We start from the raw sequence: 72089 nt of genomic DNA on the forward strand, positions 1-72089 counted from the left end.
AGTCTTCAATTGCAAGGGAATTACTTCCAGATCGTAATCTGGCCAGATTGGGACACCCAAAAACAGGAAATTATGCAATCGCTCAAAGGGCTCTATGTGGTTGCTCCAGGCCAGGAGTAGTGAATTTCGAATGAGTGGCTTTGCTGCTTTGCTTTTGTTTTGTATTTGTTTAGTAGTGTACATGGGTCCCACCTGTAGCAACCAGCAACCTTATTCTTTTGGTGGCTCTGGGTGAAGTGCCATTTCCCTGTGACCCTAGCTGCACTGTGCAGGAGCTGGAATCTACTATGTTTGGACTGTCCCAGTCCCATCTGTGGCACCGATCTGACATTTGTTTTAATTTTTCATTGGGTGGTAGTGCTCCAAGATCCCAGCGACCCGCTGACTCCCTGCATTCTGCAGGTGTCGGCATCTATATTGTTCCACTCCCAACTTGCAGGAGCAGTTTATTTTCTCCTCCCACCATGGGTGGGAGCGATGTAGTCCCCTGCCTGCAAAGGGTACTGGCAAGGCGGGAATTGGGAAGAACGACCCAGCAATATTTATGGGCTATCCTGGGTGGGGGTACCCTAGGTCTCTTAATTTGCATTGGCCCCTGAGATATAGGGATCTCCAGAGCCAAACGTTGCCTCAGGGAAGGGGCCACTTATGCCCCCACATTAATATTTTTTTGGCCCTTAGGCACTGACTCACCTTGGGAGACTAGAACAAAAAGAATGCCTCCCCATTTGATTTTAAAAAGAATTTTGGTAGTACTCCTGCTAGACCACAAAACAGATTTTTTTTTTATTTGGACCCAGTGGCAGTCCCAGCCCCCCACAAGGGCTAGGGGGTAGGGAATCCTTGCCCCTTATGCCCTACCAAGTGTTGAGTCCTGCAATGACTGCCACAACCTTTCTGTTCATGTTGCAGTCAGTCAATCAGAGCACCCATTCTGAAAAAGGCCCCTTCAGCTAATTAGAAGGCTTGAGTTTTTGAATTTCAGCTCAACTGTCAATATACCTATATGCTTTATACCTTAATTGCTCCATGACTATTGAACTGATTAACACCACATCACAAAAGCACACTTTCTGCCAAATTTGTTGCAATCCCATTCCATCATTTTGGCTGAAGCAGTGTCTAAAATTCTCTATGGAAATTGCGTGAGGGCATTACACATTTTTGCACCCCAAACCCAGTTTTTCTCACCACCCGCTTGATGGGTCAACCCAAACCAAAAAAGTCCAAACTACTGAACTAACTATAACTGTGATATATATGTAAATATATATCTATGTGTGTGTGTGTGTATATTTATATATATATATATATATATAATTAGTGAAAAATATATATATGTGTGTGTGTCTAGATATATATATATATATTTATATATATAAAAGGTGAAAAAATAAACAAAAATTATATAAATATATATAGAATTTGTATTTTATGTTTTTCACTGAAGAAAACAAAGGTTACATGGACGTTATAGTAGGAACTAGACTTTTTTTAAACTTAGATATTCACTATAACAGCCTTCAGAGTAGCTCCCACACTTGAGTTCATTTTTAAGTAAGAGCTGCAATAAATAGATGTTGCCTGTTTCTTTTAAAGTTAAGGAAAGGCTTTGTTTTTTTAACATTATTATCAGGTTGGAGATAGCAGTGCCTGATAAGGAGAAGAGCTCAACTCAGATTTTTAACCCATGTTGGTCACATGTGTTCAGAACTGAAGCACTGAGGTATTTAGTTCTAATGTTTTATAAAGCATGTTTATTCAATTTAAATTCCTCACATTTAAATATAATACTATGTTTTCCTGTTATACATATGGCACCGTCTTTAGAGGTCACTGGGAGTAATATGCCTACTGTCTGTAAAGACGCACTGAAATGGGAGAAAATTAAAATGATGAGTTTTATATAATGCATATAAACATAAAGGTAACTCTGTGGAAAAGTAAATTTTGCCATGTTCTGTGTCCCTACGTGTCATCCATCATATGTTATGTGTGCATGATTAAATATGCATATGCATTCCCCATGTCTGATTAATGACGCAATTACAGTTGTGTCCCCCTCTAGTATGCTAGTTTCCAGTCCTCGTGAATACTACGAATATCAGGCCTATGTAAAGCCACGTTGCCACGTTTCTCAGTGTGCACGTTATTCTATTATAAAGTCCCCGTTTCTAGGCCTCAAAAGGGCCCGGACACCAGATTCCGCTCCTGTCTCCTGAAGCCTCGCTGAGGAGCGATACAGCCCCCACCTGTATCCTCGACCCTTCACTTACTTCCTGCCTCGCAGTGCCCGGTGCAGCCTGGCTCAGTCTCTGAGTCTGCCAAGAATATGTTATGATTCCAGTTATCAGTTCAGTCCTCCTTCTCTGCATTCCTAAGCTACTGAACTGCATCCATAGTTTCCGTTATTGTCTAGCCTTCACGTCTCCACGTTAGAGAAATACTGCATTTAATGGTCATTTAATATTCTTCATCACGCACTACATGTAGAATAATGCATGGTCCAGTCTTAGAATCAAGTTAGCCTTTCCCCTCCTAACTTATAGTTTATATCAACATGTTCTCTAAACATCAGATACTAGATAGGGTTTAGGTACATGTCGCTCCGACCCTCCAGACTTCAGTCTCTGCTCCTAGCACAGAGTTCATAGCCCCCAGCTTCTCCTAGTGATACGTCATTGCCAGTTTGCGCGCACCATCAGGTTAGAGGTCCCGGCTCCTCAGGTAGCCCCCTCCATGGTTTCCGCCCCATTCATGACATATTCTGTTACGTTTGCATCACATGTCTATGTATACGCCCAGTTACACCTACTTTCCCCCTTATCTTTCGCGACTGCTACGCGTCACACCTACTGCTCCACCTACTGCTCCACCCACTGCTACGCCCACTGCAATGTAATGCTATGTGTTTGCGTTATGTATATATGCTCATGTATTGTTATTAAAAGCCAGCGCGCTCATCCCAGACCGAGCCCCAGCAGCTGCTGGGCCCTGTCACCCTGTCATCCTATTCCTATGCAGGTTGTCCTGTTCCTGTCCTTATGCTGTATTAAACCTGCAAAACTCCTACTACCTCGAATCTTGACTCTTATTTATTGAGCTATCTGTTATGATATATGTCTAGTCAAAAATAGGGTATTATTTATTTATTTACCACATAATGGCGCCCGAACAGGGACTTGCCCTTTCCCCACGCGTCGGTGAAGCCACGCCGACCCCCTGACCCTCTGCAGTCGTGACGGAACTCTTCTGCGCAGTGGCAGATATTTCTGCTCAAGTATCCCTCAGGCCCACGGAGGAGACGGAGGAGGCGGTCCAGCATCCAAACGAGACGGTGGAGGAACGCGGCGAGTCCCGACCAGAGCCCAAGCCAAGAGTCCAAGGCCCGAGGTATCCGGAGGTCCACCCGTAACTGAAGTCCGAAGTCCGAAGTTCGTCGTCCGTCGTCGTAGCAGTCCAGTCCAGTCCGAGGCCTTCCGTTCTTGCTGCCCGGTGAGTACCGTTACTGGGGTAGTATCTAGACAGGGTCAATTTAAGTGACTCTGGTCTGTGGGTTGGTGGTACACAGTCCCACAAACGAAGTGTCCATTTCGGTGGATGCGGGTCCTGACGTGTCTCTTTACGAGACCGGTAAGTTTCGTACTGTTTCAGCAGTGCATCTAGTTTCTGTTCTAGTCAGTTTCTGTTCTCGAGAAAATTTATGTGTTCTGTTCTCAGTATTTCCAGGTAGTATTCTGTTCGAACTGTTATTTTAAATGTTTTTCATGTATTTTAATGTCGTGGTATGAATGGGGAATAAGTATCGTGTTCATTGTGTATTGTATTGTGTCTAGATTACAGTTCAGTCATGCCCATATTTTCCAAGTTACGTCAGTTAAAAACTAGAAAGGGTCTGCTGGAAGCAGCAGTTCCCGTCCCGCCCAGGGACAGTCCAGGTCACTTTATGTATCAGAAACATGGCATAAGTGCCATATTGTATCTAGATTTATGGGTAGAGTATACCAAACAGTTAGAAGAAAAGTATAGATGGCCCGTATCGGTTACATGGGATGCTGAGTGCATCATGCGAGTAGAAGAAGCATTATGGAAAAAGAAAGCCAGACAGTCACAGAAAGATGCCATCGAGTTATGGCGCAAAGAAGCTCATAAAAGAACCGAAAAAGAAATCAGAAAATCAGAATTAAGTAGAGAATCCTTAGAGCGAGCCCAAGAAAAAGAATTAATCGAGATAGGTGAACAAGTCAAAACTGAACAGTCAGACAGACAGAGGCATGCCCTTATTAAGGGTATGTATCCTCTTCTTGCCGAGGGCTTGCCAAAAGCGACCCCAGAGGCATCCAGTAATTTCCCGCCACCATTAGTTCCGACCAAGCTACGTCACAAACAGACCGCAGCTGATATTTTTATTTCGTCCTATTTGAACGACACAGTCCCAGAATATGCAAATCCTGTTCGCGCTCCGCCAGTCCCTGTAAATCAGGCACTTCCCGCTCCTCCAGACTCCGGAGTACCTGTTACGGTACCCCCGGTCCAGCCAGCATTTCAAATTCCCGCTCCGCCACGAAGAATATCAGTCGACGATTCTAGTCTAGGGGCCGCAGGAGGAGGTCCTCCTCAAACCCCGCCGCCACGCAAGCGTTTATCAGCACTCGAATTACATGCTCAAGCATCACAGCGTACTCCCAAGAGTAATAAGTCTGTTGCAGAAATCAGGCAAGCCCTTGGCGAATGTGCCTATGACCCAGTCCCAGGCGAGAATAATATGGTTTTATATTCAGTACGCGTAAGGAGGGTGACCGAGTATCTAGTCACCCTACCCAATATGAAAGAAGATCTAGACAGAATATATCGTTTCATCCGTACAGGGGATGATCCAGAAAGTATTAGTGATGCCATGTCTCAAAGGAAAGCTGAGATCCAGCGTATGATATTAAAGTTTTTAATTAACTGTCTAATAAGAGAACAAGATTACCCGTCTAAAGATCAGGCCGAAATGAAAATCCTGACAAAGTGGAGTGATAATATAGCCGAGGGTAAGCACAATACCATTAGTGCAATGGAGAGTATGTACAAGAAAATCCGTAGAGAAATAATAAAGATACACGAACAACGTAAAGCAGCACAAGTAAGCGAGAAAGAAAGTAACTCTGATCCTGAAGAGGAAGACGACGAGAATCCCGCCAGAATAGCGTATGTAGGAAAATCTAGATTTCCAGATCGCCATTTACGCCTAGAACACAAGTCAATTTTCCATCATTCAGCACCAGAACAAGGTTCCCTAGAACAAGTGTTCCAAGCTACCGATCACATTCTAAAATCACGAATCGGTTACAGTGAGTTAAGTACTATGCATGAACAAGAACTAGCCCGATCAGCAGTCCGATGGATTACTGATTCTACCACTTTTCCAGACGAAATAGTGGCACAAATGTTTCTGAAATTGCCCCCAGCCGAGCAGCGACTGGTGGGTATGTATATGATCCAGCACCTCATTACTTTGTATGAGGGTCAGCACTCTGATCCAGGTCCGTTACATGATATCCTGAACGAGTTGCTCCAGTATAGATGGAAAGGTTTAGGTACCGATTTAATTAGTGTCATTCTAGAACAGCGCCACAAATATAGAACGTTTCTGAACCCGCATTTTGTTCATGTCTCACCCCCAGAAAGTAAACCATTTTACATGGAAAGACAGAACCCGTTACGAGAAGTGCATCCAGTTAAGACAGAGGACGGTGAAATGCAACGAGTGTTTGTTTACACCCCGATAACAAAGATGGAACTCCTCGAGATGAAGAAATTAATTCCCTGTCATGACAAAGATCCAGCAGGGTTCCATAGAGAATTAAAAGACATGCTCCGTATGGGAGAATACACTTACCCAGATATCATTAAAATGTTAAAGGTCCTGTTGCCCGCAGGGGTGTATGAAAAGCTAAAGGAAAAAGAATGGGAGGTGGGAGAGAAAAAGATCGATTGGGCAGTTCTAGAAGCTCTAGACAAGGCACGAGTACCAGGTACTGGTCTAGGAGAGAAATGTAAAGAATTACCAGAATTATTAATACAAATTTTACCCAGATTATTGACAACTAGAAAAGAAGACTGGGATGCAATCTCAGCCTGTAAACAAAAACAAGAAGAGGATATTAGTGATTTTTATTCTAGGTTTGAAAAATGCTTTAGCATCAATAGTGGCCTCAAGACAAGTAGTGAGTCATACCCTCACCTTTTTGTTACTAAATTAGTCGAGAATTCAAGCCCACAAGTTAAAAATCGAGTTTTGAAAGTCGAAAGCACCTGGCAAGCTAATACCCCGTCCCAGATGTTGCAAATGCTCCAGTACCACCAGAATAGAATCAGGGAAGAGCAAGAACACGAGAGAAAACGTATGAAAGACACGAAAATGAAAGTACTAGTTGCACAATCCGTTCCTCAAGACAGTCAGAAGAGGGGTCCGAATCAAGCCAGTCATCCTGCAGCTCCCGTTAAAGGGAACTGCAACTATTGTAAACAGCCAGGTCATTTTATAAATGAGTGTGCAGTTCTGAAACACAACATAGCTACTGGTAAGACTAAAGAAAGACCACGTCCGCCTAGACAAGAGCAAGTTTCACAGACTCCTCAGCCACAGAATGCACAACAGACAGTTACAGCACCGCAGCCTATTGCTGCAACACAGCATGTTACATCGCAGATGTACCAGTATGCACAGTCTGAGTATCCAGAGTACCAGCAGTATTCATGAAACAGCCTAGAGAGGGAGGTAGGCTTGCCTCTCATCGAGATACCTGTAGATCAAGAAGGTCCCTATGTTCATAGTCAAGTATTAGGGAAAGACAGAAAGTTCTTAATTGATACAGGGGCAAGTAGGACCACAATTAGTCATGCCGAAGTTCCAGGGGCTCCGCTCTCAGGCTCAAGAAATGTTTCCCTTGGATTTTCAGGAAAACCTATCGTAAATGAGATTTCAAGGCCAGTTACTCTAGAAGTAGGTCCATTGTCCCGCACTACTGATCTGTTACTTACTAAGTCATGTCCAGAAAACCTATTAGGCATTAAGACACTGAAAGAGTTGGGTGCAGTTATATGCTGTTCCCCAGAGGGAATACGATTGTTCCTACGTGACTTTAAGGGTCACTATGTATTACGTGATTTTGATCCAAGACTGTCTAATGTTCCACAGCACTTATGGGCGCAAGGTCCAACTGATGTAGGTTATATGCAAATCACACCCTATCGTGTGACTCTCAAACCAGGTGTAGTGTTACCACGAATCAGACAGTACAGATTGCCACCCGAGGCTGTAGCAGCCTTATCCAAAATTATTGACGAGCTCATGGCTCAAGGAGTGGTTGTAGAAACTGACTCCAACGTATGTAATCCTCCGATCATTCCAGTCATGAAACGTACTGATCCAAATGCACCCCCAGTATATCGATTAGTGATTGACCTACGAGAGCTTAATAAATGTATTATTCCGCAGTACCCAGTTGTCCCAGACATCTCTTCTCTATTGACAGCCATTGATTCCGAAGCCACGTTCTTCACTGTCATAGACCTCAAGAACGCATTTTTTAGTGTTCCTATTCATCCAGACAGCCAGTTTCTTTTCGGATTCTGTTTAAATGGAAGGAGCTATATGTTCACACGCGCTCCTCAAGGTTTCACAGAAAGTCCTAGTATTTACAGTCAAGCACTTAAGAGACAACTAGACAACATTCACATGCCAACTGACACTGCCCTGCTCCAGTATGTCGATGATCTACTGATCACAGCCCGTTCTGAACGTGACTGCGAGCGAGCGTCACTGACGGTTCTGTATTTCCTAGCCGAGATGGGGCACAAGGTGTCCCCTTCGAAGCTTCAATTCTGTGTCCAGCAAGTGGTCTACTTAGGACACTTACTGTCCAAGAGGGGTAGGCAGTTGACACCAGACCGTATCCAGTTAATAGCGAGTCTTCCTCAGCCCAAGACCCAGAAGGAGGTACGTGCTTTTATCGGCCTCACTTCTTATTGCAGACAATGGATTCCTCAGTATGCATTTCTAGCCAAACCACTGATACAGTTAACGACCCAGGAGGCAGCCGTATCGACTGTCCTCCCTTGGACATCTGAACATACACTTAGTTTCAATGAGTTAAAGAAAGCTTTATGCCAAGCTCCAGTTCTAGCGACACCGAACTACAGTAAGCCTTTTACACTTTTCGTCACAGAACGCGAAGGTACAGCATTATCTGTTCTCACACAAGATCAAGCAGGACAAAACAAGCCCTGTGCTTATTTTTCGAGCACATTAGATCCAGTCGCCCAGGCTCTGCCTGCGTGCCTCAAGTCAGTTGCAGCCACAGCACTAGCTATCAGACAAAGTGATTCCATAGTCTTAGGACATACCTTGACAGTACAAGTTCCACATTCTGTGGAAGTTCTTCTGAACCGAACACAGACTCAGCACTTGACAATTGCACGTTTAACAGGTTATGAATTGACACTGTTCCAGCCACACATAGAAATCAGACGCTGCAACATCCTGAACCCTGCTACACTGTTACCATCAGTTAATTCAAATTCTGCCACACATGATTGTGTGGAAGTAGTTAACATTACGACAAAGCCAAGACAAGATCTGACAGATATTCCGTTACCAGACCCCGACCTGACACTTTATGTGGATGGTTCATGTATGAGAACTAGTACAGGAGAACTAGTCGCCGCGTATGCAGTGACTACTGACACCGAAGTTATTGAGACACACCGTATTGACACTCTGTCCGCTCAAGCAGCAGAGCTAGTTGCTCTGACACAAGCCTGCATACACGCCAAGAACCTGAAAGTTAATGTTTATACAGATTCACGTTACGCATTTGGAGTCGTACACGACTTTGGAGTGCTCTGGCAGGAGAGAGGTTTCATGACTTCTCATGGAACCAAGATTCAGCATGGTCTCCTTATCCAAGCTCTATTAGATGCAATACATTTACCGACATCCATTGCCATCATGAAGTGCAAGGCACACACGAAAGTCACTGACATTATTTCCCAGGGTAACGATCTAGCAGATCGCACAGCCAAGTTTACAGCCCAGACTCCAGACATTCCAGTTAACATGACACATACTCCAGATCCGATTACATGCATGACAGTTAAGGACCCTACACAAGATGTCATAGATATCCAGTTACATGCTACTCCCGATGAAATCAAGAAATGGTCCGAACAAGGAGGGGTCCAGACAGATCAAGGATGGTTAACGAAGGGTAGAGCCACATGGTTTCTCCCCGACTCTATGGTTCAAGTCATTATTAATACCGCACATAGTCCAGCACATTTAGGAGAAAAAGCTATGTTAGATAGTATCCAGAACATTTGGTTCAACAAGCATTTACGAGCTGCAGCCAAGCAGAAAGTCCGTACCTGTATGATATGTTGTCAGTTTAATCCAGGTAAAAGTGTCCCGGTGGAACAAGGTGGTTTCCAGCCCCCTGACCACCCTTTTGAAGTCCTCCAGATGGATTATATTCAGATGGAGCGATGTCGAGGTTTCAAGTATGTCCTTGTAGTTGTATGCGCTTTGTCCAGGTGGACAGAAGCATATCCAGTCCCAGATTACACAGCCGCGACCACTGCCAAGCAGTTGGTTCGTGAATTCTTCCCCCGTTATGGACTCCCTAGAGTCGTATATTCTGATAACGGCCAGCCATTCTCCTCAGAATTAATGAAGCACGTTTCCCTTTTGCTAGGGTACCAGTGGAAGTTCCATTGTGTACGCCATCCTGAAGCAGCCGGTCTCGTTGAGAGACATAATCAAACCCTGAAAATCCGCATCGCCAAAGTCTGTCAAGAAAAAGGTGTGGACTGGCTAGTAGCTCTGCCAGTCGCTTTATTTTATATGCGCATGGTCGCACATTCCAGATCAGGTCTGTCCCCGTACGAGGTCGTTTTCGGCCGCCCCCCAAATATGTGGGGTACTCCTAGACCCCGAAGTATTACCGATGTTTCAAGTAATATGCTGACAGATTACCTAGCTTCCTTGATGTCTGCCCTCAACTCATGTCGTTCACAGGTTGCTGCCGCATTTCCAGACAATACCGAGGTGGCACCGCATGAAATCGTTCCAGGATCCATGGTGATGGTCCGCAACTTTGACAGATCAAGTCCGCTGGAGCCTCGATGGAAAGAGCCCCGACAGGTCCTCCTCACCACCCGTACAGCCGTGAAGTTGGAAGGACGCAAGGGCTGGGTGCACCTTTCTCATGTTAAACTTTTTAAAGGACTGAAACCCGCCTTAAAGAACATTTCCCAGGATTCAAAGGATTGCCAGAATATTGTTCTCAAGGACTGTCCCGCAAAAGACATTGCTACAACCCCTCCCCTGTTAGAGAAAACTCCGCAGCAGGAGTATAAATTCAAGTTAAGGTCTAGTAAATTAAGTCAGTCAGTTTGATTGTCTAAGTCCTCCCCTAGGTGAAACGGTTAGACTGTTTCTGACATGTATAAAATAGACCCCCATAGTGAGAGAGTCAGTCAAAACTCAATCCGATGTATCGTTTTTCTATGTTTCATATTGTTTTCCAGCCTTATGATTTCCTGCACCAGTTATGCATTTTACCTATGTTTCCCAGTTTCACATGTAAATAAGTCTGCTAATGCTACAGTAGAAAGAACGCCAGACCGTAGAAGCAATCTGCGCTGTCAGAGGGGAAAGAACGTAGCGGTGTTTAACTCCCGTACTGCCGAAGCCCCTGAACAATCTGATGCGAGTAAACTGACTTCGCACATCTAAAAACGTTTTCCTGCCACGGAAACCACACCTGGCCCAGGAAACACACGGGCTCCGCAACGCTAAAAACGTATAGAGATAACGTTGTGAAAACGAAGACCCTAAACAATAACATTAAACTGTGCAAAGTTTGGCGCTTACTGCAAAAAATCACGTATAAGCAGTTTTACAACAACGGCCTGATTTATTTCTCCTGCCGCCTAGGAATTAAAGTGTCCCCTTTGGAATTTCAGGGAAGCTCACGTCCTGATGATGATCTAAACCAACCTAGATCGAAACGCCGTCGACAAACTCAAGGAAAAACCCCCCCCCCTTTTTTATTGTATAGAATTTGTGTGGGAATACCCTTGTGGTGACATCTTTGTATATTTTGTATATAAATGTATATAAATGTTTTTTAATTCACTAAAGTCACTTTGAGCACTTTTTGTCACATATGTGAGCACCTGATAAGAAATTCATTATTGCTTTACAAGTCCTTTATCTATTTTTTGTTTAAATTCTAATAAAATTGACCTATATGGTATTCAACCGAGACCCTCTCCAGACTTAATTTTATGAATTAATTTCATAATCTACAATATTTTCTCAGGACCTCGTTGAGGCCACCAAAACCATTGTTATTTTTACAAATGCTACAGTAGAGCACACGTTTAGTGATCTGCCCCCTCATGAACTCTCCTACCGCCTCGCTATGCGTAATAACTCATTTATCCGCATGTTACATTACTCACACCAGACCAGCAATGCCACTAATTGTTGGGTGTGTGGTCGACTCCCCCCTTTCCAGACCCCGAAGGGAGTTCTGCCACTTTTTCCTTATCCATTTTCACATAATGGTTCGTGTGGAGCATGGTCCACGTTAACGTCATCCTCAACAGATATGTTTTTTCTTAACAGTACATGTTTCCCAGACAAGCAAGGTCTCCCTCACCGAACAGGTTTAGATCTAGAAAATGAAGTGTATAATTTAGGTAATTATTCGTCGAATTTCATGGTCCTGAATGTTCAGTCTGATACTACTCCAGACTTACCCGCTATTTCAGTACTACCAGTCAAAGGCGAATTATGTGTCCGAAATAATGGTTCCGTACATGTAGGACATAGTGAATGTACTACTATTGTCAAGTATAGTGACAGTGGGAAATCTATTTTCAAAGCTTCACGTCATTCATATTTTATTTGTGGTCAAACCGCATATGTTCGTCTGCCCCTCGATTGGGAGGGAACCTGTTACATTGCCTTCCTACTGCCACCAGTTTTCCTAGCCCCACCTGATTATCATAGAAATACACATCTAGTACACGTTAGACATAGAAGGGAGTCCCCAATTGTCGATTATACTGAAACTGCTCTAGAACAGTATACAGATTTCAATAGAGGTTTCTTCTTCTTTATAGGACCTATCCAGAATAGTAAGTTAATCCGTAGACTAACCAGAACCCTTGAAGCTGTAGTAAATGAGACTGCCTCTGCTCTAGGTAACTTAACTGAAGAGCAATCTGCTATGAGATTTGTAGTTTTGCAAAATCGTCTCGTCCTTGACGTCATACTGGCCGATAGGGGCGGGGCTTGTAGAGTCATCGGATCTAGTTGCTGCATTTTCATTCCAAATAACGCGCCGTCTGTTTATTCAGCTATAACTAGACTCCATAAAATTGCCCATCTGATACACCAAGATCCAGGCACCTGGACATGGTCCGGTTGGTTCTGGAATATATTTTCCGCATGGGGATGGAAAATATTGTCCTTTCTAGGTATTGCAGTAGCGATTATATTTAGCTGCTGCCTCTGTATACAATGTGGCCCTGCGATTTGCGGCATTTGTGCTACCTCTTGTATCCCTAGTCCCAAGCCCCGTTCTAAATCCCGTTCCAAGAGGATTCGAGATGAGCAAATGATACTGTATGAAATGATAGATGGTATCATGAATATTGATGTTTCCTGATGGAAACGTAGTGACAAGGAGGGAATGTGGAAAAGTAAATTTTGCCATGTTCTGTGTCCCTACGTGTCATCCATCATATGTTATGTGTGCATGATTAAATATGCATATGCATTCCCCATGTCTGATTAATGACGCAATTACAGTTGTGTCCCCCTCTAGTATGCTAGTTTCCAGTCCTCGTGAATACTACGAATATCAGGCCTATGTAAAGCCACGTTGCCACGTTTCTCAGTGTGCACGTTATTCTATTATAAAGTCCCCGTTTCTAGGCCTCAAAAGGGCCCGGACACCAGATTCAGCTCCTGTCTCCTGAAGCCTCGCTGAGGAGCGATACAGCCCCCACCTGTATCCTCGACCCTTCACTTACTTCCTGCCTCGCAGTGCCCGGTGCAGCCTGGCTCAGTCTCTGAGTCTGCCAAGAATATGTTATGATTCCAGTTATCAGTTCAGTCCTCCTTCTCTGCATTCCTAAGCTACTGAACTGCATCCATAGTTTCCGTTATTGTCTAGCCTTCACGTCTCCACGTTAGAGAAATACTGCATTTAATGGTCATTTAATATTCTTCATCACGCACTACATGTAGAATAATGCATGGTCCAGTCTTAGAATCAAGTTAGCCTTTCCCCTCCTAACTTATAGTTTATATCAACATGTTCTCTAAACATCAGATACTAGATAGGGTTTAGGTACATGTCGCTCCGACCCTCCAGACTTCAGTCTCTGCTCCTAGCACAGAGTTCATAGCCCCCAGCTTCTCCTAGTGATACGTCATTGCCAGTTTGCGCGCACCATCAGGTTAGAGGTCCCGGCTCCTCAGGTAGCCCCCTCCATGGTTTCCGCCCCATTCATGACATATTCTGTTACGTTTGCATCACATGTCTATGTATACGCCCAGTTACACCTACTTTCCCCCTTATCTTTCGCGACTGCTACGCGTCACACCTACTGCTCCACCTACTGCTCCACCCACTGCTACGCCCACTGCAATGTAATGCTATGTGTTTGCGTTATGTATATATGCTCATGTATTGTTATTAAAAGCCAGCGCGCTCATCCCAGACCGAGCCCCAGCAGCTGCTGGGCCCTGTCACCCTGTCATCCTATTCCTATGCAGGTTGTCCTGTTCCTGTCCTTATGCTGTATTAAACCTGCAAAACTCCTACTACCTCGAATCTTGACTCTTATTTATTGAGCTATCTGTTATGATATATGTCTAGTCAAAAATAGGGTATTATTTATTTATTTACCACAACTCTTCAGTTGAACTTGCCCCCATTTAAAAGTGCCACATTATACACAGTAAGCATCCTGCTCCCAGTGGCTGGTAGACAAGTAGCCATATTTATAATTGAAAAGTACAGCCAGTAGGAGAAATTTAAAGTGCAGAAAAGTATTCCATCAAGTGCAGAGAATTTGTCCTTATTATGAACTTTTTTGCAGAACATTTTTCTGCCCTTTAAATTTCGCCCATTTCCAAAATAATTGGTTGTATGTTTGTGTTGTACATGTAACGATAATGGCTGTGTGCCCCTAAGACTGGGGTAACGTCCTCTGGTCACTGCCTTAGTCCCTGCAAAAGGGTTTTTGATTATCTGTTGTTCTTCCTTGTATTTTATTATTCATCAAAAACATGTTTTTAATTTTCAGCATAGTTTTTATTCTTTCATTTTCTTAGTCATTCCAATGCATTTCGGCTATTATCTAAGCCTTCATCAGGGAATCTCTCTACAACAAAATACAGCCTTTAGTACGCGAAGTAAAACTATGATTGTCAAAATAAGTGGGTAAAAACTTAAACATTCCAAGTGCTTCATGTACTACTGTGATGTTAGTGCTATCAGCTGTGAGAAAAACAGACGAAAAAGACGGTTGTGGTCATGAACAAAAAAGTGTTTGAATGCTGCAGGTTACATGTGGCATCATGTTAATCAAGCAAAGTGATGTGCTGCCTCTCGGCAATATTTATAAGTGATATTGTCTCATTAGTGGAAACAAAAAAGTTTGGCATATATCGATATGAGCTCAAAAGTGAACATTAGTATCGCGTTCACCCGTAAAGTATTAGTCAGGTGACTACTTTATTCTCCAAGTTTGGTAAAGCTACATGCTGATGTGCACTTACTTGTGTCGACATGTGTCTAGGAACGAGTCCTCACGCTAAAAAATGGGTCCTCGCAGTGACAAAGTTCACTGTTGTCTGTACTTGCTTGTTTAAAACAGACCGGATGTATGCGTCTAACTGGGACGTGACGTTAGTAGATCGCGTGAAGGTAAAAGTGAAAGATGGACAATCGGGCGGGCACCATCTTGAAGGTATATGCAGTCAACAAACCAAAAAAATGAACTAGAACGAAAAAAATGGTGTGCAAAGCGGCGAGTACTCTATATATATACTCATAAGCGATAATTTCACAAAACTTTATCCATGCTGGTAATGAGTGTATCTACTTGATATTGTTTTTTAGAAAAACAATAATAATCATGGTGGAACAACTTTCACATTGCTAGCAATGAATATACCAATTGCTATTTGGGAGATGAACCAAATATAATAAAACGTTATAAGTAACAGCTAAAGTCTACCCTATCATTCATTCCGAATGGTTTTAAGGTCTCTAGAGTGTAAATCCAAAAGTTCTCTCTTTGCAGTAGGTATTGATTGTTGTCCTTCTCTTCCATATAGGGGATGATTTCCAGTATGGTAAATCGAAGTTGGCTGACATTATGAGCCAATTCTGTGAAGTGACATGCAACACTAGATTTTGGAGATTTATTCCGAATGTTAGATTTATGTTCATTTATTCTGGTTTTTATTTTCCGTTCTGTTTTCCCCACATAGTCGTGGCCGCAAGGGCATTTCAATAGATAAATAGCATTCTTGGTGTCACATGTTGCTGATACCCTTAATGTGATACTGTGACCCTTTCTAGGATGCGTGATGGCTGTTCCTCTTAAAATGTTATTGCAATTGTTGCAATTTACAACATATTGCAGGGACTAAGGCAGTGACCAGAGGACGTTACCCCAGTCTTAGGGGCACGCAGCCATTATTGTTACTTCAAGTGTATGATGGAATACACACTCTGGGGCACGCTACATCCATAAAATGTATTAACTTTCAAGGTTGTGCAAGTGGAACCTCAACTGGTACATGTAACGGTGCCACACCTGGCAAAAGGTATATCTTGTGCACAAGTACATATGACATAGGCTGTTGGTCCCCCATACAGCTATATCCTATTCATTCACACGTTTGTACAGCCCCACAGAACATACACTCACTGACACACATGGCAGTCCTATCGTACTGATACTGAGGTGATGCTGAATGTTACTCAGGTGGTGTTGAGGTGGTAGTGTCCTGGTGCAGAGGTGATGCTGAGTGATACTTAGGTGGTGCTAAGTGATGCTGAGGTGGTGCTGAGTGATACTGAGGTGGTGCTGAGTGATGCTGTGGTGGTGCTGCTGCACAAAAGATCAGATGGTGCTCAATGATGCTGAGATGGTGCTGTGCATAACTATGTTAGCTACTGGTTTTATTTTTACAAGTGTTATGAAGATTATCTTTTATTAAAATTGCAGAGCTGCAACTGTGCATAAATAGAAATAGCCAGCCGCGTTCTGGTAATGAATGAAAATGCTCGAGATGTTAGGTGACGATCGCTCATTAAGGTTGTTGTGACATAAATTGCGTCATAGCACATAAAATCAAAGAAATACATTGCCTTTGCATAGTTCCGAATTAGCAACCGACTATATCCGAGCTGTCCTGTTATATTTCACTTTCGGCACATCTCTGGTTATTTATGTGACATTAAGAAACATACCTGTCAAGACAAAAGGACTAGCTCCATGGTCACACACTTTCTTGTTAACATCCCTTGCACATTTTTAACCTAAACAACAGTTGAACAACAAGACGTGCATCTTAAACTTGAAGGCTATAATCCAAGTGACAGCTGCGCCAGACAGTTGAACAAAGGCTAGTGTTACCCACAAAAAAAGACAACAATCCTATCGACCCTTGCCCTTGGGTCAAGGTGTCTTCGGGCATTAGAGTTAGGTTGACATGGCAAAAAAAGCAAAAGGCTTGGGTGATGGCTAACAGCCTGGCTGCGCAGTTTAAGTAGGTACCGCGAGCCAAGCTGTAAGACTCCAGCACCAGCGTTCGGTAGAGGAAGGGGACAAAAGTGAAATGTTAAACACTCAAACATCTAGGCACAAGTAGTACCCTAACTGTCAGCATATAGTGTGAGATTAGACTTTTCTCAATATGATCATGTACACTTAAAATGTAGGAGAAGATTCTTGCAGGACTAATCTCAGCAATGAGGAACAGCTTCACCTAAATGATTTACAAAGACCGACATTCCTCCCACTAAAAGAGTTTAAACCTCCCTTTTCCCTGAGGTGTGATGAGTTTCAGAGACGTTTTGTAATGATTTTAGAATTAAATGAACCCCGAAAAGAGTAACTATGAGCCTTAATCCCCTCAACAGCTTACAGCACGATTATCAGTGTGGGTCAAGGTGTCTTAGCCCAGACAGCTTGCATCCGACCCACACCTGTCAAGCATTCATTGGTAGAAGCATGCCGCATTTTCCGCTCATCCAGCCTGTGAATCCAACAATGAAATCAAATCACTACGCCATCAATAAACAGCGGCCATTAGAGTTAGGTTAAAATGGAAAAAAAAAAATACATGTACACTTAAAGTCTAGAAGAAGATTCGTGCCGGACTAATCTCAGTAATGAAGAAAAAATCGGAGGAACTTTTCCACCTAAATTATTTACAAAGACCGACATTCCTCCACTACAAGAGTTTAAACTCACCCTCTCCTTGAAGGTGAGATGGTTTTCAGAAACATTTCATAACGATTTTAAAATTAACTGAACCCTGAAAGGAGTACTCTCCCCAACAGCTTACAGTACTATCACCAGTGTGGGTCAATAAGCAGCACAGCACATTACGTAGGAATAAAAATGTTTTTAGAAAAACTGACAAACGGCGTTGACGGCGGAAAATAATTACATTTTCTGAAAGAGTTCTTCCACACAACAGTTGAAGAACCAAAGGGCTTTACAGGTGTGCCTGATTCTTAATGAGAAGTGACATATCAGCAAAGCCAACCAGTTAAGAGGCAGCAAGGACGAAGAAGAACAGTGGAGTGAACCAATGGTAAGTATGTGGTAAGTAGCAGGCGGAAAAAAATTGGACTATTGATGACAAAGTAACTATGGCAAACAGGGATTGGTCATTCAGCTGTGCATTAGGGGCAGAGAGGTAAACAAGGTGGGTATACGTCCTCCCGTATAAATACAATTCCACAAAAAGTAACCCACAAACCAATGAAGGGTATTTACTAGTTCTCACACTTAACCCTGGGCGGTTAGATATGGGAAGATCCTATATGAAGCAATTAATCACTAGCCACTAGGGAGCGGGGAAGGAAGCACTTCCTTTTGTTTATATTATCCTCACACACCCTAGTGGTATCATACTTCATAATCGGGTCGCCCTAACCCCTATAAGTCAGGGTGGGCTCGACCATATTTCAGGGAGCTCTTCATGAAAAAATAGCCAGGGGGAGTTAAAGATTAAAAATCTGCAAGCAGATCCCGGTATCCCTTAATTCTTGGATCTGCCAGGGATAATAAAATGTTCAAATTGGGGGGTCAATGGGATTTTAATGGTTCTATGACCCTAGTGCCAACGTGTGTCAGCCCTTGATTGGCCTGCAAGGGTCCTGGACTTTCATCAGGGCAAACAAGAGGTGTCCTCCCTGGTAGGAGTGAAAGGGGACTCCGGCATCAAGGGGTAGCCCTTTAGTCAAACTACCATCAAGGGTCCTGCCCCGCAGTTCATACCTATTGTGACCGAGTCCCCAAGCTTGTGCGTGCTGTAGCTTGACCTAAAAATGACTAAATATTAAAGGAATAATGTCACAAAACATGCAGCATAATGCCACACAATTTGCCTTGTTTGCCTCCTAATTTACTCAACCATGCCACATAATTCCCCCCTTCCCTGCCGCATAATTCCAGTGGCCTAGGTTTAAGGAAACAGCAACTTCAAGAAGGAACTCACCAGGATAGGAGGGTGTGCAGAGCAGAGCCCATGTCTTCCGAGCTAAGATGCAGCAGGCTGTTTAGATGGCAACCTGCGCTGTGCTGCTGTCGAGTTAACCAAAAATTCTGCGGGCCTCATTTATGAGGAAAACCAAAGATGGTGATGGACGGAGCGTTGACAATACAAACACTCACCCCCAGTCAACTGATCTGGGTTTAATCTATTTATGAGGCCTTGCGTCAGTTGTGCGCTTCCAATGTGTCACTTTTTGTGACGCATCGGCGGCGTAAAACATGCCTCCTGTTGCGCACTATTTACAAAGTGCTGCATCTAAGCAGATGCATCACTTTATAAACCCCTGCGCTACATTATACCTGCGTCAGGTATAATGTATGCAGGGGTAACGGTCCCCCGCAAAAAGCCTCGTAGAAGTGACGCAGTGAAATCTATGAGATTTCACTGCGTCACTTCTAGGACGCCGTTGCGTCAAAATCTTGCGCCTACCTCACAGCAGACGTAAGACTGACGCAGGCCCTTTCACATGGGGCTTGCCCCATGTGAAAGGATGCATTGCTGGAGTGTGCTGGAGTTGCGTCACTTTTGTGACACACTCCAGCAATGCGTCACTTTTGCGCTTACAGATACATCAGAAATACTGACGTATCTGTAACTCCTTGCGACATGATGCGTCATATATTAAATATGACGCATCAGGTATGTCGCAAGGAGTGCGCACTGAGAAGTGACGCATCGCTGCTTTCACGCAGCAATGCGTCATTTCTCATAAATGAGGCCTAGCATGTTTAGACATCAGGCACAACGTACTAGTCATACAGCAGCATGATGACAAAGAACGAATACAAAATGTAATAAATAAATGCATAATAAGTTAATATTAATAATACATGTATTTGCCTTAAGGTGCAATGATGATGAGCCTAATAATCATCATCAATCAATCAATCAATCAATAGAGACTTTATTTCGGTTTGATTGAACCATAAAAGTACACAAATCATAAAATACAATTATTTAAAAAGGGTATTCAAATAAATCTGGGCGGCCCAACCCAGAAAAGCATGATTTCAAGTAGTTTAACCAGGGAGTGCCCATTGCATTATCTTGAGACAGAAAATCATTTACAATCAGGTGTGTCAACGGAATATCTTGATTCAGCCACAGTTTTAACCAGCAGGTCAGCGGGCGTAAGGAGAAGATATCGCTCAAATATTCAGCCCCCAACTCCTCGTGAACTGCAAAGTTAGACGTGCCGGCCGGGACACACAGGAGGCGCTACATAAAGGCATTTTCTGCGATCTGGAGTTGTTCGCCAGCCACATTCCCCCATAATTCACTGCCATAGACTGCAGTTGCCACTGATTTTGCATCGTAAAGTTTCATCATGGCATGGATGGGTTTTTTCCCCAGTTTTGATGCAAAGTTAAAAATAGAGGCATTGACCCTGGTCACGTCACATCTCTTTTTGGCAAGTTGGGGTCCCCAAGTTAGTTTAGAGTCAAAGAGAACACCTAAATATGAAAATGTATTTGACAATGGAATCACTACATTGTCTAGTTTAAATGTGTAATTCCTTTTTGGGCGATTACCCACTTGCATGATAAATGATTTTGAGTTATTGACCAGTAGGTCTCTGTCTGTCATAAACAATTTAAAAGCGTTAAGCAAGGCTTGGAGACCTAACTCAGTTCTAGAGATTAAAACCGCATCATCTGCGTATAAAAGTACAGGAATACTCCGCCTGCCGACTCTGGGACAGTCAGCCTGCACATCCTGCAAAACGCTGTCTAACTCATTTATATAAAAATTAAAAAGAAAGGGGGCCAAGATACAGCCTTGGCGAACTCCCTTACCTATAGTAAAATCATCAGTTGTGCACAGATCCTGGGAATACCTTACATTAGCACTAGTGCTGCTATGTAGATCCACCAAGAAATTAACAATCCCATTGTCTACACCCTTCTCCCTCATGGACTGCCAGAGCTTTCCTCTTTTCACACAGTCAAAAGCAGAGGATAAGTCCATGAAGGCAAGATGGACAGTACCTTTTTGGGCAATGGTGTATTTGTTAAGGATTAAAAAGAGATTAATGCACTGCGTTATAGTTGATCTACCACTACAGAAACCATACTGGGAAATGGACATGATGTTATTGTCCAATACCCATTCTGAAAGTCTCTGTAGTATAATTCTCCCCACTATTTTGACCATGGAATCTATTAAAGAGATGGGCCTGTAGCAGAGTGGACTGTCCCTATCCCCCTCCTTAAAAACCGGGACGATGGTAGAGACCCCCCAAGATGGTGGACAGCCAGCTGTAGCAGCCGCATTAATAACCGCCTCAAGAATCAGTGCCCAAAAGTTCGGGTCAGATTTGTATAAGTCAGGGGGAATCCCGTCAGGTCCGGGCGCTTTCCCAGCTGTAAGCCCCTCTATCCCAACAGTAACCTCGCCTCTGTCAAACCTTATGGATCCTCCCCCGTTGTCGGGGAGGGGATTCATAGTGTTATTCAGCGTACAGCAATATAGTTGCTTGAAGTGAGCTTCCCACTCCTCCTTTGTTATAACGCTCTCCAGCCCATCTCCTGGGTCCTGGACCAAAAAAGGTTTCTTAACTACCGCCCAAAATCTGGAGCTATTGCTTAACGTATGAGGGTCCAGAATCTCATGCCAGGCTTCATTTCTTAAAAAATCTTTGCGGGTGGCAGTGATTAGTTTGTACTATTTACGACACCCTTGGACTGTCTCCTTAATTCTAGGTCTAGCTGCCAAAGCAATTCTTAGATTGCGCGCGGCTTTGGAACAGTCCTGATTGAACCACCTAGGTCCCGCTCTCCCGCTCTTCTTAACTGGTGCTGTCAACAGATTAGAAACTTTATCTGATAATCATTGAAAGGCAGTTAGGCCCTGGATTGGATCAGAGCCCTCATCAGTGCAGCTCTTAATTTCGTCACTACAGGTGTCTTTGATGTTTTTATATAAGAGATCAGGGGTACACATGGACCATTTGAGGCGGCGTCTCCCGTCCGTTGCGCGTACCGTACCCACACTAAAATTACAACTTTCTTTGGCCACCCAGGGTCCCCTGAGATGGACAGTGAGCGGATTGTGATCGCTGAATTCACTGTTTTCAATAACAAAGGAATCCACAAAAGCCTGCATAGGCAAAGTGAGCAGTACATAATCAATAAACGTTCCTTTCCCATGGCCCTTAAAAGTTGGAATTACAAAATGATTTTTTGGATCATACAGAGCCATTGACAGGGTTAGGTCAGGTAAACAACCTTTACAATGCAACTTTTACATCACAGAGCCTTTACAACGCAACCATTACAACGCAAACTATTACAACGCATTGCTCTGGGGGTGCTCTAGGATAGGGAATAGGTTAATTTACTATCCAATAACCTTCCCTAGTGTCCACGGGGACTGGAGTTGGAATAGTAAATTAAACTATTCACTATCCAGCACCCCAAAGCACTATGTGTTCTAATGGACTGCGTTGTAATACTTGCGTTGTAAAGGCATGCGATGTAAAAGCATGCGTTGTAATGTCATACATCCGTTAGGTCATGGTCACTTAACAAATCATTAAAAAGTTCTCCCTCCACTGTGTGTTCCAAGTGCAAACCCTCATACCGATCACAGTTTATTTCCAACAAATTTTTCATCAGAGGGTCGCCACAGGGGTGAACGTTAAATTCACCCATGATCATTAAATTATGTAAACATTCCTTCATTGAAGTACTAATAAAGTCATTTAAAACTTTAAGTTGACTTGGAGTTGTACATTAATTAGCGTAATTATAAAAGTTAACCAGACCAGCTAAACAGTTTTCTCCAGCTAAGACTGAGCCTACAATGCCAGAATTACCTGTTGCCACTCTGCGTATTGTACAAGACAAGTCTACAGAAATAAACGTGACCATACCCCCCCTTTGGTCTACCCCTACTGGCTGCTGTTGCAGGTACATAAAAAGCCTTATACCCTTCGATAAAAAGATCAAACTCCACTAACCAAGTCTCTTGTAGACAAATGATCTGGAATTGTTTAATATACTCGATCCAGTTACCATCTAACATCTTGATAGCCAGACCCGCGATGTTCCAACAAATGACATTATTTTTGTATGTTTTGGGCTGGGTTACCTCTGTGTGACCCGCCACAGGTATGCATACATTACTCTGGCCCCCGGACTCCTCACGTCAATCACACGCCTCCAAGCCCGAGAACGCTTCATATCTATTCTGTGCTGGGACATTAAACCCATTCATACCCTTGCTCAGAGCATAGCTGTTCTGAGCATCCATATGGAAACCTTTCATACCATGACTGGCAGTATTATACATGTATGGGGCAGCTAATGCAGGTGCCTGAATTTGAGACCCTAGTCTGAATCTTCTGGGGTCTTGAGAGACATTTAACACAGGTGCATAAAAATAACCTAGTGGGCGCACACAGACACCATTAGCATTGTACACTAACGAGGATGCTCTTAATAGGACTGTTGCAACATGCTGGGGATGTTTAAAATTAATAACAACACAGTCCCCACTCATTGTCTTACGTGATGGACCAACCCAGTCAACCCTTTCTGTCGAAATGATCTGGTCATAATACTGAGAAGCGAATCCGCAGTTTTTGTTTAACCAAGCCACTGTTTTATTTTTTAATGATTCTTGAGAATCCCCATAAGGTAGAGTGGGATGCTCTACAAAAGGTGGCACATTCGTCAGGACTGCCACATAAGGTACGCAGTCAGGAGGAAGAGTAATATGCCTGTTTTTACTTGATGGATTAGAGGCAGACCTGCAGCCAAGTGCTGCAGGGGGCTGTTTATTCTGTTGAATTACTGGGGCTACTGGAGGCTGCTAATCATCATAATAATAATGATAATAACGTGTTTCATGTAGCACTCCTCTCCAAAAGTCGGAAATTTCTAAGAGCGAATGTGCTTACGTCTTCATAAACGCAAAGAAAACCCGTTTCTTAGACTGATATGGTTATCCTTAGTATATATCTACTGTCACTTGTGACGGTAATTATTTAATTTGTAGATTTCCACTAAGATTTCTCCTTCTCATTTGTCCTGAGATGAGTGATCACTCTTAATATTAACAATCTGCGTGATAAGGACAACAACACTCTAAAACGTTTTATTTGTCCACTCTATTTATCTTGCCCCCCCTCCCCCCTCAAACTCAGTCAGGAGAAACGGACAGCATACCTCAAGTGATGACAGCAAGTATCAAAGCAGAACGGAGACCAGCCAATGGAAGGACAAAAATAATGAATTTGCCTGACCCAGTCTCCTGTTCATGGCCTCATCAGACAAGTGCCACCTATCAATTTCCCAACAAGGCGATAAATATTAAAACGGCACTCGTTTCCCCTTTTAGCATGTTGTATATAAAATCTCTCCTGACATCAATTGTTCCGGCAAATGTTCCCCTCCTGCTAGAAGCGAAATCCTCTTCATCAATCTTTCACCAGAAGCAATCTCGTTCTAATTTTTTCCCGCTCGTTCTTCTCCTTCGAAGCCCCTGTTTTTTTTGTTTTTTTTCTCCTGTTGTGTGCTGGCGTAAGGCGAATGAAAATCATTCCGCACTCTACAGTGCCTGCGCGCGCCTCAATCGATCAGGAAATAAAAAGTACCTTTGAAGAATGGTTCGTGACCCTGCCAAGCTACAGACAACAGAAGCGCATCTAACGGTCCCCAGATCCTGACAAAGGGACCTGAAGCCCTACTGTGCTGTCACCGAGCATGCATTTTGTTAGTTGTTTGTGTGGGTTAAGGAGGTTAGGGGAGACGCGTGGGGCTGAGGGCGGAGCTGTTACTGCTGATGCTTGTTTCTAGACAATGCCTCGATTCAGGTGCTCTGAGGAGGAGCAAACATCACGTTCTCTCCTATCTCCCTCCTTGACGTGTGTATCAGGCTCCGGCGAGAGTGCACATTTATCAAACTCATCCGCTGCGTGGGGAAGCGACTGGCTTTGCTCGCCTCGCCTGCTCGGCCCCGTGATCCTTTAATGTGATGTACTAGTTGCTCAGGTTGAACTGTGGCTTTACATTTACCCAGGCTGATAACAAAGGAGCGCGGCGCCTGGAAACGCGCGTGATAGATTGCTCTGAGCCGCTCGTGCGCCGACCAGCCACGTGGAAAGCTGCCTCGCGCCCGCACGCAGTTCCTCCTCTGCTGAGCGCAGTACAATTGTATTCTCAGAATTCGATATAAATTACCTTCCATGAATAGCTACTATATTTTGTTTTCCCAGCTATTCTTTTATATTGATTTAACAGAATGTAATTCTGTTAAGTGCACTTTGCTGTCAGATTGGGGTGGGGGTGGGGGGACAAGGTTTACCACAAACTGGAATAAAGAAAGACATGCGTGTTGCTCCGACACTTTAAAGATATTTTCAGCAACTTGATGCTTTAACTGTTTCTTTTTCAAAGCTGCACGTGCATCAGATGACAGGAGTCAACGTTGGGCACAGTCTCTGGTGAGGGGTTCTTCTGTTGAAGTATTTATCCACAGGTAAGCAATAGAGGAAACAGGAACGTTGGTAGGAAGTTATTTATTAACTACCTACATTGTGGCACGCAGTTCACTTCAGCTGGGGCACAGCTTGCAGGGAATGAACATCTGCCGCAGCTGCAGCACATGCTAGTATGTACAAATCCTTCCCAATACTTTAAAAGTAAACATGGGTCAGTGCGCACATAGAAGTGCATCTGTGAGCACCTGAATGTTTAAGCAAATGCATATAACTGTTTGATGAAATACCACTCTCGTGCACTAGCAAACACAAGAATGCACGACAGCGGTGTGGAACATAGCACGTTAAAGGCACAATACAACACATTACTATATTTATTAGTCAGGATAATTTAGGAGGCAGTTGTGACTCTCAACAGTTTGAAAAGGTGTGACTGGGCGGGTATTACAGTTTCTGGTGAATGCCCCAAAAGGTGTTACAAAGGTGGTAAGAAACCGTGAAACAGAGATTAAAGGTATTTGATGATATACAAACTTTAAATCCAGTAGTGAAAAGTGAGACGCATCACCAAAATGTGTTAACAGCTCATTTATTTTGGGTAAAGGATGACTTTCAATAACAATACAGTTATTTAAACTGCACAAGTCAGCACAGAGCCTGATACTTCCGTCCTTTTTTCAGCCTATTACAACCAGACTGACCCTTTCAGATGCCTCAGCTTCCTTAATGTTGCCATCAAACATCATCTGATCAAGTAGAATCTTAAGTTTATTTCTAACATTCAAAGGAACTGGATGAGCTTTGTGAGAAACTGGGATGGACATAATTGTTAACGTACCCTATAGAACTACTGAATACTTCAGGAAGCTTCTTACTCATTTCATCCATTTCATCAGGTTATCTTGGGTAAAAGATTGAATACACGCCACAGGGACATCTGAAATTCTGACTGGTGGATATGCTCCAGGAATCAACAAAATTCCCAGCTTGGCCAAATCCTTCCAACCCACTATAGACCTGCCCTTTCTTGCTACGTAAATCTTGTTCGCAATAGATCTTCCTAAGCAAGAAATAAAATGATTGAAAAATCTCAACATGCCTATGTCCTGATCCCAATATGCCTTTGGCCAAACATCAAGAGTTTGTAATTTTTCCAGATGTTTCCAATTTGTATTAAACAAAACACTTTTGAAATAATGGTGATAGGCACACCAGAATTGCACATCATATCTAAAGTGAGCATCTTACCCAGAGTAACTTGCCAAATAGGATCCTAAATATGTTCTTCTGTTATTTGAGGAATATCAAGTTCAAGAACTAGATTAGACAACTCTGAAGCTTCCACGTTTGGAGAAACTTCAATACTATTACTTTGAAATATATTGGCTCATTTTACAAACATTAAAAAATCCCCTTGTTTTTTACATTTAACACTCTGTTTACCAATTGATGGACACTATGGAAAATTCCCTAAATGCGACTTGGAGCCGCACCTGTAACAAAAAGGGTTTGTTTAGCCAGCCTTCTTGGAGAACTTATCTTTAGATTTAACAACATTAATATGCATAGAATCATCAACAGCATTAATCACTAGAGAGGTGGAAAAAGCAACAAATTCTTGACCCATGACCGTAGAAGACTCAAAAGAGCGTTCAATGATCTTGTCCACCATTAAAACTTCTGATAATGATGGGTCTCTATAACAATACAGTTTCTACTACATTTGCCTGGAAAAACAACCATAAACAAATTGGTCCAATAGTTAAATATCTAAAGAGAGCACCAAAGTTGCAATTAGTCGCTAAAAACCTCAAGGCTGAAAGATATTTCTCCATGTACTCATACATAGCCTGTTTTCTTTATTTTAATAAATTTAGTCTTTCCTAAAGGATGCTTGCTTCTTCACAGAATTTCTTTTGTAAACGAGATTTAGCTTCAAGAAACACATCCCTTTCACTTTCCTCATCTGTGGGAGCTGCACGAGAGCGTTGTGGAACATAGCACATTAAAGGCACACCACAGCACATTCCTATATTTATTAGTCAGAGACTCTTGTGAGAGATAATTTAAGAGGCAGTTGTGGCTCTCAACAGTTTGAGAAGTGGCTACGGGGAGACCGGTATTACAGTGTCTGGTGTGAGTGTATTGAAAAGACTTTCCTAATAGTTTTGGATCTGTGTGTCTTTCTATAGAAGTGCTCAAGTTACAAAATAATGAGTGCTGCTGCCCAAAGCACTGCTCAGAAGCCTGCGGCCTTCCCTATCATGTCAGTGCACTGAATACCAAGGGCGCATAGTCCTGAATTCACCCCACACCTCTTTAATACACTATATGATACAAGAAGGTATGCAGTTCCTGAGAGGAAAAGAAGAAAGGAGGGACACAGGACAGGTCGGTCGTCAGTCCAAGGTTATAGGGGGGGGCAGGGGATTCCCCCTATAGGAATTAGGGCCCTCAAACACCCGGCTGGGTGTCATGCTTCATCATAGGCAAAAAGAACAATTGATGGACAGAATGTACAACATTGTCATACATTCACCCCAGTACAGAGATCTGGACCTAAATCCATCGTTTTTATTGCTCACCATGCCATTCCAGTTTGGACCCAGCCATATGCAAATCAATCTTTACCCAGGGCCCAATGGGAACAGTCCAGCCCAAACTGACAGGCCAGGTCCTCCCTGGACTGGAATCAAGCATCCTTGGACCATAGGGCGTGCTCCTCATCAGGTCAGCGCTGCAATACCTGACGGGTTCCCAATGATGGGTTCTTTGCCGGAGATCTTTTAATCCCAAATGCCGTAGGGTACCATGTGGGTATGGGGCCTTGTCGTGTAGATGGATATGAAAAGTGGAGGTGCTCAGAGTGGTGGAATAAAAATGGGATATGGAGGTACTCGAAAAATATACTATAATCAGCGATTCCTCCAAACCCAATTAAAAAATAAAGGTGCACTCGGCTGAAATGATGTTCAGAAGTGGCGCAAATGATATGGTCTATTACACAGAACAGAGGACCCTAGTAATTTAGGATCAAGTGAATGATAGAAATACACTAAATAGTATGTATGTCCTTTGTCCAGCCGGACAGGAATTTATTAATTAGAGTATTTTATACTTTTTCATATAGTAAACATTTATACACAAGTGGGCACAACCTGTGACCCACAGAGAACAAGACAAAACAAGTGAAAGCAAATTATGTAAGGGCGCACAAGGCGGTCTGTACTAGTATTCAGTTTTACAGACTTGGATTCATTTTAGCAAACCATTGTAAAAGACGTTTTGTGACTTTGTAAAAAACATATGGTGCTTTTAGGTCGACGACGTTTCGATGCAATTAGCAATGCAAGCATCATCACCAGGACAGAAATAATTGTATCAAGTTTGTCTTGAGAACATTTTCATAATAATAAAGCCTCTGCGTGGGGGACACGCGGATTTCCAGATAGTGAAGGGGGTATCGGTCTATTATTCTGCTCATATGTAAACTGTAGCAGTTATTGACCGGCCATTCAAGACGGCGCGGCGCGTTGGGTAAAGTGGATGATTGGTAATGCGAAATCCTGGATCGCTAGCACGGCAGCAAGATGCTCCGGCGTACAAAGTCTTAATGTTGTTTTGCTTGATGGCTGGACGGATGGGGTTCTGGCGGTACGACCTACCCACTCTCTGCTGGAATCGAGAAGGTGGAGAAAGCGTATTGAATAGACTTTCCTAATAGGTTTGCATCTGTGTGTCTTTCTATTGAAGTGCTTAAGTTGCAAAAGAATGAGTGCTGCTGCCCAAAGCACTGCTCAGAACCCTGTGGCCTGCACTATCATGTCAGTGAGCTGAATACCAAGGGTGAGTAGCCCTAAATCCACTGCAGGCCTCTTTAATACACCACCACACTCTCCTTGCCCATTTATCTCACACTTGCAGATTCCTGCTTTCTCCCTTGGTGACTGCTTTATGCCTTTCTCTTCCTCCTTCTATCCCATTTGTACAGCTTTCCCTCTCCTGCTCTCGGGAAATGCCTGATGAGAATAATTAGGTGCCCATACCAAAAAATGAGGGCCGATTGCCCCTACTGGTAACCACCTGCTCAAATTAAGCACTGGTCTAGTGCAGCTACTTAGGCTATTACAGGGTACCCCGAATAACTTTGACCTGCTAGGTTACAACTACTTCTTAATGGATTTATGACGGAACCACTGAAGTAAATACCACACATATGCCTTTACCACACATACCATTAAACACAAATGTAAGTGTATTGCAGGTAAATAAAAGATATATATATATATTACCTACTGGCAATAGCCAGTAGGTATACATAGTTAGGATTGGCTACCATAGGAAATCCGCAACATTCTATTGGGAATAACTTTGGCGCCGGTTGAGGAATTTGCGTGTAATTTTCCAAAATTTTGGCCAGCTCCGCTGCGCTCCTTCCCTGAAAGTTTCGGGGGGATTCGTGTAGTGGGGGCTGAGAAAAAAGGGGGGTCCCAAAACGTGTTTTCCCCATGTTAATTTCCATAGGACGTTCTGACAAGTCTACAGCCCGAACCGCTGAACGGAATTACACCAAACTTGGCAAAATTGTAGGGACTGGTACGCAGAAGTACTTTTGGTATATTTGGTGAAAATTGCTCTAGTGGTTTTTATGAAAATTAACTTCAAAAACACATATATATCTGGGCGGAGCCTAACCACACATCTGATCTGATTGGCTGTCAGCACTTCATCCAAGAAGTGTTGGCAGCCATCTTGGGACCAATATACATGAAAGCACCTCATTAAAAAGCATTGTAGTTAATAGAGGGTTAATAGAGGGTTTTAGGACTTTAGTTACATTATAAATCATTTGTTGATGGTACCATACTCATTTTAGGAATTGTGGTGTGTTCTAAGGTGATTTTACCGTGTGAAAAAGCCTTCTGCTGGGATATCATGAATCATGTTTGAAAGAAAACTATTATCTCATGCTTTTCCCACAGTGGTTTGGAAGGGGATCTATAAGCTAAACTGAAAGCACATTTTCTGTAAATTCAAATTATCTTTCTCAGTCATGTGAGAATGAAGTCTGACATTCTTATTAAAACATGTACATCCAACAAGGACAGAGACTGTCAGTTGATTCCTTTGTGTTCTACTGCAGCCTCCTAGAGTGTTCTAAAGAACAACTAGAGCGCTAACAGTCCTACTTATTACAAAGGTATGGCACACCTGAAGCCATCTTGATTGGAATAAAGTGGTAACTCTTAAAACATTTAATTTAAAAAGGAACAAAATGAGGGGGTTCATTTTGCCATAGAAAGTATGATTATTGCTTCAGAAAGAAAAATTAGGGCACATTTTGAGTGACTTCTCAAATCCTCTTCAATTTCATTAAAAAAATTCTGACATGCAGACTGAAACATGCACTTTGGATACCAGCAGCAGACTTTCCTGGTGAGCAGTAGCTTTACTACAGTGATCTAATGAGCAACTAGAATGCTAACATTCAGAATTTATGGCAAATGTGTGACACATCTGAATGCCTTCTTGATGGAACCAAAGTAAACAAGCATTGAAAATGCAATAGATCTCGCCCTTGTTTAAGTTAAAGCCATTCTGTTTGTAATGAGGTGGCTTTTTAGCTTTGCTTTTATTAGTGTTTTTTAAACTTTCATGTAAATAACATGCATATGTATGCATATATGTATATGTATGCATGCATTTATATTTGTATATATATAGATTTACAGATTATATATGTTTATATATGTATGTATATATATATATACACATACATATATATAAATGCATATATATGCATATATATATGTGTATATGTGTGCGTGTAGAGAGAGGTAGAGAGGTAGAGGTGCAGAGGTAGAGAGGTAGAGGTAGAGAGGTAGCGGTAGAGAGGTAGAGGTAGAGAGGTAGAGACTAGTAGAGAGAGAAGTAGAGAGAGGTAGAGAGGTAGAGAGTAGAGAGTGAGTAATAGAGAGTAGAGAGTGAGTAGTAGAGAGTAGTAGAGAGCAGTAGAGAGAGTAGCAGAGAGTGAGTAGTAGAGAGTAGTAGAGTGAATAGTAGAGTGAGTAGTTGAGAGTAGTAGAGAGTGAGTAGTAGCGAGTGAGTAGTAGAGAGTAAGTAGTAGAGTGAGTTGTAGAGAGCAGTAGAGAGTGAGTAGTAGAGAGTAGTAAAGAGTGAGTAGTAGAGAGTAGTAGAGAGTGAGTAGTAGAGAGTGAGTAGTAGAGAGTAGTAGAGAGTGAGCAGCAGAGAGAGAGAATAGTAGAGAGTAGTAGAGAGTGAGTAGTAGAGTGAGTAGTAGAGACGAGTAGAGAGAGAGTAGTAGAGAGTGAGTAGTAGAGAGTAGTAGAGAGTGAGTAGTAGAGTGAGTAGTAGAGAGTGAGTAGTAGAGAGTAGTAGACAGAGAGTAGTAGAGAGTGAGTAGTAGAGTGTAGTAGAGAGTGAGAAGTAGAGAGTGAGTAGTAGAGAGTAGTAGAGAGTGAGTAGTAAAGAGTGAGTAGTGGAGAGTGAGTAGTAGAGAGTGAGTAGTAGAGAGTACAGAGTAGTAGAGACTGAGTAGTAGAGAGTAGTAGATAGTGAGTAGTAGGGAGCGAGTAGTAGAGAGTAGCAGAGAATGAGTAGTAGAGAGTGAGTATTAGAGAGTAGTGGAGTAGGAGAGAGTAAGTAGTAGAGAGTAGTGGAGAATATGCCAAAGTTTGGCACAGTACCACTTGCACAATAAGTCCAATCAAATCATATCACCTAGAGTCCTTAATGAAGCGCTGAATCTTGGTGTATATTCAAATGCTTTTATTTTCCTTAAGTTTATGTACCACAGCCAGCGACACGTTTCGTTCTGTACAACAGAACTTCTTCAGGGCGTTCTTATTTCCTTCAAGTTATGTCGGTATTCTGTAGTCATATAACTAGATATTTCTTCCAAATGTTAGACGAGACGTAAGTACATTCTTATTCAAAGTGACTAGGTATCAATTTTACCCACACAATTCGGGCAGACTTGAGTAATTTATAGCATCCTCAAAGTCAGTCTTTCAAAACTTCCAAAGAATAGGACATGATAATCCAAATCCAAATGTTTCTCAAGAAAAGTCATTTTCAATCATTCGGAATATCGGCGTTTGGGCAGATGTGACCCAGGGACCCCCAGCATGCAAGGGGAATTAGTCCCCCCTCTGCAAACGCGCCAGTGGCCTGCGTTGCAGAGAGGTGTAAAAAGGTCCATAGCCTTATTACATCTCTCCAATGCAGCCCCCTGGCGCATACTGGAGGCTCCTGGTGGGCTAGTTGGCCCCCACGGACCCCCAGTATGCAAGGGGAATTAGTTCCCCCTCTGCAAACGCGGCAGGGGGCTGCGTTGAAGAGAGGTGTAACAAGGGGCATAGCCTCATTACACCTCTGCAATGCAGCCCCCTGGCGCATACTGGAGGTTCCAGGTGGGCTAGTTGGCCCTCAGGGGCCCCCAGTATGCAAGGGGAATTAGTTCCCCCTCTTCAAACATGCACGGGGGCTGCATTGCAGAGAGGTGTAAAAAGGGGCGTGGCTTCATTACACCTCTCTGCAATGCAGTCCCCTGGCACATACTGGAGATTCCTGGTGGGCTTTCAGGTCTTATATAGATAGCAATTAGCATTAAAAAAAAACTTGCAAAATTCACTGAAAAAACCATAGGTTTCAGGCCTTATATAGTTAGGAATTAGCATTTAAAAAACCTTTGAAATTCACTGAAAAAACCATAGGTTTCAGGCCTTATATAGTTAGGAATTAGCATTTAAAAAAACCTTTAAAATTTACTTAAAAAACTATACGTTTTAGGGGTGTTATAGTTAGCTGTACATTTCACTCATACAAAACCATTGAAATTGCTCCTATATAGTTAGTTGTACTAACTATATTTCGCGCACCCGCAATCCACTGCTGATGATGTCACACATTACATCATTCAAGACATGGTCAGTGACATCACTGATGACATCTCAAATGACATCACTGATGACATCACTGACGACATCATCCACGTGACAATCACATACACCTTTTCATACACTAGTAAAATCTTTCATCACTCTTTGTAAAATACAGACTATCATATTTGAATCCATTGTTACAGCAATACAAGTATCTAAAAACCCACTCAGTGATTCATAGATGTATACACACATCTAATCACTTACCTGTAGATTCACTCATACATGCTGTCAATGAACAATAGAACACTATCAAAAATACTTATACACCTAAATCGACATTACACACCAGCACACATCCCATTCACATATGAAGTCATCCTACTCACTTATGCAAACAATGGATCATACTTACATATTTACTTAGCTACACACTTATACAAACACAACTTCATTTATTCATTTAGATAGTAAGTCATACTTAGTGAATTATAAATTCATTATTACAAGTATAAAGTTATCCATACAGTCACTCACACAATCATTGAGTCTTATGTATACCTATTTATATACAACAACTGACACATACACTGCCTTTTATTTCTCTAGTTTATTGGACATGTACCATTGAGAAATATATTTGATCATCACCACACCCATAAAGATATTCACTCACCCAAACAACTGTTAGAACATGTAGTTTTAACTTCATATATCTAGTGAATCAACTATTCACACATCTTTGGGCAGTCACACACCCCCCACAGAACCACACACACATTCACTCTCCGATACAAATACTCAGTTAACTAATCAATAACTAATATAGACTTTCACATAGCTAGTAACCAACTGGAGAACCAGTCTACACAACAACTGACAAAGTGATACAGATATTCAAACAGTTTAGTCACTATCCACTATATTTAGTGAGACACTATAAATTGGTCAAGTAAACAGTCAATTACACTGATACTAAATCCTCCATCCAAATATTTATTTTTATATATCCACTCATTCTTCAATGCAAATTGCTATATATATAATGCATATTTAAATAACGAAGCAAACCACATTCACTGGATGATGTCATCAGTGATGTCATCAGTGATGTCATTTGAGATGTCATCAGTGATGTCAGTGACCATGTCATGAATGATGTAATATGTGACATCATCAGCAGTGGATTGCGGGTGCGCGAAATATAGTTAGAACAACTAACTATATAGGAGCAATTTCAATGGTTTTGTATGAGTGAAATGTCCAGCTAACTATAACACCCCTAAAACTTATAGTTTTTTGAGTGAATTTGAAAGAATTTTTAAATGCTAATTCCTAACTATATAACGCCTGAAACCTATGGTTTTTCATAATTCACTAAGTATGACTTACTATCTAAATGAATAGATGAAGTTGTGTTTGTATAAGTGTGTAGCTAAGTAAATATGTAAGTATGATCCATTGTTTGCATAAGTGAGTAGGATGACTTCATATGTGAAAATATGTGAATATGTGAAATTCTCCCCCCCAAAAAGTCTATCCAGGGCAGCTCCTATCCTGAAAGGTTGGGGGTGATTCGTCAAGTGGGGGCTGCTAAAAAAGGGGGGTCCCAAACCTCGTTTTCTCCATGTCATCTTTTCCAATAATCCGTTCTTTTGTGCACCTTCATTTTGCACTCTGGTCAGTTCGCAGCGCCGGGACGCCCCTTGGCTGGGGCAGCCGCGCGCTATACAAATCCATATAACATAACATAACATAACATAGGAAATTCTGCAATGAGGTACATAATTACCCCAAATTTGCCAGAAAGGTAGACCTTGGTTCAGAAAGCAACCTTTTTTTAAATGGTGTAAATCCGTTTAGTAGTTTTTGAGAAATTCAAAAAATAAGAGTGAAAAAATAATTTTCCCATAGGAAACTTTATGCAAGGCTACAGCCAAAACTACTGAACGGAATTACTCCAAATTTGGCAGAAAGGTAGTGCGTGGGTCAGAAAGCGACTCATTTAAAAATGTTGTAAATCCATTCAGTAGTTGCTGAGAAATTAGAAAAATAAATGTTTAGATATATGGGTGGAGCCTAAGTAGCGTGCGCGAACTTCACTGTGATTGGCTGGTAGCACTCCAAACCAGGAAGTGTTGGCAGCCATATGGTGGCTCGGTAGAAGCGAGTCACCCAAAAACGGAGGAACAAAGGTATAAAACAAGAGACGGGGCAAGGTAGAAAAACACTGACCCGCTAGGTCTGCTCAGGGGGTCCCAAAAAATAATTTTAAAAAAATCGGCAAAAATTTGAGATGGGTTTGCGTGTTCTCACGTTTTGTTTTAATGAGGCCCTTGGGTGGACTAGGTAACGGGGGTATTTCTTAAAAAATAATAGCAGGGGCTCAAAGGGGTTGCGGGGGTCAGCTGGGGTCTGTGCAGCCCCCGGGCTTTACTCATGTTGGGAGGGGGATTGCGGTGCCCCCCTCCTGGAGTCTTCTATGTGTTTATAACTTTGATGTCGTTTGACGAATCTTTATGAAATTATCCCAAAAGTTTCTCTTTTTTGAATAGCTCCTATATTGAAAGTTTGGGGGTGAATGGTGTAGGAGGGGCTGAGAAAAAAAGAGGGTTCAAAAGCGTGTTTTCTCCATGCAATTTTCCATACAAAACTTTTCGGAAGACTATAGGTGAAACTGCTGTACAGAATTATGCCAAATTTGGCAGGGAGTAAGGTGATGGTGCAGAAAGCATGCTTTTGTTTAAATGGTGTAAATCCGTTCAGTAGTTTTTGAGAAGTATCAAATTTTACAGATATCGATATTTGAGAATTCAGACGTGATTGGCTGCGAGGTACAAGCACCAGCTTGCAGCTTATTAGCTGTGAATGGTTGAACGTAAGAAGTGTTGGCAGCCTTTTTGTGATTTACTCCGTCAGCTTGCATCTCTCCATGCAGAAGCCATCGGGTCTGCAGTTTTACCTGTGCGAGGTAACACTGGCATCTGTGTCTGTGTGAGATATGCCTTTCACGCTGCCTCACCTCATATCACGAGGGCGTGGGTATGCCTTTAGAAACCAGTCCGTCGGGTCGGAGCTCTGTGAGTCAGTCTGTCTAAACTCTAAAACACTACCCTCGGCAGGACCCTCTATACTACACAAACAACACTGCACTACCCTAAACCCTAAAATATTACCACCAGCAGAACCTCCTACACTACCCAAACACCACTGCAGTAACCTAAATGCTAAAACACTACTCTTAGCATGACCCCCTACACTACACAAACACCACTGCACTGCCGTAAACCCTAAAACACTACTGCCAGCATGACCATGACCCCATACACTACCCAAATACCACTGTACTGCTGTAAACCCTTAGACAATACTCCCAGCAAGACCCCCTACACTACACAAACACCTCTGCACTACCTTAAACCCCAAAACAGTACTCCCAGCATGACCCCTTACATTACCCAAACATTAGTGCATTGTTGAAAATTCTAAAACACTACCTCCAGCATGATTCTGACACTACCCAAACACCACTGCACTACCTTAAACTATAAAATCCAACGTCGATCACAAATCCACTACAGTACACAAACACTACTGCACTACCCTAAAGCATAAAACAGTACCAGTCCGTCGGCTTGAAGCTGTGCGTCTGCAAGACGTTGTGTCCCTAGCTGTATATTTGCGAGTCAGTTGTAGATCAACCCCATTCTATGGTCTCTGAGGTATGCAGACACAGCTTTGTTGACATTCCTCCTAGATTTTTCAATCTGAGGACAAAATTGGTTTGACCATTTCCACTTCTGTCTTTGGCATATCTTGGAATATGCAAATACAGCTTGAGGCAAAATCAACATCAATTGTCTAAAGGTGTCCCTCATTAGGATTTCCAAACCTACCCCAGTCAATGTGCCTAGGTCGTTTCCACCACAATGCACAATCATGAGGTCAGGGTGTTGGAGATGCAAACAGGTTTTAACCAAAGGCAACAATTGGTGCCACTTCAATCCTCTCTGTCAAAACCATTTAATATCCACATTTTGTAAAGCTAGGTCTAAGTCAAAACGTCTCGGTTCTGCATACCTTTTGTACCAGAAAACATAGCTATGTCCTACGATCCACACTAGCATTTTGAAAGTATGGCTGGGAGGTTTGGATAGATGTCTGTAGCTCATGCAGTCCGTCTGTAGAATAAGAGATATGTTTAAAGATGGGGAACTTCTTTTTTTCTCAGAAGAGCGTAGGGAAAACCCTTCGTTGCTTGTCGCACAGCTAAGGGCAGAAGGCCTCTAAATAGTATTCAAAAGATCAATCATAAAGTTTATACATTCATCTTTCTTGATTTATTTATATCCATTAAACCATGATTTATCATGCAGTATCAATATCAATGCGTTACACTTGACTTTCAAATTCATGAAAACATATGGTACATTCAATGCGTGAGTTCTTTTTTCACTCAACTAAATTTTATCCAAATGAAACATGTTAAATTTTAAATCTGAAAATGATACCCAATGCATTTCGGGTTCTGAACTGAACCCTTCATCAGGGGATAAGTATCACCACATATACAAACATTTTCTACAACTATATATATCAAATTTCTTGAAGTCTGTCGTTTGGTTACTCTCCGGATCTAAAACACAGAAAACAGCAAGTTTGTTGTTTAATATTTCCATTACATCAACATGCAGTCACTGCCTGCTATATGTTGATTCAGAGTATAACTGGGGAGTGACGCCGCTAACACCAAACAATAGAAAAAGTGAAAAAAATAAAAAAATAATAAAGATTAACGAACCCCATTGGTGCGAAAATAGAGATGGGAGACTTCACCCGTGTAAAGTTAGAGAATCACGTTCTACTGGTGCATTACTGCAAGTATCCACTCCTAAATTACCAACTCGAGCGTCTCTATGATCGTCACGATTTAATGTGACTGAAGTGGTTCTATGCCTCACCTGACATGACACTATGTAGCTTTAGTGTAGTTATCATACTGTCTGTGCTCTCCAACACCAGCGTGCAAAAAATCAGACCAATATTTAAACTGCCTCTTACCGAACACTCCGTTATAAATGACCAACATTTTCAATGAATGACCACCAAGGAAATCATTGTATAAGAACAACAGAACTCCTGAAATAAATAAACACTAAATGTGACACAGTTGCTGTGTATGTCGATTGTTCTCAACTGGATTGCCACACTTTCAAAATGTTCGTACCTCATTCTTCCTGTGAAAGTCCTCTAGCTTCACTCGATTCTTTCGTGGATGCTCTATAAATAATAGTGCACACAAATACAGGTTACTTCACCATCTGTCCTACTTGTATTTATCTATCATTCCCAAAACAGCGGAATTCTTACTGAACCACTCACCATTATACGCGGAACGCCGCCGCCATAACGTCTCTCCAAAGGCTCGCAACCAAAGTCACATGATCGGAACTACGACATGTGACTGTATAAAGGCTCTCCCTCATAGCCAAGAACATAAATGATGGACTATGTATTCAGCAACACTGCAAACGGACTAGTCCATAACCACGGTCAAGTACTAAAACTCTCGAGAGACGAGTGCAACTCACTGTGTCAAAAGACTCAGTCATCATCCATTCTTAATGACAAATACATGAATATACATGCGTATGCCAGTGCGAGCATGCCAAATTATATAGTGCGAAGTGGGTATTCAATACGATAGAAAAAAAGAACTAGAGAGGCAAAAAACGAATCAATTCTCTATTCTTATGCTACATCTTATAATTGTCCTGGTCCAAGCATCAAGTGTTGTAAGGTGTGAAATAAACAAAATCAAAAATAACAGTAAAAGAAAAGAATAAAAAAGCAGTGCATTCCTTAAAAATCTTCCAATTATAACATTATGACCATCGTTTACAGATAGCATAGTAGTTCATAATGCTCATTGAGACCTCCTGGTATCACAGTTCCTAAGAATTCTATCCAGTGGGTTTCCCTACGTGCTAACATTGTGTTTTGGTCTATACCTGAACCTGGTTGAATGCATTCTAAAATTGTGTAACGCAATTGTGGGATAGTGTGAGGTGTTTCTACCCAGTGTCTTGCTAGTGATGAGTGAGTGTTCTTGTTCCGAATCCGACTTTTATGTTCCACTATCCGTGTTTTTATCTTCCTGCTAGTTCTACCCACATATACTAGCCCACACGGGCATTTTATAGCGTACACTACCCCTTCTGTGTTACAATCTGATGTATGTCTCAACTCAATCGTTTTGCCTGTATGAGGGTGTGTGAAATTATTGCCCATCATTACATTGCCACACTGTCCACAATTATAGCATTTCATCATGCCCTTATGTTTGGAATGTAATTCTTTTTTTGCAGGTTTTAAAAGTTCTCTTAAGTTGCTTGCCCTTGTATGCGCAAACAGTGGAGCGCCTCGGAAAACCTGTTGAAAATCCGGCTCATTTTCAATCAGTTCCCATCGATTTCTAATAATCGCTTTGATTGCTGGTGCCTGGGCCGAGTGTTTGATGACACATACTTCTCGTTTCATAGGTAATTTGTCTTTCTTTCTTAAAAGATCTTCTCGAGGTGTTTGTATGACTTTTTGTAGAGCTTCCTTCAGTATCATTTCTGGATATTCCCGATCCTTGTACTCTATTATTTGGTGCTCCATTAGTCTCCGACATGTTTCTGGTTCAGAAGTAATCCTTTTGATATGCATCATCTGAGAAATAGGTAAATGCTTTTTTAGAGCATGTGGATGTGCACTTGAGTATAATAGTGCGTTATTCACATCTGTTGGTTTCTTGTATACTGTTGTCTCTAGGCCCACTGCCGTTTTCTTGATTTCTATGTCTAAGAAATGTATGGATTCAGTGCTTATTTCAAAAGTGAATTTGATTCTGGGGTTACATTGATTTAGTTCATCGATACTTTTTTCCAGTAAATGCCTCGTGCCTGTCCAGATGACTAAAATATCATCAATGTAACAGATAAAAAGCGTTGCATTCTCTTTCCAATCTGTTTTTGATAATATATGCATTTCTTCAAAATGGGACATGTACGTGTTTGCATAGGATGGCACTCCAGGGAATCCCATGGAGGTCCCCATGCGTTGGATGTAGTAATCTCCTTGCCAGGTGAAGTAGCTATGATATAGCGCGAAGTGCAGCAGTTCCTGAAGAAAGATACCTTTTTCCTCTAGGATGTTTGATTGCAGTAATCTCCATTCTAATGCTTCGATGCCTTCATTGTGTGCTATTGAAGTATACAATGATACTACATCTATAGTACATAGATGAACCTCTTGTAAGAACAAATGTCATACTGATTCCAGTTTGTGTAAACAGTCAGTAGTGTCCTTCACGTAGGTTACCCATGCCTGTACAAGTGGTTGAAGGTGGAAATCCAAATAGTTTGAGGTGGTTCATTGATTGACCCACATCCTGCCACAATAGGTCTGAATGGAGGTGTAGTTTCATGCTTATGAATCTTGGGTAACATGTATATTAAAGAAATTCGTGGAGTAGAATTAAACAGACATTTCTTGGTATTGTCATCTATGCAACCTTCATCAAAAGCTTTCTGTAATATAACTTCTAACGTCAGTAGAATTTCCTTTGTGGGGTCGTGATCCAACTTGATGTAAGTTTCACTATCCAATACATGTTGATACACATTGTTGATGTAAAAATCTGTATCCAGTACCACCAAGGCACCTCCTTTATCGGCGGGATGAAATGTGATAGATTTGTCTTGCTGCAACTTGTTCAAAGTGCATCGTTCCCTTGTAGTCCGATTTGACTGAGCCGGTGGACCATATCGTACAGTCTCCGGATCCTTTTTCACTAAGACTTCAAATGAATCCAAAGTTTTATGAGAAATAGGTGAAAGGAATTTACTCTTTGGTTTAAACTTGTGTTGTTTTAATTCCTCTCCATTCGTTGTAGCCATGCTAGAAAAGAACCGTCTCAATCGTAGCTTCTGCATGAATTTAAAGAGAGTCACCTCAGTTTCCAAAGCATTTGATACGTATGTGGGAACAAAGGATATTCCTTTGCTTAAGACAGCTATTTCATCACGCGTTAGAGGTCTCTTTGAAATGTTCACGACTAGTGACTTCATTTCTTTACTGTCCTCTGTGGCCGACCCGTTTCTTTTGTCACTTTTGGTTTTTCCACGCCTGACTGTCCGTCTGGATTGACAATTCTCTTGTCCGGAGGCATCTTGGCGTTGGGGCCTTCCCCTAAAAAAGGCACCACAGTGGTGGATGTGGTTGCTGTCTCAACCATGGTGGGATGTGTTGTTTGCGACACTGCACTGGGTCGTTGTAGTGATAGATCCTGCTCGATCACTATGCTTTCTTCCGATGATGTTGCTCCAGGTTTTTTTAATACTCTTCTTTGTGTATATTTTTCAGCCCACGTATACACCTCGTCCAGCTTATAATCTATAGTATCCCGACGGAATTTTCGGGTCTTGCGTTCATGAACTTCTTTTGCGTGAATATCCAAATTTTTGTTGATGTTCTCAAGTACCTGATCCCAGTCTTCCTGCTCCATACGTTCAACAATTTCATCCTTAAGTTTATTAATATCCTCTGTTAGTTCTCTCAATAAAGTAGAAATCTCCTCCACTATCAGGAGAATGAGATCCAACGAGCATTTATTTAGTATGGCATACCAGCATGCCATAAATGTCTTATCAAACCTGAATAGCATGGGGCGTAGAGCAATCCTGAAACCACGTGGAATTCTTTTTACCTCATGGTACTCAATTAGTGTTGTAGCGTGTAAACGCCGGTTAATTTCCTTTCTCATTAAGTATTCAAGTTGCCGTAATTGCTGCACCGTCGTTCCAGACGATGAACCATATTCTCTGACTTCTTTCACAAGTGCATAAATAGATTCAGCTTCCTCCATTGAGTATACTTTAGTATCTGCTTGATTAGTTGTAAGGTTGGAAATGTCCTGCCAAGACATTCTTCTCGTGGGTGCTGGTCCACGTGTGGGCACGCTAGGTATAATGAGTATATGTGATTGTGGGCCTGCACACCTATTTTTTTAGTATTTTCCTAAAGTTTACACTGTATGAAATATTTTGCGTGCTGACAAGTATTGGGGCGCGTGCCCGTGGCCCTCAAGTCACAATTAAATCTCAGAAGAGCGTAGGGAAAACCCTAACCCTAACTTATTTTTTTCCCATAAAAAATGATAACTGATTGGGAGATCAAAAGCATTGTTTTTTAAAAGTAGGGTGCACATTCGTTTTGTGGAAAAGCATCTTTGTGATTGGTTAAGAAAAAGCAGTTTAAACGTGGAGTACATATCATAGGATAAAATTTGCTCAACTCAACCGTATTGCTACTTGTATTTGGAAGGCACTGTTCAAACTTAAAACAATCGTAAACTTTTAACCTGCACATGCCGTTAAATGTTCGAGAAAATGTTGCAAAAAAATATCATTAGGTTTTAAAAAAATTATGAACTTTTAACCTGCACGTGATGTAGAATGCTGTGATGTAGAATGTTCGAGAAAGTGTGTTGATAGAATATGTTAAACTTCTCACTTGTATGTGTCCTTGAATATTTAAAAAACTGTTTATATGGAAAATTAAAAAAAAACATGGAGAGAAGCTTTGCAATGTAAAATAATCAAGGAACTATTCGAATTTGTTCTTTACATGTATTTATGTGTGGAGGAACAAATTTACAGACACAACAGCACCAGGAATAGGAACAAGCAGGGAGTGGGGGGACTGGGAGAGATGGGCACAGTGGCACACATGCACAATTAAGTACAGCACAGCACCAACATCGCACCACTGAACAAGCATGGAAGTGTAAACCACACTGCCTGAATGGGAGAAGGGTGAACAAAACCTCACATGAAGGGACATCTCACACATAATGCAGCACACACACATAGGAAGCAGAGTACACAAACATCCAGCATAATGTTGTCCCAACACAAACGTTCGCACAATCGAACACAGGACACAAATGCTCGCAAGATAGCTCAGACAAAGACCCGTTCATCCCTACAGTAACTTCTCTAGCTGCATTCATACCAGATTTGTAGAAAGGCAGGTTGTGGGTGTTGTGGAATGTGTGCGACCCTGATCATCATGGATGAGATGCCCAGCATGTGGCACATGGGTGGGTTCACTGTGTGTTACATTGCAAACAGCTGTTTCTCCCTCCCATGAGCCACCACACTTTTGTGCGGGGTGTGTTGTATCCTGTGCACTCCTACGGCACACCATTGTAATGCCTATTTATTCACGCATGTCCTGCGGCATTCCAACCACACCGTGACACTGCCGTTTGGAGGTGGTGCATGTCACTTTACAACATCGACTGCTGCGGCCATTGTGGCGGCCACACCAGAAAACAGAGACACACTTACCCCACTTCCTGCACACCGACATGTCCCAGACACCCTGTTGCCCTTGACGGATAGGTACACCGCTGCGCTGACCTGTGTACGCCGGACCAGCACACGCCACTTGTGCATGTAGGAGGATGCATGCGTAGTTACATGTCCAGTCTCACTGCCAACGTGGAGGTGACATGGTAACGTCTGCTGAAGACAGCACACTGTATTGTTGCAGAGCCCGTGCCCACCATGCTAACACAATGACCACACGGACGTACTTGCTCAGATGCGGGTTCGGGGGCGTTGGCAGTCCTGGGGTTGTTGCGATGAGTGTTGTGGCCCTCATGGGTTTCCGTATATCATGCTCATTGACTCTATGGCACCTGTGGGTGTTCCGGTGCGGCGCTTGGCTGTGTTCCCTTTCATGTTGGAGGTAGTCATCCTATTTAACACCAGCAGAAAGTAGGTGTAAAATCCCTTGTGTTAATGCGGCTTATCGCCGGAATTTGTTTCGCATCGCAGTTTTTGCCTTTCATTTTGAAAGTTGTGATGTGGTTTTTTCATGTACAAAAAAATAAACGAACTGGGCAGTGTATCCCGTCATGATCCAGCACCTGAGTCACTATTCCTAATCAATATAAATACAATTAGATTTCTTCATTGATTTTGTGTGTACACTGTAAATGCACCCACTACCACAGTACAATTCAATACAGGATTTTAGTATTTAGAATAAATTGTAAAGGTGCATCTCATTATCATCACTTTAATGAAACTAAAGTTAAGATAAATCTAACACACCATGGTGGACACCACGAAATAACAGTATTAAGAATGAGAAAGAGTCACACAGCACTTAAGTAACAACCAAAAAGTTTATTGAATTTATTTTCTTTTTTTTCAAACTTTATTTTTATGTAAACTTATATATAAAGGATAAACTAAATTTAACAAACTGAACACAAAACAACAAGGTGGAAGATACCTGTGGTGAGCATGAAAGGTCGAAGACACAGTCTTGAAAATAAAGTACAAAATTAGGACGTGTGTAATGCACATATCAAGGGAGTGAGACACAGAGAAAGAGAGAAGGAAAAAAAAGCCAGAGAGAAAAAGAGAGGGACGGAAAGAAAGAGAGTGAGAAAGGGAGAAGGGAGAGAGAGTGAGAGAGATAGAAGGAAAGGAAGGAAGAGAGTGAGAGAGAGAGTGAAGAGAGGGAAGTGAGAGAGAGAGAGAGACACTGCCGCCCCTGCGCTCCATGACCAAATAATTACCTTCTGCCACCGGAGTGTCTCCCAGTGGGCAATCCACATGCCCGTCAAATCTCCCGGCCTGGCAGATCACACAGATGTCGCTGAGTCCTGAGTCATGAATGGCAGAGACCACATCAGCTTCTCCGTGGCCCGGCAGGTCTCACACATGTCGCTGAGTCCTGAGTCATCAATGGCGGTGACCACATCAGCTTTTGGTGCCGCTAACCCTGTGCAACGCAAGTCAGCGCCATGTGGTGGCAGTCCGCTAACGGCCATACAACTTAGGGTGTGACTAACCCTGTGCAACTCAAGTCCGCCCCACATGGTGGTAGGCCCCTGACAGCCACATCAGCTTTGGGTAGCACTAACCTCTGCAACTCAACTCTGCACCACGTGCTAGTAGGCCCCTGAGGTTCACACCATCTTCAGGTGGCACTAAGCTTGTGCAACTCAAGCCCGTGCCACGTGGTAGTAGGCCCCTGACGGCCACGCAGCTTAGGGTGCAGCTAACCGTCTGAGCAACTTTTCATGGACTCTTTATGATTCAGAGCCGTGGAGCGTCCGCCATCCAGTCCCCACCGGCAATAAAGGATGTGACGTTGTCGATCCATTATATTTGCGTGGTCACATGGCCTGTGATGCATGTGCCGGATGGGTATGGTGTGTGTGCAAACCTGCCCACAGAAGGTGGCTGTGAGCTAGACCACTGACCTGAACACCAACAGCGAGTACCCCTGTGACAGGTAGCTTTGTGGGGCCAACGTCGGAATATAATCGGAGTGGTGTTGCGCGGGGTATGACGGAACAGGGCAGAGATAGCCACAATGATGCGCACGGCTCGAAGTACTGCGTCTGTGAGTCGAGCGGACGGGCGGGCGGCAGTTGTCCGTCTGTGAGCCTGGGTGCGAACTGTTCATAAGTCACACTGCATAAGCATTGAAAAGCCATTTTGTGATTCAGTGCATCAGCTGGCATCTGTCCGAGGCATTTCTGAAAACATACCAGAGTTCTTTCTGTGAGAGATACCCCTTTCACACTGCATCTCCCCACATCAGCAGATAATGAACCCTCTTCCCACATTACCAACATACCTCGAACAACCTTTTTGGGCCCGGAAATGTCCCTGTGCGTTTGGACAAACAAGTATCTTAGTCATGTATAGATTAACATATAAAACATTTTATTTAAAGAAAAAAAAAAAAAAAAAAAAACTGAAGGGAGTCTGGCGCTGTGGTCGCTGCCACGGACTTGAGGTCACTGCCATTCAGGACTCAGGACACAGTTACACATGTGGGATCGGCTTGTGTTGTACAGGGTTAGGGCATCACATGTGGCTGGTCTTGCATATGGAAATATGCCTCACTGATCGAAGGGAGTCTAGTGCTGTGGTCGCTGCCACGGACTTGGGGTCACTGCCATTCGGGACTCAGGACACAGTTCCACATGTGGGATTGGCTTGTGTTCTACAAGGATAGTGTCACCACATGTCCCCGACCTTGCAAATGGAAATATGCCTCACTGATCGAAGGGAGTCTGGTGCTGTGGTCGCTGCCACGGATTTGGGGTCACTGCAATTCAGGACTCAGGACACAGATACGGGCAACGGCAGACGCGGTGACCGCACTCCATTGCTGTGTTTCCTTCGTGATTGTTTCAACAGTCAATCTGGCTGAGTGTGCACAAGCTACTCCAGCACCTGTCGTTGTTAGGTGCCAGCTGTGATGCAGATAATGGATGAACCCAAAATTTGGAAAGGTGCACTGATCGATATTTAAAAGGCTGTTGGTAAATAAGTTAATAAGTCATATGGTCTTGTTAAAGTAGCCTTAATCAATCCTTTATTTTCATAAGTGTCCAAATACAAAATGCCAGCCAACGCGTTTCGTTCTTATAAAATGAACTTCTTCAGGGCATAAAATGACAGTCCTGGGAGAGACAAAGTATGTGTGCAATATGGCTTTGCGGGCATCCCAGTATGCGGTGAGTAGGTAGTAGCCGTCCGCTTCGGAAGTATGAAAGTACTTGGGGTCACTGTCATTCAGGACTCAGGACACAGTTACACATGTGAGATTGGTTTGTGTTGTACAGGGTTAGTGGCACCATGTGTCGCCTGCCTTGCATATGGAATTATGCCTCACTGATCAAAGGGAGTTTTGCCACCGACTTGGGATCACTGCCATTCAGGACTCAGGACACAGTTGCATATGTGTGATCTACTGTGCCGATGATGGGTCGTCCGGGCAGGCTGTTCTGGTAACAATATCTGTTGCCTACTGGACAGCGTAATCTGCAATCGCGACTCGATCTGAATTGTGAGCCCTACTCAACGCAGTGCAGGCCGGAGGCAGCGGTGAGGAAGGGCCCACAGCCAGGTATTGTTTTTTTTCTTTTCGGTGAGTGGTCAGATATGCCCCTTGCCAGGTAACGTACCCCTTGCAGGTGAGGCAGTTGGGAGGTACACAAGAGTAAGTAATCAAAGCAGGAGAAGATATGGTGGACACCGGAAAAGGATGTGTATTGCGTATCCCTAGGGTGGAGGGCCCTCCAAGCATCGGAAAGACCGAATGCCTCTATGAAGTCAGGAAGCCAACTATTGGAGGGACCCATAGCGCGTGGGGGACAATTATCCGACTCCCCAGACAACACTGCGTTAAAATCACTGCCCACCATAAGAAGGCCATTCGGCAGAGAAAGAAGCAAAGTGCCTAGATCATTGAAAGATTGAGCCTGTAGCCCTGGGGGAACATATATTGACACCAGGGTCATTGTACTCCCCTCCCATTGTCCAGACAGCGCGAAATACCTCCCCCAATCATCAACCTGTGTAGACTGGGGTGAGAATGGAAAGGAAGCTTTGATCATGATACCCACTCCCCGAGACCCACTAGTGAATCCCGAGAGGGCGATGAGCGTGTACCCCTACCTGTTAAGGGCCCTACACATGTTACCCACCAAGTTTGTCTCCTGGAGGAGGACTACATCCGGCGAGTTTCGTTTGATGTATTGTAGGACTACCGTGCGTTTTACCTTATCTCCCAGACCGTTGACATTCCAACTAAGTAAAGTGAAACTTTTATCCCGGTGTGGCCCCATAGTGAAGTGTTAGTGTGTGCTCAAATCTTAGGATCCCAAGTATGGATGACACCATATCCGAAACCATGTGCATCATTAAAGCCGACAAAACAACAAAGGATGAACCCCCCAACCCCAGTCCCAACTTCCCCCTCCCTGCCTACCTGCATCTCAGGCCTGAAACTAGCCCAACAACAAACTACGCAGAGTGCCTGTTGCCCCAAAAACAGTAACACAGATTAAATGCGGGGATGAAGGCTCCTCTCCCAACCCCCCTTAGAAAGAAAAAACACACAATACAGTAATCCTGATCGTGAAGACCACCCCCAGGCATCAGGGAAGGGAATATGACTAATAGTACCAGCAATCCCAAGTTTGCGGTGAGGTGCTTCCAATATCATGCAGCCTTAGTTCACAAGAGCATTCGGGAGCCCCTCCACATAGTCAGTCAACTATCAAATCCACATACAACGAACGCCAATAATCACCGAACTCAATGTGGGGAGTGTTCCCTCAGGGCTTCTCCAGCCCTCCAGCCAGTCCGCTGCGGCCTCTGGCTGATCAAAGAACCAGGCCTTCCCATTGGCCTCTACTTTAAGCTTAGCGGGAAAGAGCATGGAGTACTTCAAACATTTTTCTCTCAAAGATTTTTTAACAGCCAGAAATGATCATGGTTGCCTCTGGACAGCCTGAGTGTAATCCAGGAAAATACTAACCGTTGAGTTTTCGTATTTGAAAGGCGGTGAGTTCCTGGCATGCTGTAGTATCACGTGCCGGTCTCTGAAATTCAGGAGTCTCCCCAAGATGGGTCGGGGAGGAGCCCCCGGTTTTGGGCGACCACCCGGGACGCGATGAGCCCCCTCTACCACAAAAAACTTCAAGAGGCCTCGCGACTGGAGATGTTTGAGCACCAGCTACTCAACAAACAGGTCCGGTGTCTGTCCCTCTGATTTTTCAGAAAGACCCACGATGCGGACGTTGTTGTGACGAGAGCGCCCTTCGTAGTCGTTCAGCTTGTCCATCGCAATTGTTTTGAAGGTATGTAGAACCTGAAGCTCTGTTTGCAGCTGTGAGATGTTATCTACCAAACTTTGAGTGGTTATTTCCAACTGCTTGACCTTTGCATGGGTCTTTGCAAGATCAGGCCTGATCAAAGTCACCTTCACCGATATGGCGTCAGTTGAAGTGTGCACCCCTGCGATGGCGTCCATGACATCCTTAAGGGACAGTTTAGGGGGCGTGCTCTCCAACCAGCAGACACCTGTCGGGCTGGCCGGTCGGGGGCCATGCACTTTGGGCAAGCGTATCTGTCCAGTTTATTCTGCTGCGTCACCTTTGGAGATAGCGCAGGTGTCCCACCGGTTACTAGACAGAGGCGTCTCCTGTGTGTTCAGGGGAGTCACCAGCCACTGGTCAACAGGCCTCCGCCAGGTCTCCGTGCTCAGGCTCACCAATGATTGCTGCCGCCGGTCCAACTGTCTACCACCCACTCAGACTCCGGCCGCCTCCTCCACCCAAGCATACAGGGCAGGCAGCAACCAGCAGATCGCAGGGGGCAGGCTATGCCCAGCCGCCCCCAGCGCAGCCCTCCGCTGTGTAGTCCGGAGCCGGGTACCCCCTGAGGTGCCAGCTGAGCAGCAGTGCGGATCCAGGTCGCAGACCAGGCCGCAAAACGTGACCTCATTTAGGCGCGTGCCCGCCTGGAAATGCGGGCCCAGGGGACACAAGAAGTACTGTTGGTTGCAGCCTCACCGTAACTCAAGGCCGCAACCCACTACCAGCCGCGATTCACTCCCACTCCACCGCCTGAGACAGGAGACAGGCCGGGTGGGTCACAGCACCTGGGGCAGTCTCACAACAGGATGCAAATGAGTAGCACAGATGGAGAGGTTCAGGGGTCAGGCGGTGCGGAGCTCCTGTATTACGCAGCCATCACCGAGTCGCGCATAGCCACGCCCCCCCCAGCCACGTGTTGTTAACGTGAGTAATGTCTGTTGCTTACTGGACTGCATCATTTGCAATCGAGACTCAATCTGTATAGTGATCCCTACTCACTGCAGTGGAGGTAGGAGGCAGCGGTGAGGTCGGGCCCACAGCCACGTGTTGTTGACTTGAGCAATGTTTGTTGCTTACTGGACTGCGCCATCTGCAATTGAGACTCGATCTGAATTGTGAGCCCTACTCACTGCAGTGGAGGCAGGAGGTAGCGGTGAGGAAGGGCCCACAGGTAAGTGGCGTTGACCTGGTTTTGTACGAGTGAAATGTCCAACTAACTATAAAATGTTTTTTCAGTGAATTTCTAAAGTTTTTAAAATGCTAATTGCTAAGTATAACTTGCCTCAAACCTATGTTTTTTTCAGTGAATTTCTAATATATATCTATAAATAAAACAAGTCAACTACTTGGATGAGGCTGCCCCTTTGAACTTTCATTGCTGGATCAGCACAGCGTCCATATGCTAATTAGCCTGCCGGTCTTTTCCACTACCTACGAAGGAATAATACTAATGAACTGCAAAGGGCGACCTGCACTTACTTTAAGTTCGTAACTGACTCTCGCCTTCAGGACTCGATGTCCCAGCATACAAATAATGTTGTGCAATTAGCATACACCCACTGGGGGGCGGCTACATTTAACAAATAAAAATGGCAGTTTCCACAATGAAAGCGAGTTGCAGTTTTCTCTTTGCTCCCCCAGATGAAGAGGTCCTTACCTTGAGACGCGTTGGGCGACTTAAATCACATTGGAGTAAGGAAGCAGGCGCATGACACATGGAACGCTGTCGAGTGACTTCCCGCTGCGCAAGGGCAAATTGGATAAAAATTACTGCACAGTGACCCGGCCGTGGGGAAGTGCACCATCATCAGGTGGGAGAAAACGTGTCAACAACTTGGATGAGGCTGCCGCTCTGAACTTTCATTGCTGGATCAGCACAGCGTCCATATGCTAATTAGCCTGCCAGTCTTTTCCGCTACCCACAAAGGAATAATACCAATGAACTGCAAACAGGCAACCTGCACTTACTTTAAGTTCGCAACTGACTCTCACCTTCAGGACTCAATGTCCCAGCATACAACTATCGTTCTGCAATTAGCATACGCCCACTGGGGGTCGTGTCATTATCAGGCGTAAGGAACCTGTGATAATGCCTGATAGTGCTGGTTTAAATATCGCTAGCCGGCTAGCAATTTCCTTGCTGATAGGGAAAACCTCTGTCAGCAAATATTTTCGCTGTATTTCTGTGTCTTTCACACGGGAACACCTACCTCGCATCTCATTAGCGATGTAAGGCTAGATGAAAGGATAATGGGCCCTACAGCATGGATTCACGCGTTAGCGTGCCCAAGCTGACGAGGCGTTAAAATTATCACAGATTTTCGCCCAAAAACAGACGCAAAAGCGGCGATAATTTTAACTCCGGACGTTGATGATATGCCCCCTAATGCTTTACAGACTACAATTTGTAGAGACATCAAGCATATCAGACACTGTAATAAAAGGGTTACACATGAAGAGGAAATATTGCAACTCGTGGTTATATTATGAATTTATGATGAATAGTGAAACATACGTCCTTGAAACCCTTGTATTAATTTTTGCAATATTTCCAATTATTTCCATATAAATTAAAGGTTCCCTGACAAAAAGAAAGAAACATCTTTATTATTTTTTTAATAAAGAAAGAAAGTTATATGCCTATAATTCTGACAAATGAATGGGGGTTTGAGACACATTTCTACTACTATTGGCAAATTACACCTTAGCCACACTGTGATCATCTTAATTTATACTTACACAATCTACAGGCATATTAGCAAGAACCTCATTAAAATTATCGCCGTTCTAGCGGCAGGAAACTGAAAAAAAAAAATGGCGATAATGGGCTTGCTAATATGCGTTTTAGAATTCCAATAGAAGCCCAGGTTAGATGTGCAGGACATCTAACCTGGGCTTCTATTGGAATTCTATAACGCATGTTAGCAAGCCCATTATCGCCGTTTTAGCGGTAGTTTCCTGCCACTAAAATGGCGATAATTTTAACGAGGTTCTTGCTAATATGCCCCGTAATTTGGTTTAAACTGTGTTAATCACACATGATTCATCACTGCTCCCATATACTGCACTATCCGGAATCATCTTAAAGGAATTATGAATCAAACAAATCTTTGTGTTTTATCCATTTGACTTCTTCTGATGTGCAAATTGTAAAAGCATAAACGTTAAAAAAGAAGCCTCCTTTTCTTCCCAATTACTTAAGGTGTATGCTTCTTCAGATGTTCCGTTCCGTTTTGACTTGCTTGTGTTTTCTTCAAAGGGTTCTGGGACATTGTCTTTTTACTTCTGTGTTTGTTCATTCTTATGTTTTTTTCTTGCTTGTACATGACTATGGTGTTATCACTGATATCATCTGTCATGTTATGAGTGATATCATCTGTAATGTCATCAATGATGTAATTTAGCAACTCATGAGAGAGGTAATAGGTAATGTCATAAGCAGTGCATTGCTGGGGTACAAGTTATAGTTAGCTACACCTCTGGAGATTCCGGATGTGCCCACTCTGTCCCTTTCTAGGTGTTTAAACAAATTAATTGAGGACTTGGGGGCTGTGTACCTTCGTCCTTTACCAAAATAGCATAAGGGAGAAAATGCTTCATTGTCCCACGAAGGGTGGGGTGAGGGGTGGTATTTAAAAAAAAAAGATGATCCAATATGTTTAAAAACAAACAAATATGTATTTGGGCGGTGGGTACTGCTGGCACAAGGCACTCAGTACAGACTCCTATGTGCAAAACCCTTCTTCCTACTACCTTTCTCATGTGTACCTGAACTTTAATCTTTGTTTTTTCAGTGAATTTTTATGTTATTTAACATAAAATAATATCTTATTATATTACATCTTTGGGCGATTCCTTACTGCACACAGCCTTCGGTTTGGCTCAATGAGGCTTTGGCTGCAGGGCATGGCCTGTGTCCAAGCCTCCATCCAATCTCCCATGACACCCAATACCTCGCCACTCATGGACTTTGGCCATGCTTGACTGGGAGATGGCTGGAGGAACTGACTGCTGCAAAGGCTACTGAAATGTTAATTCAGATTCACGAAATGAAGTGAACAGTTACTTTACTCCTCACTCGCCCACTCAACCCAACCCAAGTCCAGTATACAACTGTCTGAAGAACTTGAAACAGTGTTTTCTGGGTAGGATAAATGCAAAAGAATAGATGAACACCCACAATCGTGCATCTTTGTGATTATTCAAAATATTTTGCAGGCAGATTGCCATGTCAAATAAACTCCTAATTTCTTTTCAGATAGGAAAAGAAAGAATAGTCATAATATATTTTAAAAAATGGAGGTCTAGATGCAAGAATTTCAACGCTGTAAAATATTCTCCATATGGAGGAAATAATGCAATATAGCATTACATTTACACGTGCATAAATATACACCTTCCACATTGACGGACACATGCACTACTGATATCCCTTGGCACCAACATGAAATTCACAAAAGAATTCCACAGCTACCTATATATTCTCAGTGGCTGATGTAAAATCCCATGTCATTACCAGGTGTTGAAGCACAGGGTTCCCTTGTCACTTACTCATCACCTTGAACCCTGCATACAGGTCAATCATTAATATCGAAAGAGATGTAAGAAGATTAAGTCAATTCCCAAACATTATCAATTATCATTACTTAAGTTCAGTCAATAAAGAGAGTTAATTGTGAATTAGAGGGTTTTATTTTCAAATCGTTCAATTATTTTTTATTTGGATATTATTTTCCATGTGTCCTCATTAAAAGTTAACACATATGTCAATCAATACTTAGCAATGAGATAAGTCAATTTAGCAAATTGAATAAAGCATCAATGCAATGAAATGTAACAAGCATGTTCCAAAAAGAATCTTCCCTATTCTAAGTAAATCAAGTTCAATGCGAGAAAGGATAAAAGGTGTCAGTTTTGATACCCATGAAGGGTTCTGATGAGACAATCAAGCATAAGCTTGAAGCTATAGTGAAATAGACTGGAAAGTATTCTCAGCTCAAATAACAGAAGATCATGAAATAAAGTAAGACTTCTCATAAAAAGATGTCTGAGAAAATTCAATAAAGAGTGTCCTCTCAGAGAGTCTATAAAAAGATGAACAGAATAAGACGCTACTCTCAGTTTACGAAAAGGATGAGTGAAAAGTTCAATCAACCTGTCCTTCCTAGTCAAAGAACACACACTAATATAAACAAACATTTTCTATGTTGCAACATTATTATTCTTTCTTTTCCTTTTGACAAATATGATTTCAGCACGCTCCTGGAAATAGGTATACACCCCATCTTCACAACAGAGGACAGCCATTTTTAACTATGTGTCCTTGAATGTTGTAGCACATCCTATCTTGTTTTCCAGCACATCTTCCCATGAATCATCCTCCCTGTCAGCTACATTTTTTGCAGTAAGAACTTCACTAGCAGTCCTCTAATACAACAAATGTCTATTCATTAGCTAATAGCTAATAAAGAGAGGAGTTGGCCTAACGGCTATGGCAGTCGACCTCGAATCTAGGGAACTAGGTTTGAGTCTCAGCAATGACACTGAACATCCTGTGATTCCGGGCAAATCACTTACTCTCCCCCTGCCTAACAAAAATGAATGTGTCCTTATGTAACGCTACTGGTGCTATGTAAATCGCTCTGATACCCGATACCTTCAGGTCAAGTTCGCGTTATATGAATCTCCATTAAAAAATTGGTAGCTTCTGAAATTGCAAGGTCTGCAGCAAAGAGAAGAAAAACATCTTACACAATAGATGTTTAAAGAAAAAAACAAGTATTTTAGTATTGATGTGCCTTCCTGTTAAATCATGGAGTCTTCAGTTCTGGCAAGTTTAAAAATCCAGGCTTTTGAATTTAAACTATATGCTTATAGTTTTTAAATATGGTTGCCTACGATCATTTTTGCATTTAACATGCTTTGGGTATATTCTCAAGGAGCTATCGCCGAGTTAACGGCACTTAATCACAGCCAAAGTCATGATAAATGTATCGCCCCATTCACAAGCTGATGCTAACAGCCCATAGCACCAGTTTACCTGCGATAGCAGCCGCAAAAAACATTGCCACAGATGACCCCACAACTATTGCTAATGAGATGCAGGGTAGGCGTTCCCGCGCAAAAAGCCACGACAACACCACTCCACAACATTCTCAACTACCAGCCAGATCAGTGATAAGATCACACAACATACAATAAGGCGCGTTAGCAGCAGGAAACTAACACCTGCTCTGACCTGGTGTAAAGTCAGACCACAGTCAGCACCACAAGCGGGAGCCAAGGCCAGAGCCACACCTGAAGAACAACAGATGCCATGGAGCCACTGATTATGCAGCCCGGACACCCAATAGGGCCACAATACCCACCGCCACCACCCCCTGGACCCACCCCCGAGCCCCCCCCGGATAAAGACATGTTACATCAACTACACGGAATCATGTACCAAATATTCCGCCTGATGTCACACAATCACATTTGGTTACATGCATGTGTCAACACAAAAATGAGCCTCGCACATTCACTTCCGAAGTAAAATATGAAAATGTATTCAAACAAACACAGAACAGAAATGAAGACTCATGGCGGCTCCCCTCGGGACACTCCGTAGGTCACAGCCTGCAAGACAAAAATCATGATGAGAAGGTGTTTCCTGCACACATCAAGGGACAGAGAGAGAGAGCGAAGGAGAGAGAGAGAGAGAGAGAGAGAGAGAGAGAGAGAGAGAGAGGAGAGCGAGATAGAAGGACAGAGTGGGGCAGAGAGAGATAGACAGACAGAGAGAGGGAGAGGGAGATAGGCAGACAGAGAGGGGGAGAGAGAGATAGGCAGACAGAGAGGGAGACAGAGAGACAGACGGACAGAGAGGGGGAGAGAGACAGAGAAAAGAAGAGGGGGACAGGGAGAGTGCAGACACTGCGCACCCAGCCCACACTGCTCACCTGCTGCAACTGGTGTGTCTCCAACCACATGCCGGTATGTAGTGCAGTTCACCAGGTCCTTCATCTGAAACAGATCCCTCATCTGAAACAGAGTCCAGATACATGAATGGCACAGTACATACAATGGCATGCAACATCATTGCATGTCCGCCCCTGCACACCCAGGCAGTTGCACCACAGCCTCTACCGCCGCCCAGCGGTGCATGTCTGCCCCTGCGCATCCAGGCAACTGCATCCCAGCCCCTCCTGCCGCCCAGTGGTGCATGCCCTCACCTGCGCACCCAGGCCTTACTGCTCACCTTTCGCAACCGGCATGTAGAAAAGAGGGCCCACCATATGCTGCTGCAAGCCACAAGCCCAGGGTCCACGGACATGGCAGCCTCCCCATCATTCAGCCCGCTCCGCAGGCCATCAGATCTCAAATTTGGTGCTGGGTCTTGATTTCTCCATGGTTGAGGACATACCAGTGCACCGGGCATCATGGCAGGCTGCACACCCGCTCAGCCTCATAGGTGCAACTAACTCTGTGATCCAGGAGGCGAAGGTGGTAGGCCTGCGCTGCTTGCTGGCTCAGGCCCACACTGCGGTCCAGCAGGGCACACAAAACCTGAGCTGTCCAGACCGCCAGGACGGGCCATCATTGCAGGCTGCACACCCGCTCAGCACTTAAGGTGCCCCTACCTCAGTGCACCGAAAGTTCCCTTCCCATGGCGGTGTGGCTGTGCCCGCCACGGTGTATCCAGAGCCACCAAGTCTGTGCCCCGCTAGTCATGAACCCTCTATGATTGGGTATCGTGGTGCGTATGACATCATGTCATCTCCAGTCCTGCGGAATGTGATGACGCAGGCCTAGGGGCCCCCACACCACACGGATACACCCCGGGAGAGGATGGAAATGGCGTCGTGCACGTGCACCTGGCCCTTTTTAGTGGCAGGGTCATATGTGCTGTGACACGTGTTCTGAATGGGTGTGGTGTGGGTGTATACCAGCCATGAGGGAGTGGCTGTGGCATGCTGACAACTAGACCTGTGAGCAGCAGATCACTACAGGGAAGTCCTGGCACATGTTGCGTTGTTGTCCCCCCCCGGAGCGTAAGCGTAGTGGGCTGACCTGGCGTATGCCAGTCCAGCATGAGGGTTTTAACAATGACCCTGGGGCTCTGGGCGTAGTTCCGTATGGGGCTGAACAAGGATGTAACTAATGCGTGTGCCGCTGTTGTTGCGTCTGCGCCACCCGGATAACATTCGGCAATGCGTCACCCTGTGACCCAAGTTCAACGAGATGAGTCAAATGGACATAGGGGGAATTTACTGACCCTACATTCATCAATACTACCACACACGAAAGACCATAGACACAACACATCTGTGTGATTCGGAATGTTTAATGTACATTCAGTGGAGTGTTACATCTGGAGCAGATCAGGGCCATGCAAACCCCACTTTACAATGTTGGCCGGTGGAGGGCCAGCCAGAGTCCCTCAGGGAATGACAAGTCCAGAGGAAGAGGAAGAGTTAATTCCGCAGTCTGATTGCTGTGTCATTGGTGATCAAAAAAGATATGGCAGTCCGTTACGAGGTCCAAGGTGACTGTCGCAGAGTGTATCAGGGGATAGTGGAAGGTGAAACCGGCAATATGGCGGAGATGAATGCTACTGCGTCCTTCTTACCACAATGGCGCTTTCATCTGCCTGTTCATCCTCTGCTGTTCCATGTGCCTCACATGTGGGTGGTACTGGCCTTTTACCAGCACTGTCTGGCAGTGACACCTCAGGGGCAGGAGGAGGAATGTCTGCTGCACTGTGTGGCACTGACACTTCAGGGGGCGGAGATGTGGATGTGGTGGTAGCAGCAGCATGCATCAGCACCAGGCCTTGTGGCAGCAATGCCATGAGGATTGTTTTGAGGTCATTGAGGAACCCAGCTACCACTCACTGGTGTGCAACCGTGGCAGCCACTCTTTCCGCGTTGGCCAGCTCCATGCTCTCCATGGCCATCCGCATGTTTCCCACCTCCCGGGTGAGCCTGATGAAGCCAATCTGACTAGTCAGTCCTTCTTGTCTCTGAGTCAGTACACTGGCAATGTCAGCCATGGTTTGTTCGAGAGCAAGGAGCGACTGTGGGTTTCCGTTAGGGACTGTGAGTCCGGATTGGACTTAGACACCCACTTATGGCATCTAGTTTGTCTGCCATGCGGTCAAAGCCCACCAGCACCTGTTCAGCAACTTGCTCCTGGCATCCCAGCACACAGCGTTGGGAGGCCATGTGTTCTTCATGGGGTCCTGGGAGGCAGCCATGGTGGTGGGTGCTGCCTGCTGTGTGGTCTGTGCAGGGGGTGGGCTGTCCTCGTTGCAGTTGGGCTGCCCTGCTTCTGGGGGTGGGTTGCTGAGGCTGTCAATGAACTCTTGGAGGGCGTCGGAGTCGAAGCAGTGGTGGTTCTCTTCATTATCAGAGAAGAGAGGTTCGGACAGCTCTGAAGGAGGTGTTGATTGTCCCTCCGCAATGTGAAGGGGAGATGCAGTTTAACAACGTGTTCACATATGTGTTGTCGCCTTGTACATGTTTACATACAGACTGCATGACTGTTTACATCGTGGCTGTTTGTGATGAGCTGCCTATTTGATGGGTGAGAGAGGAGATTTTGACAACAGATGTGTGTGTGTTTGTACCATAGTCATCTCACATTTACCTACAATGCCAGTGTCTACACCCAGTTGGCACCAGTGTGTACAGTTTTCTGTTGTGTAAGTGTTGCGGTTTGTGCCACATTGTTGTCAGTGTTGATGTACTCTGAATGTGATGGTTGTGTGCTGCATTTTGGGGGTGTGACCCTTGCTGCTCTGTGGTGCTGCCCCTTATCCCTTTTCTGCAATGTGCCTTTGCCTTCTGTGCTTATGCAGTGCTGAGATGTTGCATACTTGGGTACATTGGTCTCTTGGTGGGAGTTGGGGTCTGGGGCATGGTTCGTCCGCATATGTGCTCAGCTCAATTGTACATGTGTGCCATTGTGCGCATCTCCCCAGTCCCCCAGTCCCTGATTGTTATTCACCCTATTGCTGTTGTGTCCGGTCATGTTGAGCGATGTCAGGAACCCTGACTCCAGTCACTGTCTCCCCACTGATGACTATGGACACCATTTCCTCCATGTCATCCATGTCGTCCAGCTCCTCCTGTGGCGCAGGACTCCCACCTCGAGTTTGCATTGCTGCCTTCCGTTGTTGGCAAGTTTCAGCTTGGTTTTGCGCTTGACGTCATTTCAGCGCCTCTTGACCTCTTCCATTGTCCTCTTCAGTACTCCCACAGCATTCACCTTGTCCACGATGGACTGCCATAGTTCTTTTTTGGTTGCCAATGACACAGTGGAGGTGACAAACAGTTCTTGATGGTTTTCTACCACCTCTGTTATCAGGATCCTGTTTTCCTGCGGACTGAAGCGCTTCTTCCTACTCTTCTTCTCCTTGGCCTTCCCTGACCCGAGGTCCCAGGTAGGTCCTCCGGGGGGCTTGTGGGGTTCTGGTTCTCCTCCATGATTGCTCCGGCAACATCCATTGTGCTTCGCTGTTGTTTGGCATTTGTTTGTCAGGTTTTTTTCAACTTTTATGGTGATTTTTCCCACCTGACGCGTGTGTATTCAGGCCTGTTCCTCGTTTTCGCTGATTTTAGTATCACGATTGGCCTCATCTCAGCTTTTTTTGCGTCGCGTTTCGCATTTTTGCGGCGTGGCATGGATTTTAACTTGGTCAGTTGATGCGTTATATGGAGACTATCGCACAGTACCGCCCTGTTGAGAATGCTTGGTTAACGCGGAGTAACTTTCCCGCGATACACTGCAATGTTGGAAGTTGTGATAAGTAACTTTTGCGATGGTTATCACACATTTTCGAGAACATGTCCCTTCATTTTTAGATGCAAATCTTGCACATTGTATTATTTTGATTAAGCATTTTGTAAAAAAAATTACATTTGGGGTAGCTAATATCAGTCAGAAATTGACTCTAAAAATAGCAGCACTTAGCCTACTGAAGCATATTTCTCAAATACCTTTTTTAATTGAATCAATGGTCTCACTTTTTTCCATTTTGATACATATATACAGGATAATTAATCCCAAGTTTACATTATAAAGGTAAGGCAAGTTAGCCAGGACTTCCATGATCTTATAGAGTCATGAGGCTGAGAGTGCCTTTATAAGGTCATTAAACTCCAAAATGCCTTGAAATATTCTTTTAATGCATGATTAGAAGAAATGTATTACATATATGATTGTGCTTTCCCTCATTAATTTCATAGCTGCCAAGTGGACAGTTTTAACCCTTTCAATCCATCCACGCTTTTGAGTCAAGATCATTATGCACACTTCCCTATTATTACCCCACATTGTTTGCTGGTAAAAATAAATGTTACAAACTTTTTAATGCATCAGTTTCCTGATCCAACTCTTTTCTCTTTGACTGCCACTCTCCCCAGAGACAGGTCTGTTATTCCACTAGTTGCTTTCGTTATGGTGCCATCTCCCTGCTTCCCACTAACTTGCTGTTCTTGAAGGTGTCTCAAGACTGATCCACTCGTCTTGTCACTGTTTCATCTTCGTGTGTTTGCAATGAAGGGCAACGACATCTACTGGGTGACCTGCTTGCACGGGGCAGGTGTTTTAAGAAACATTTCCCGGGCTGGCTGCATCAAAAGAACAGGAAATGAATGCTTTGGGGAAATGATGCTCCTTATAAGGCAATCTGAAGCCTTTAAAACATGCATACCCAGAAGGGTAGGGTCACTACCAAAAGAAGTATAGCATGCTCCAAGGACTTCCAGAAGCAGTGGTCCCCTCCACTACATTCCATGGTGATGATGATGATGTCATCAGTGATGTCATTTGAGAAGTCATTAGTGATGTCACTGAACATGTCATGAGTAATATGTGACGTCATCAGCAGTGTATTGCGGGGGCGCAAGTGATAGTAAGCTCTACTAACTATAACGGCCACATTTCTCTGGTTTTGTATGAGTGGAATGTCCAACTAACTGTAACGTCCCTGAAACCTATGGTTTTTTCAGTGAATTTCTAAGGTTTTTTAAATGCTAATTTCTAACTATAATGTCCCTGAAACCTATGTTTTTTTCAGTGAACTTCTAAGGTTTTTTTGGTGATATTTTGTAACTTTAATATCCTAAAAATAGTTTTTGCATTTTTTTGTTTGTTATTAAAAGTATATAATGCCTTCTTTTTTATTAAATACTAAAACATATATTTGTTTTTGAGAAAACCCGTTGTGTATCTATTTTGGTAGTGTGCTGATTCAAACCGCCATATTGGTGAAGTTGTGAAGGATGGGCATTTCATCCAGCCCACTCTGCTTACGCTTACAGGGAAGGAATGACAACGCTACATGTCCCAGGTCTTCCCTGTAGTGATCTGCTGATCACAGGTCTAGTTGTCAGCATGCCACAGCCAGTCATTCATGGCTGGTTTACACCCAAACCACACCCATGCAGCACAGGTGTCACAGGACATGTGACTCTGCCAATAAAAAGGGTCGGGCACACATGCTGGAGGCTATTTCCATTCTCTCCCATGACTTGAAGTACACAGTGTTGGTGGCTGCCGAGGCCCTTTGCCCGACACGAGCCTCCCGCCACCTGGCGATGACTTGAGTTCCACTGAGTTAGTGCCACCAGAGCTGAGTGGGTGTGCAGACTGCAAAGATGGGTAAATCTCGAAACACCAACCTGGCAAACAAGACCCAATTTGAATTGTGAGCTCGACTGGACAGCGTGTACGTCACACAGAGATGACTCCTCAGTGTGGTACATTGATATGTTTTCGGTCATTGTGATATCAAGACTCAGAATCAAATATGCGACCTTCTGGCTGCCCAGTACAAGGGCCCCGGCCTTTGCACTTGCTTCAGCATGTGGTGGGCCCTCTTTGACACCCGCCGGTGGCGAAAGGTGAGCAGAGAGGCTTGTTTGACCAGCGGCGGGCAGTCACCTCTGGGCGGTGGGAGTGGATGGTGTGCAGCATCCTGGGTGTGCAAGGGCGGGCTGACACCTCTGGATGGCGGGAGTGGATGGGGTACAGCAGCAAGGGTGCGCAGGGGCGGCCAGACACCTCTGGGTGGCGGGAGTGGATGGGGTGCAGCAGCCTAGGTGCACAGGGGCGGGACAGTGATGAAGGTGTGTGCAGTTGTATGTACTCTGCCATTACTGATTCTATACTATGTTTCAGATGAGCGAGCTTGAGGGCTCCAGTAAGTCCCAGCACGTGGTTGGAGACACACCAGTGGTGGAAAGGTGAGCAGTGAGGGTTTTGTCCGCATTTTTGCCACTCTCACTCTCCCTCTCCACTCTTTCTCTCTTTGTCTCTCTCTTCCTCTGTCTCTCACTATTTTTCTCTATCTCTCACTCTTTCTCTCTCTCTCCCACTCTTTCTCTCTTTCTCTCTCTCTCTCCTTTGATGGGTGCACAATTCACAATCTTATTTTGCTTTTTGTCTTGCAGGCTGTGATTCACAGATTGTCGAGGGATGACACGCCATGGCAGTACCTACTTTTATTTTGTTGTTTTGTTTAAATAAAATGTTTTCAATGTAAATCCATAGATAACTGTGATTCTCATTTGTCCAATCTCACATGCATCTTGATTGTTTTAATTGTGCGACATCAGCTGATTTGTGACATTACATATTTCCGAAGGTTGCTGTCACATTTGTTTGTCGGGGGTCAGGAGGAGATGGCGGACAAGGGGGTGGTGGCGGGGGGTGTCGGGGCACTCTTGGGTGTCCAAGCTGCTTTCTTGTTAACTCCATGGCATCTATGGTCGTGGGTCAGGCTCCCTTTCATGTTGCAGGTTGTAGTCTGACTTTACACCAGGTCAGAGCAGGTGTAAATTTCCTCGTGCTAACACACCTTATCGCCTGTTTTGTTATCTCTTCACCGATCTTGCTGGTCGTTGAGAATGTTACAAAGTGGTGTGCCCGCTGCTTTTTACACGGGAACGCCTACTCTGCATCTCACTAGCGATATTTGCCGGGGTAATCCGTTACGTGTTTTTTGAGGCTGCTATCACTGGTAAACTGGTGATATGGGCTGTTTGCACCAGCTTGTGAATGGTGCGTTAAATTTATCACCATTTTGTCTGCAATAAAGTGCTGATACCTTGGCGATGTGTCCTTGAGTATATGACCATTTGTGTTTTAATATCCTGAGAAGTACTCAAGTGTCGCGCTGAGAGCCGTGCACCCAGCGAATTCACACTAAGGGGCCGCTGAAGCCGCGCACCCTTCGTATTCACACTAGGGGGGGCCGAGCTGAGAGCCTTGCACCCTTCGTGTTCACACTAGGGGCCATGCTGAAAGCCGCGCAGGGGTCGCAACTCCAAACATTTTTGAAAAAAACATTCACTTTCATTAATTTACATTAGCCTCGGGGGCCCCCATCTCCCAAGGCATGCCCACATCTACATATTTTTTTTAAAGGGGAGGGGGGCTGTGTGGCCCCACCCCAGGCCACTTCTGGGACCTGGCCTCTCTTTTGGGGATCATTTGGGGAGCACCAATGCCCCCACGGTCCTGCCGGCTCCCCACCTCCTGCGGGAGCCGGCATGCACCTTCTCTTGCCCAAAGCAATTCTCCTTTCCTTTATTGACGCAGGAGGAGGTTTTTCTCCTCTCGCTTCAACAAAGCAAACCAGGGTTTGCTATCACAGGGTGGAAGCCTTGCTCCCGCACTGTCATAGCAAATGGCAATGTCCCAGGGATGGATACCCCAGGACATTGCAGGAGCTGGCCATGGGGGGTGGCGGTCCCCGGGGCTGTGGGAGGGCCGAGTGCCCTCCTGCGCCTAATTTACATAGCCAGAGGAGGTGGCGGTATAATTATACCGTTGCCCCCTGAGCGTGGCCCACCTAGGGGCTCATTTAAATGAAAAGGGGGAGCCCCCGCTTCATTTAAAAAACAATTTTTAATCTGGATTCGCGCACCCTGCTTGCATTTGGATGTTTTTAAAAAAAAATGGTGGGGTCCTTGTCGGACCCCCTTAGCAGGCCTAGGGGGGCAGTGTGTTTTTACCCTGCCCCCCTTTCTTCATTTTTCACTTTGTTTTACTGTTTTCTTGTGACTCGGTTCTACTGAGTCACAAGATGGCTGCCAACACTTCCTGGTTTGGAGTGTTGGCAGCCGATTAGAATGAAGCTTGTGTGGTCGAGAGGGTTCGCGAACCCACTGCGCCCCTAGATAGCGATAATTTTATTTTTTGATTTTCTCAGCAACTACTGAACGGATTTATACAATTTTAAAAAAAGGTCACTTTCTGAACCAAGAACTACCTTTTTCCAATTTTGGTCAAATTCCGTTCAGTAGTTCGGGCTGTAGTTTCCTATGAAATTAACATGGAGAAAACATTTTTTGGGACCTCCCTTTTTTCTCAGCCCCCACTTGATGAATCAAGCCCAAACTTCCAGGATAAGAGCTGACCTGGATAGACCTTTTTTGTGGGGAATTACGTGAAGATTCGTCAAAGGACGCAAAAGTTATTTGCAAATAAAAAATGCTTTTTCTATGGAAATTAGGTTCTAACTATAACTACCTACTGGCGACCGCCTGTAGGTAATATATACATACACATATATATATATTTCCAACAAATAGCCCTCCAGCATTAGAGATGTACTAGCCAGCTTGCCTGCTTTTCAGCATATCGCGTCAGCTTTCGGCGATAGCAAGTAATTTCTATTGCTTGCCTAACACGTTTCGAGGCTCCCTTGCCTCTTTCTCAAAGGCTATGCTTATTCCAATCAAGGTGCTGTGACATGCTCACATTGGAAGATATTTATTCATCAGTTTTAATTGTTTACTGGCCCTCAATGGGTTGTGCTTGATGCTCCGTGATTTACATTGCATACTGGGACATTGAGTCCAATGTGAGCCACATCATTAGTTCCCAAAAGTTGGTTCACTGTACCTTGGGATTTTAAAAGCGTTCATTTATGTTCCTTAGTAGGATCCTGCTGCCGGCATAACAGTCCTCTTCACATTGGGCCTGATCATGGGTTGCTTGTTTTCTGGCTCAGTGAATAACTTGCTTGGCATTTACACTGAACTGTTTCTACTGGAGCAGGGTCATGACGGATTTGCATATGGCTGGGTACAAACTGAGATGACAGTGGTCAAAGGAACGATAGGTTGGAAAGCTAACCAAGCTTTTGCCAGTGATTAAACTTACTGGAACCCTTCCTCCCATCACTTTTTGTGTGTTTTATGTCTTAATTGATTGAGCAAGATGTAGGCAAATTTGACTATTAAACTATGATTACACCCTTTTTATGACAATACACATTTTGCAGTTCACTATGTTTAGAAGTTTACTATTGTTACAAAATAAGGAATTTGGCCATGGGCCATGTCACAGGTTCTCTTGATCTGGGACACGACTAAGTGCATAATCAAAAGGTCACATTATTCATCCACTCAAAACACTGCACTTGTGCAATGGAAGAGTGTTCTTTACAGCACATGTTTCCTCGTGTCTGCAGATTTAAAAACCCTTCATTACACAAGGTTGAGCTGTAGCACTTTGAAACTTGTTTGTGCTGGAACAAAACCTTGCTTCTGTGTTGTGAGTCATGACAACTGCTGTGTGTTATGCATATTTGTGGCTGCCAACGGTTACTCCTTAGAAATTCCTTGTCACAACCTCAGTCCACCTCGTTAGATTAATTCATAATTGAAATGTCTATAAATGACACAGTCGTAGAGTAAATCACAGACCCTAGAACATACACCTAATCAGCAGGATCAAGAAGCTGTTATTTTATCTCCTCACATAGCAATTGCACACACATAAATTGGGCCAGTGGTATTTTGCTGTGAAGGCTAGTTATAGACATACCTACCTCTCTAATGCCTATTGAACATCAACACACTGTAAGGTATGTGTATATTTACTAAAAGTGTGCCAGCATTTTTCCCTTCTGAAAATAATTGAAGGGAAAAATGAGAAAAAACTCACACACACATCCAAATTCACGGGGCGCGCCTCCTGGACGTTGTCAGAGGGGCGTGGCTAAACACCAATGGGCAAGGATTCACGGGCCGCGGCATTGCTACGGTGCTCACGCGGGGGCTCAAGCCACTCAGCCTAACAGCGGGAATCACAAAGATTTGCATACTGCTCCAGTGCTCAGGCAGGGGCTCAAGCACCAACTTCAATAAACAGGTACATAACGACTTGTAAGCTCAATGATAAATAACGCTCCGAAATAATCTTACATTTTGTGATACTTACCTAATGCTGCTAACCTCACGGTTTACTTTTTTCCAATGACTACAATGAAAAGGCTTTCAGAGGCACAGTTTCTCACACTTTCATTATAAATCACGTATTTCACAGGGAGCAGATTGTAAGTGATGTGCCACACATTCTACTTCTGCCCCGGACAACGTCAGGACGGGCTGCTAGTTTCATAATAATATGCCTGGCTAAGTATCATGTTAATATGTCAATAAGAGACAAACATGTTCTACTGAATGGACAAGTGAATACAAAGCTCAAGGTACTTATCTTACCAATAGGGGAGAAGTGTTATTAAGCTCGAAAGGCACTTTCCTCTAGTTATGCTACAATTTCAGGAACAGCAAACTTTGTAGCAGAGCACAGGAAGATGGTTACACAGAGATAGAGGTAAGATATGTTCTTTCACTGTTGTGGTTATGCAGAACTTCCTAGCAGGTTACTAAAATGTCTTCTATTGCCTCTAAATACCCATTTCAACCTACAGACGTCCATGCCCAGCAGAGGTGACAAGTCAGAGTGCTGATCCCATTCCTCTTTCTCCATTTCTACCATTGGCCCTCATAGTTTCGTAGTGCATGGTCATTGGTAGAGGCGGATAGAGAAAGAAGAGTGCATTGGTCACATTGACTCTAGAGTGCAAAGTTAGTTCTTCCTGGCAGCTATTTAAGGGACAAAATAGGTACATATAGTTAGCTGAGGAGTGATTCAGCAAGGTTTCTCTCAAAACAAAGATATATGGGGCCTCATTTATGAGGCTGCGCGTCACTTTTACGCCGCCGGTACGTCACTTTTTGTGACGCACCAGTGGCGTAAAAAATGCACCTTGTTGCGCCATATTTACAAAGTGGCGCATCTAGGTAGATGCGTCGCTTTGTAAACCCCTGCGCCACATTATACATGCACCAGGTATAATGTATGCAAGGGGACGTATTGACGCAAGAAAGGGTCGTGGAAGTGAAGCAGTGAAATCAATGAGATTTCACTGCACCACTTCTAGAACTCAAATGCGTCAAAATCTTACGCCTGCCTCACAGCAGGCGTAAGACTGACGCAAGCCCTTTCACATGGGGGTTGCCCCACGTGAAAGGACACATTGCTGGAGTTGTGTCACTTTTGTGACACACTCCAGCAATGCGTCACTTTTGCTCCTACAGATACGTCAGAAATGCTGACGTATCTGTAACTCCTTGAGACATGATGCGTCATACTGTTAATATGACGCATCATTGGTGTCGCAAGGAGGGCGCAATGAAAAGTGATGCGTCGCTGTTTTCATGAAGCGATGCATACCTTTTCATAAATGAAGCCCATGGATTGCAATTAGCAGTGGTATCAGTTAAATCTAATCTAGTAGCAGTTTTGGGGAGGACACCACAATAAAGAAATAGTCAGTTTTGGAAAGTGGTGACAGTACAGGTTCATCCAAAAATGAACAAAGTAATTGAGTTGAACCTATCTTGCCTGTATCTCTGTATTACTATCTCCCTGTGTTTCTGATATGAAAGGTTGCTGTTCCTGAACTTGATAAAAAAGGATGAACCTTGTATAGGCAAAGTTTGATGATGAATAACTGGGAGTCATAACTGTAATTATTGTCAAAAGAAGAGGGACAGGATTATTCCAGGGCATCATGGACTATACAAGTTAGTTATTTGCAGAATTGACCTTAGGCTGTAATTGCACTGACTGCAAATGTTGAGAATGTAAATGGTATTTAACATCAGCTTGATCATCTCAGTATGAAGATAATGTTTTGGACAGAGATTAGCAGGGAGGTTGATTTATTCAAACTAAGAAACGAGTTAGGCTCAGAGTACATCCAGCATTTTGCTTAGGACCTAGATCATCTTGTAATAACTAGTCATGCTGATCAAATTACTGATGTGACTCAATAGACTCACCAGTGCTTAATTTGAGCCAGTGGTTTCTGGTGCTCAGCACCGGCAGCTAATAATCAACTCCTGCACCAGTTAATGACATTAATTTCCGGTAAACACTTGGAGATTAACAGATTTTCCCAGAATCACAGGATGTTGAGCCAATGCTGAGACTCAGACCTGGTTCCCCAGCTCCAATGTAGACAGCTCCGGCCATTATGCCACATTCTCCCCCATGGTTAGTAGCTGCCTTCTGACGAGAGCCCCTACACTTATTTTGTTACAAATAATTCACTGAGATTCACCAACTGCCAGTGATTTTACTAATTCCTGATTTACGGAGCTCAGACTCAGGGGACATGAAGATAGGGGATTAGGAAAGTACATAGACAAATGCTTTAGGGTAGAGGCAGAAAGGTAGGGCTCGGAAAGGAGGAGAAAGAATAAGGAGGGATTTTGTTATAACAGGGAATCAAGGTGACATTTGTCCTATGCCACCACTGCCCAAATGGACAGAGGAACTTGATTGGGAGAAGAATAAATAATAGTGTCATTGTCAAGCAGAGTGAAAGAATGCTTGAGCCAATTTGTGACCTTGTCTACTGCTACTGCCAAGCCCCCAAGCCCCCAAAAAGTTCAACCTCTGGGCAGTTACTGCAAAGGAAAGATCAGAAGTGAGGGAGGGGCATCAAACTAGTCCCGAGGTTTGATTGTTCGGTGAGCTGTACAAGAAAATAACTACCAGCATATCAGTGTGTTTAAATCCACACTGCCTTCTCATACTGCCAGCATTAATGGCACCTCTAATTTTCTAGTCCTGGATAGCTCCAGCTTTCGAGTGGCATTGTGATGGTGTTGAGCAGAAGTGCATAAGGTGTGTCAAAAGAGGGATGGGAGTTATGGAAGGCCATGGTGTAAGTCATATTGGTGTGTAGTCCCATCTTCAGTCTACTTATTTATGTGAGTTCCCCAATTCCTAGACTGGCAAAATTCCGCCATGCATCCAACAATAGATGTCATGCTCTTAAATGGGTTGTGGGACTGCCACTATTTTAGATAAGGAACCTGTAACCGACAAAATTGTGGCATCAGTCAACATGGCAGGTAAAATGAAATGACATGATTATCTGATTTAAATATGATGGAAATGCCACCAAAGGGAAAGATGGTATAGGAGCCAAATTTAGGAAGAATGCTTGTTATCCACCTCTTCTAAATCAATCTCCGAATGTTAAGTTGAGTTTGTATAGAGCCTTGCAGTGCAGAATTTCTTCCCCTTGATGAACAATTACTACTTACTCATGCATAATCTACAGCTGCATGACTTTTGTGAACTCCTTTTTAGGTCTCGCCTAGGCAGCGCTTACGCTGTCTCTTCGAGACATGCTGTATTCAAGATATGTGCATAAAGCCCATCTATTTAATTGGCTACTGTCCCTGTCCTTTATAAATGGAGGCTTTTCATTGGTTATTAGGCTTTGCAGGCCCACCTTAGTACCTCCCTATCTCTTTTTGTAACCTCCCATGAGGACACCACTATGTGTTGTTACACCCTAGGTTTTAATTACAACCTGAAGGCACTATTTTCAAAAATGCCTTTAGACAGGACACTTACTAGGTCCTAAACAAGGTTTGTAGTGGTTACTTTACTTGCTAGCACATCTAACATTTATATTAGACCTTCTATACATTTCCCTTCATCAGCTCCACATAGAGTACAACTAAATCAGAATTTATATAATAATTGTTTCGTCACATTTCATAGCAATTAATCGTATATATGGACATAGCTCTTTGAATATACTTGTGGAACTGTCTTGTATGCAATGCATTAGGGGAGTACGATACGTGAGCCATAGTTTGATGCTCACTAGGGACCTCTAGGTGCAGCTTGCAGTCCTGCACCTACACATCTATGATAGACCTTGTATAAATTTCCCTTCTTCAGCTCCACATAGAGTACAACGTAATCCGGAATTAATATAATTCTTTTGTCACATTTCAAAGCTACTAATTGTATATATTGAATGTACTGTGTTACTGTCTTCCATGCAATGCATTATGGATAGGGTGAATTTACCATATCTTCAAAGTATATGATGCTCAGTGGGGACATCTAGGCGAGCTTGGGGTACTGCACCAGCACATCTGACATTTATATTAGACCTTCTATAAATTTCCATTGATGAGCTCCGCATAGAGTACAACTTAATCAGAATTAATATAATAATTGTTTTGTCACATTTCAGGGCTTTTAATTGTATATAGGGACATAGCTATTTGAATGCACTTGTGGTACTGTCTTGCATGTAATGCATTAGAAGAGTACAATATGTGACCCAAAGTTTGGAGCTCACTAGGGACCTCCTTGGTACTGCACCTACACATCTATGTTAGACCTTCTATAAATTTCCATTCATCAGCTCCACACAGAGTACAACCTAATTCGGAATTAATATAATAATTATTTTGTCACATCTCAAAGCTGCTAATTGTTTATATTGAATGCACTGTGGTATTGTCTTCCATGCAATGCACTATTGGTAGGGTGGATTTACAACATCTTCAATGTTTATGATGCTCTGGAGGGGTATCCAGGCGCAGCTTGTGGTACTGCACCTACACAGCTCACATTTATATTAGACCACCTATAAATGTCCCTTCATAAGTTCCACATAGAGTACAACTTAACCGCTACCGCGCTACCGCGTTTTACCGCTGTGCGCTGGAATTTCAAAAATGGCTTGTTTATGACAAAGCCAGCTCGTCATCCGCATAGCGCAGGTAATGCCCATGACGAGCTGGCTTTGTCATCCGCATCGAAGGGGTTAATCAGAATTAATATAATAATTGTTTTGTCACATTTTATAGCTATTAATTGTATGTATGGACATAGCTATTTGAATGTACTTGTGGTACTGTCTTGCATTCAATGCATTAGGGGAGTACCATATGTGACCAAAAGTTTGATGCTCACTAGGGACCTCTAGGTGCAGCTTGCAGTCCTGCACCTACACATCTATGATAGACCTTGTATAAATTTCCCTTCTTCAGCTCCACATAGAGTACAACGTAATCCGGAATTAATATAATAATTCTTTTGTCACATTTCAAAGCTACTAATTGTATATATTGAATGTACTGTGGTACTGTCTACCATGCAATGCATTATGGGTAGGGTGGATTTACCATTTCTTAATAATTTATGTTGGGACTTCTAGGAGCAGCTTGCGGTGCTGCACCTAGACAAGCAGTGCTGGTGCCTCGCTCACCAGGGAGCTCTAGGAGCTGCTTGCGGTACTACACAGAGACATACAATGCTGGTTCCTGGCTCACTATGCAATCATTTGCAATGCACTAGGTCTCGCATTACTGAAAGTGTGAACTATTGGCATTGCATTATTATTTGAAACATCAATACCTCAAACTATCAGTAATGCGAGGCTATCAGTACTGCGAGACCTATTGTATTCCAAATGCTTGTTATGCTTCCTGCCAGACCTACTTTGTTTGAGTCCTTTCTCACCATGTTTAGAAACCTTTGTCTTTTAACTTCAAAAGTAAATGCCTTTTGGCCTGCTGAAGAACAAACACAGCTTATAAAAAAACATCTTGAAAGAATGGTTCCTAATGCGATATGTAACCTTTGTAGTGCAAGTCACTCAGCATTTAAAATTGGCTGCTGATGGCTCTTTTTACTTATTCTTCTGAAATAAGTGGGGCATTACAGTTTATAGCTTTTAGGAGACATGCTTTTAATTTGAATCACTTGATATCACAGTAATATCTGATGTCTGTGCCAACTAAATGGATGCTGGCCATCTTCCATTATTCAAATCAACTGCTCAGCATTTGCCTACAGAATAATTCAACAGCAGGAGCCACTATCTCCCTGCAGAGTTTTTATCCTGACTGAAGAATATTACCATTTGACTTCAGCAGAATGCTGAGCCAATCTGCTTTATATTTAATGCTTTTTGCAAAGTTCCAAAACAAGGTTTAGGAGCAAATC

This window comes from Lissotriton helveticus, chromosome 6 (assembly GCF_964261635.1).
Source record: "Lissotriton helveticus chromosome 6, aLisHel1.1, whole genome shotgun sequence".
Classification (NCBI taxonomy): Eukaryota; Metazoa; Chordata; class Amphibia; order Caudata; family Salamandridae; genus Lissotriton; species Lissotriton helveticus.